Source organism: Gracilinanus agilis, chromosome 4 (assembly GCF_016433145.1).
Source record: "Gracilinanus agilis isolate LMUSP501 chromosome 4, AgileGrace, whole genome shotgun sequence".
NCBI lineage: Eukaryota > Metazoa > Chordata > Mammalia > Didelphimorphia > Didelphidae > Gracilinanus > Gracilinanus agilis.
The window spans coordinates 166,121,238-166,191,943 of record NC_058133.1 but is presented as its reverse complement, the minus strand read 5'-3'; the positions used below and the strand labels follow the sequence as shown (position 1 = coordinate 166,191,943).

The following is a 70,706-nucleotide window of genomic DNA, read 5'->3' as shown; positions in this document are numbered from 1 at the left end:
GGCCTAGAGACAGGAGGTCCTAGGTTCAAATCCGGCCTCAGACACTTCCCAGCTGTGTGACCCTGGGCAAGTCACTTGACCCCCATTGCCCACCCTTACCACTCTTCTACCAAGGAGCCAATATACAAAAGTTAAGGGTTGAAAAAAAATGTAGCCTCAGACAGTTTCTAGCTGTGTGACTTTGGCCAAATCACTTAACTCCCATTGCTTAGCTCTTACTGTTCTTCTGCCTTGGAAGCAATATGTAGTGTTGATTCTAATACGGAAGGTAAAGGTTTAAAAAAACACAAAAAACCAACAGATAACAAAAAAAAGTTAAAAAAAAGAAAAAATTGCTTTCAGATATGCATAAGTTCACAAATAATAAAATCTCCCCAAAATGAGGCTGTAGCAAAAACCCATAACTTCAAATATTTGTACAAAAATGAGCCTGTAGTAAAACTCATAACTTCAAATATTTGTATCCAAATGCTCAAAAAATAAACAAGATGTCTTAATTCAGGAAGGCAAATTTGACCTCAGTTATTACTGAGGCTAGAAAGAAGGAAACCCACGGCTAGACCATAGCTCTGGATGGCTAGAGGTGCTTTATTTAAAACAAACAAAATAGGTAAAGGTGAACAGGCTTTGGGAGGATAACATTGTATATTAAAAAGGCATACCTCTTGTGAGGAATCCAGGAACCAGAAGCATGGAAGCATGATGGAGAGCTTTTGAGTAAAGATCAATAGCAGGAAAAATAGAAATCATTTAACATTTAGATCAGTGATTTGGATAAAAGCATAGATGCCATGCTTATCAAATTTGCAGATGACACAAAGCTGAATAGTCAACACACTAGGGGAGGAGAATATCCAAAAATAGCTTGACAGGCTAGATAGAATGTTCGGCTGAATCCACTAAGATGAAATTTAGTAGGAACCAATGTTATTCTTGAATTCAAAAGCTGACTTTTTGAGTACAAGATGGGGGAACCATAGCAAGGCATCAGTTTTTCTGAGAAAGAACTAAGGGATTTTGTAGTTTGAAGGGCTTCTTTTTGTTTTTAACCCTTACCTATCATCTTAGAATCAATGCTCTGTATTTATTCCAAAGCAGAAGAGAGGTAAGGGCTAAGCAAAGTGACTTGCCCAGAGTCACAGTTAGGAAGTGTATGAGGCCAGATTTGAGACTGAAGGTTTAATATGAATTGGTAATGGGATATGGCAGGCAAAACAAACAAACAATTTGTTGTGTTGTTTTTTTTTAATGTGAGCTTTAAAAAAAAGCTAATGTAAGCTTCATTAAGGGGAGAATAGCTTCTAGGAATAAGGAGCAGATAATTCCTCTGTACTCTGCCCTATTAAGACCTTTTCTGGCATATTGTATTAATTCTGAACTCTAGTTGGAGAACATTCAGAGGGCAGTGAAAGAATCTTGAGTCAGCACCATGAAAGGCTTGACTAAAGAAACTAGGGATGTTTGGCTTGGCCCCTAGAGATGACTTTTTTGCTTATAATTGAATCTCTAGTGCTTAGCACAGTGCCTGGCACAAAGTAAATGCTTCTTGAGGGGATTGGGGAAGGGAAGTAGGGAGAGGGGAGTAACTTAATAGACATATTCAAGTATTTGCTATGCTGTCATGGAAAAGGCATCAGATTTGTTCTTTTTGGCCCCAAAAGACAGAAATAAGAACAGCAGGTAAAAAGCACATTTTCTGAGGTTAGCACTCTACCTAAGTCTGAGCACATATATAATCCAAACGTAGTTTCTGGTGGGGCAACAATAGTTTAGAATGTATAAATATTCTGCAAAACTCTTATTTTAACATTCATTATAACATGGAGATAATCCTGCATTCCTGAGGGGGTTTTGTCACTGAAATAAAAGCTCTACTGATACGACCAAGTTGAAAAGACTTGGTTTTGGAAAGAGTATGATCCAATCAACAGTCTGTTATTTGAGGATGAATCTAATTAAATATGGTCCTGGTAATATGTTATCTGAGAACCAGTCTAGTTAAGTTAGAGGGAATCATCACTTATTGCTGAATTGTTCAGCCTCAGTAACTTCCAAGGATCATATATTAAAGTGTGGAGAGTTTTGAATCTGGAAGGAATACACTTATTGATCAAATTATAGTTCCTTGAAGTTGAAGCAAAAATTGGTCAAATTAAATATTGATAAGAACAAGGAAAAACAGGCCCAATATTATATTTCTAAAGCAGCTATGAATTGTTTTTTAGAAAACAATATGGAAATATACATTAAGAGTTGTAAAACTATTCATGCTCTTTAACCTAGAGATCACATTACTAGGACTAGGCTCTAAAGGCATTGTTGAGAGGGTTAAAAAGCTTTGTATATTTGAAAATATTCATGGAAGGTTTGTTTGTAATAATAAAATAATTGGAAATAACATAAATACAATGACTGGGGGAAATGATTGAATAGATTGTGACATATGAATGTGGTGGATTATATTGATATTAGAAATGACAAATATTGGAAATATAAAGAAAATAAGGGAAATATATGATGAAATGAGAAAAGAGAATAAGAATAATATATACTATGATTATATTTAAAAAATAACAGCCACAAAATCAAGAGAAGGAAGTATCAAAGTAAAACAAATCCAAAGGGAATTCAAACACAGATGATGTTTATATTAGCATACATACAAAATTCTCATATTTTAATTAATTAATTGATTGTGAATATTTTTCCATGGTTACAAGATTCATGTTCTTTCCCTCCCTCTTCCCACCCATAGCCAACATGAAATTCCACTGAGTTTTACAGGAAAATAAACACATTTTTAAACAAATTGTAAACTATATAGTTTGTGGGTTTGCACATAATTCTTTTATATTTGTTTATTAAAGTTTTCTTATATTGTTGATAATCACTAAGTATATAAAAGTTTTTAAAAAGAAAATGAATGTTATAGAATTACAAAGAACAAGTTTAATCCCAAAGAAGATATATAAGAAGACACCACCCCCAAACCTCCTCATGCCTTTGCAGGTATGGAAGGTCCTCAAGTGTGGAATAATGCAGAGGTTTTTAGATTATTAACTGGTTTTGTTACTAGAGTAGTTTACTGTTTCCTTCTCCAATTCATTTCACAGATGAAAAAAGTTAGGCAAACAGTGACTTGCCCAGGGTAATATGACTAGTAAATGTCTGAGGCCAGATTTGAACTTGGGAAGATAGGTCTTCCTGACTCCAGGCTCAGGCTAGATTAGATACTCTATCCATTGTGCCACTTAGCTACCTGGGAGAAATTCAGTGGGCACAAAGATGAAAGAACCAATGAAATTTTATTTTAAGAATTGTTTGATGTTGGAGACAGCTAGGTGACTAAGTGTATTGAGAGCCAAGCCTAGAGATGGGAGGTCCTGGGTTCAAATCTTACCCAGGATACTTTCTAGCTGTATGACCCTGAGCAAGTCACTTCACCCCCATTGCTCTTCTGCCTTGGAACCAATACACAGTATTGATTCTAAGATGGAAAGTAAGGGATTAAAAAAAAAAAAAACTAATAGGATGCTGAAATTGGTTGGTACCAAAATTAGACCAGGATGGGCTTCACAATAATAAAATGAGTGATTTATCACACAGGGAAATTCCTTCTCTGCAGAACTTTCAACTCAGAAAATGTAATTATCATTTAGGGCTGGAGAAAATGGAGTAATAAATGAATAAATAACTCATTTAGAGAGATTCTCAAAGCCCTAACTCCCTATTTCAATGTCTCCTAGACATGCATATTTTTCTTTTAACTTCAGCCTTTTCTGTTGTCATATTTACTTTATTCAGTCTCTGTGGAGGTGGGCCCAGTGCTCATCATTCCACCACCCCCACCCCCCACCAAAAAAAAAAAGCTTAGAGACTGGGGTAGTCTCACTCAAACTTCTCTCTTCTGGACCCTCATTTCTGCTTTGTCCTTGAGGACATCTATCCCCCTCTCTGAAGTTCTGGCCATTTTTCCGGTGTCCTGTGCCAGCCAGCCCTGCATCCCACATCCCCAGCTGTTGACATTTCGTTGACATTCCCCACCAGATAAAGAAAGGGCATCTGTTATACAACAATAGGGAGAAAGGCAGAGACAATGGGAAATTGTGTTTCCGATGGGGTGGGGACAGGGAAGGAAAGGACAAACAGACAGACAGGAGGTTGGGCAGAAGAGGTCAGGGTTTCAAAGCAGTTGGATGTCTGGATCTTACCCTAAGAATCTCTTCCCCCAAGCGATGCTCAGATCCGGGCCAGGACCAGGACACAGAGTGCAGAGGTGAGAGCTGCTGTATGGGAGAAGGTCTAGAAAGGAGATGGCAGAAAAATAAGTAGTTATAAATCTTTAATTCCCATTTGGAATTCATAGACAACTTCCCTTTTCTCTCACAAATATAAATACCATAATGAGAGGAGTTAGTTCATTCCTTCTTCCAGAATAACCCGGCAGGCATTCTAGAGCTCTTCAGGGAAAGGCAACCCTCAACTTTCCCACACCTTAATACCAACTCTCAGGAAGTCATGTGTCCAGTCTGTCCTCCAACTAACTTGTAATCAGCCAAACAAATATTTACTAAGTGCTTATTACAGGCCCACAAATTTCCCAAGATCCCCATTCCACTCCTTCCCTCCAACCCCATGCAGGACTGGCATCTTCCCTTTGTTCCTATGGTAGTAAGTTCTAACAGATGGAGTGCCAGACTGGGCAACTGGACATCTGAGTCCCATGCCAGGCCTAGATTTAGGAATAAATCTTGGACCTTCAGTCTTTCTCTTCAAACCTGGGAAATGAAAAAGCATCTTTTTAGCAGGAAAGGGGGAGGGAGGAGAAATGGGAGCTAAAAGATGCTGAGAGATCTTTGTGCTATAAAGAACTTGGAGATCCTGGAAATGGAAGGACTTAGGATTCTTTTTTCTCAAACAGGACAAGAGGTTATTAATTACTGTTTTACTCTGCTACTGTGGAGATATCAGTTTCTTGGTAAGGAAGCAGACCTTCTTCTATGGTTGGAGGTATTCAAACAAGATAATGTATGTGGGCATGCTTTGAAGAGTATAAAGTACTATACAAATATTACTTAGCCTCTTCATTATGCATGAGTCAGGTTTTGTTTCTTTTCACCGCCAGATCCCCATTTCTGCTAGATAGCATTCTACTCCTCCCAGATCTCTTGAGGGGGAAAAAAATTAACTTTCCTCCCTTACTTCTTGGTTCTGATTTCTTCCCACTCTTGCTAAAAGGAAATTTTCTTTCTGCTGTTTAACCTCTAATTTTACTGCCATTGTATGTTTATCTCTTGTTCTTTCTTTGTGGGAAGACAGAATGCAGTCGGGCCTTTCCCTTTTTTCTTTAACTCCCTTTCACGGTCTCCCTGCAGCAATCCTGCCTGTGGTTCTTCCTGCTTACAAATTCAGGCCCTGTTGCTGTGCCCCCATTGAAGATGGAACCCAAGTGGGCACTTCTCTCCAGAGAATGCCTGCTCAGACTTCACTATGACATCTCCTACCCCATGCCTTCTCTTCTCTAGGCCCAACCCCCTTGTTTCTTTTTCATCTTCTGAAGTAAAGATTGCCCTATTATAACTGTCATTACAGATCACTTTCTAGCTGAGTTCCTGCCATGCCTAACCAACTAATCCTCTATGCCCTCTGGAGCCTCCTCTTTCCTCTAGGTGTTGCCATCTATCACAAAGGCACAGGCAATCCAGGTAAGATGGCCCCAGAATAGCAGACAGGAATGGTTGGCTGGGAAGACCCTGGGGTAGAAGGTCAGGGAGTGGGTGAGGACATTGGAAGGGAGGAGGACAGGGACTGATGAGATACTGAGTGGAATGGGCAAAGACTTGAAGTATACCTAGAGGAAAGGAACAGGAATTGGGGTGGGAAGGGGGGAGACTAGTAAGGAGATGGGTAGGGGCTGGAATGGGTTATACAAGACAGTTTGGGGCCAGGGTGTCCCTGTCAATCTGGCCCCCTTTGCCAGCACCCCACCCTGGTCCCCACTACCTCCTGCCCCCCATCCACGAGGTCATTCACTCTCGCCGCGGTGCCACGGTCACCCTACCCTGCGTTCTGGGCACCCCACCCCCCAGCTACAAGGTGCGCTGGAGCAAAGTGGAGCCTGGGGAACTACGGGAAACACTAATCCTGATTACCAACGGGCACCATGCCCGGGGCTACGGGCCCCTGGGAGGCCGTGCCAGGATGAGGAGGGGGCACAGACTGGATGCCTCCCTTGTGATCACGAGTGTGGCGCTGGAGGATGAAGGGAGATACCGCTGCGAGCTCGTCAATGGCCTGGAAGATGAGAGCTTGGCACTGACCCTCAGACTGGAGGGTAAGGAAGCTGGGTGTCTCTCTCTTCGTGACCCTTCGAAGCCCAACCCCAAATATTCCGTCAGTCTTTTTCTCTTCACCCCCAGGTGTAGTTTTCCCGTACCAGCCCAGTCGGGGCCGATATCAATTTAATTACTATGAAGCTAAGCAAGCATGTGCTGAGCAGGACGGGCGGCTGGCCACGTATCCCCAGCTTTATCAGGGTGAGCAGACTTGGGGCTACAGCCCCTAGAGGGCTGGGGTCTCCCTTGCTCCTTGGCATCCTCCTCCTCTCGCATCAGCCTGGGAGCCTGGTGAAGCCGAGGTGTGGTGAAGGAGATGCTTTGGCAAAGGAGGGATTGAGAAAAGAGGGGAAGCGACGATGGGGAGAGTGGAGTGACAGTTTCTCCTCTCCCGCTCCTGCCCGCAGCGTGGACCGAGGGCCTGGACTGGTGTAACGCGGGATGGCTCCTGGAGGGCTCAGTGCGTTACCCAGTGTTGACAGCTCGAGCACCCTGTGGAGGTCGGGGCCGGCCAGGGATTCGCAGCTACGGGCCGCGAGACAAGCAACGTGATCGCTACGACGCCTTCTGTTTTACCTCCGCGCTGCGGGGTACGGGGAGTGGGAATTTGGGACTAGGGTGGGAGCCGCAGAGGCGAGAAGAAGCAGAAAGCCAACTGAGGCTCAAAGATCAGAACCGGATTTGGGACCCCGGGAGGCGGGGAGAAAGAAGGTGTGGCTTGGGATGAAGGTGGGGCTGAGGGAAAGGAGGGAGGAGGTCGACCCAATGAGGCGGGACTAGAGAATGAAATAGGGTCCAGCACGTTTCGAAAGAGGAGAGGCCTGGGATGCAAGTAGAGAAAAGGAGGAGGGCCGACCTCCTGGGGCGGGACTAGAGAGAGGCGGGGCCTGGATGACTTAGGGGAAGGCGAGGAAGTGTCTACCCAATAGGGCGGGAACAGGGGCGGGATTAGAGAGAGGTGGAACCTAGAGAAAGAGAAGGGGCTTACTTCATGGGGCGGGACTTGAGAGAGGAGAGGCCTGAGATGGATTGGAGGCCAGAAAAGAATGGCTCAATGAGGTGAGGCTAGATTATGAGCGGGATAAAATAAAAAAGGAAGAACTTCAGAATTGGGAAAGGACAGAAAGTGGGGCGGGGCTGGATAAAGGGGTGGTGTCTGGACCAACAGAAAGAGGCGAGGCCATCTAAATGAGGTGGTATTAGAGAATGAAGGACCTAGAACTAGAAAAAAGGACTTGGACTAAGAAACTAGAGAAGTAGATAAGGGAAAATTGACTAAATGAGATGGAGTTGAGAACAAGGGCGGGATTAGAGGAAGAGACGGGGCTCAGTCTGGGGCTAAACTAGAAAAAGGGGAGAGGAGGATAAATAGAGTGGAGGGGGGGGCTACGTAAGGGCGGGGCCAGAACCAAGGAAAAGAGGTGGGCCATATGGGAGAGGAGAGACGGGTGAAATTAGCAAGGTTAGAGAACAGGGGCGGGGCCTAAGATGTATAGAATGGTTTGGAGAAAGGTGGGAACGAGGAATAGGGCCCGTGTCCTGGACAAGAGGGTGGTGAAAAAGAAACATCCTGGGGAAAGGGAGTCGGACTAGGGAACAAGGTGGGGTTGTGGGTATGGGGCAGAGAAAAGTTATAAATGGCAGGTCCATAGAGTTTTCGTCCAGCCAGAGTCCGCCCCACTCCTCTTACTCCCGCCTTCTGGGCGCGGCCTCTTAGTCCCGCCCCATAACTCCCCTCCCAGGCCACGTGTTCTTCGTTCCCGGCCGTCTGACGCTGGCAGAGGCTAGCGGAGCCTGCGTAAGGCGCGGAGCTGTGCTTGCCAAGGTTGGCCACCTCTACGCTGCCTGGAAGTTCTCGGGCCTGGACCGCTGCGATGGGGGCTGGCTGGCTGACGGCAGTGTGCGCTTCCCCATCACCACTCCGCGGCCCCGTTGTGGAGGCCTCCCGGATCCCGGAGTCCGCAGCTTCGGTTTCCCCAGCCCAGAGCAGCCAGCCTATGGGACCTACTGCTATGCCGAGACCTAGACGGATATGCCCTCCCTAGCCCCAGCCGAGAGAGCGGCCCTTTTTCCCCACTGTAGATCTAGTCCTAACTGGGAAAGAGATTGAGAATCGAGTTGGGGATGGGGCGTGTTTACACTAGGAGTGTGTGTATCAGCACTGCCTCCCGCCTTCTCGAGCTTCCCCTGCTTGCTAGATTGAGGGAGCCGAGGAAAGTCTTACTGAAACTCTATTTCCCGCACTGCAGTCAGCTGTGCCAAAATCCAGGCGGGGCCCGGGGGGAGGCAGAGTAAATAAATGCTCCTGTGCTGTTTACCTTTCCTGGATGTGGTTTGGAGGCAGCTTTTGAAGTGACTGGGTGCTCCTGTCCTAAGGGCTAATAATATTTGAATGATGTTTCCCCCTGGAGAAAATGAGTACTGCGTGCGAGACCGAGCGGAGTACAGTGTCGAAATGTTAACTGATCTGTGTAGATTAATAAAATAACCGTGGAAATTCGCTCTCCAGAGAAGTCGAAAGCATTTAACCACGTCGGATCCCATTCCTCCAATACTGTCACTCAAAGAGGCAGAGAGGAGGTCTTATCCCCAACGATGTAGAGGGAGGGAGGCTGGAGAGAAAGGGAAGGGGGAATTAGATGATGCCTAAGGTACATTTTCTGTTCTAAATAATTTGGAATGAGTCCCAGGCAAACAAGGAAGGAGAGGACCCAACTGTTCTGACATGCAACTTGAGAGCTGGGATGGAGGGAGAAGAGAATGAAGGAGGGCTTGCTTCTGAAATTAGAGTCAAATTGAGGGGAGATTCTGGGGAGGAGGAGAGACAACTGCAGTTAGGGAAAAAAAGGAGATGCACATACCAAGAGAAAGAATGAAAGACTGAAAAGGACCAGATGGATTGCTGCCCAAGCTGGGAGGTGCAGCGAGAAGCCCTGCATTACTGCAGGGTATGGAAAATTCAGGAAAAAGCAAGAAACCTCTTTCCTATACCAGGGAGGATGTAAGACCCCAAGACACCTGCGTCGCCCTTCTCCTCCCCCCCTACGATTTCCCCCCAGTTCTCTAGGTCTGAGCCCAGGCTTCCTTCCCCGAGTCCCATTCCCCTCCCCCTCTTCCACTGGAGCAGAAGACCCGGGCATTCCACCCCGCTATTCAGTTTCTCTCAAAGCCTCGATTCTCCTGGCGCAGCTGCTGGGCAATTGCGTGCCGGCGGCTTCCGCTCCGCACCCCCTCAACTACTGGCCTCCTTCCTGCTCTGCTCCCTCCAGAGGTGACGGCTGGCACAGAGTTGGCAAAGGCCCCAGGTGTCCGTGCCACGTGCGGAGTCTGGAGGTGGGGGTGGGGTAGTGTTCCGTGCCCTGGGTTCTTCCTCCCACCTTAGCGGTGAAGGGAGAGAGTAGATGGTAGACTGGGAGTTAAGTGGCATCCTAAGGGTGGGCCAGGAGCCAACACCATTTTATCCGAGGCCCTTTTAAATACATTTTATTTACATTTCTATTACCAGTTCTGAATTCTTTCCCTCCCTCTAGTTCCTCCGCCATACCTAGAGAAAGCAGGAAATATAATATTCACATTAAGTCATTTAAATTGAATTGAAAAGGCTCTCGAGTCATACTGCTGGGACAGGGGTCGGCAATGTATGGCTCTCGAGCCATATCTGGCTCTTTTGAGGGCCAGATATGGCTCTTTCTGTAGGAGCCATAAAGTCACTTTTTTTTTTTCAGGCATTGTTACAGGAGCGGGCACTGTGAGCACTGTACGGCTCTCACAAAATTACATTTTAAAAAATGTGGCATTTATGGCTCTCAGGGCCAAAAAGGTTGCCGACCCCTGTGCTAGGAAGTTCTGTCTAAAGTCTAGCTTCCATCCTTGCCAGTATAATCTCCCCCAACCAGTCGCTAAGGACTATGGACTTCTGAAAAACCAAAGGAGTCCATAGAAAGCCCGAGTTACCTGCCCTCGTCTGGGGGAGGGAGATGAGAGTCCGTGGAACTTGAGGGACTGGAATTTTTCAAATCCCTGTTAATTTGCTGAAAAGTCGATGGCAATAAATACATCTCTCTCTTTTTCTTTTTTTTTAGTAATGAAGAAGGTGCAGGAAGGACTTCAGGATGAACTTTGTGGCTTTTGGAAGTCAGCTTTGCGCAACCAACTTGGAGAAGAGTCTCATCTCCGACCTTGAAAAGTCCTGATTTAGGGGATTCATTTCTCCCTACCTTCTCTCTTGGGCAGGGTTGGAAGGGATGGGGAGGGGAGAGAGGACTGTATTCTGAAGTTGGAGGTAAAGAGATGTTAACCTTTCTGTTTTACAAAATCCCGTTTCTGGTAGCCAGAGAGGAAAGTGGTGGTAGAGGGGAAGCCGGCTAAAATAACAGTGCTAGTCATATCACAAGAGATTTAAGCTCTGGGAAAAGTTAATTACCAAATGTCTTTAGCCAGCTGAAGTTATTAGAGTGCATTCAGAATGGACAGGGTTGGGGGTGGTACTCTTGACGGCCCTAGTACTCAGGGTTATTTTTCCTGCTTAGTCTTTGCACCATGGTAGTGAAGATGACTTTGTGCTCCTGACCAAGAAACATCGGACTTACCCCTGCTCAACTCCCAAGGCTAGTGGTTATATATGAGCCACACGTGGGATTGAATATCACTCCCGTTCCTGCTGCCTGGCAGGGTCTAAACTGGGCCAGAGCCTGGAGGTTGATCCAGCAAGAAAGGAATGCTCCTCCTTCCCCCAGCCCTACTCCAACCCCAGAAAGTTTTTTCTTTAAATTTCTAGAGATAATTTTGCCATTCCCCTTGCATCTACACCCAGGACCCAACTTTTTTTTTTCCTTTCCTATTGGGAAGAGATAGCAATCCTCTCTTTCCCTTTTTCACATCATTATTGGGAGTCTTTCATACTATCTAATCCTAATTTCTTCCACCATTCTGTACCCTCCACTGGGAAAGGATCCAAAATTAGTGTGGCATCCCTCTCCTTTTTCCTTCTTCCTTGACAGGGAGATAATGTAGGGTGATTCTTTGCTGTGAATTTCAAAGTACTTTTGAGCAAAACCTTCCATGCCACAAAGGGAAGAAACAAAAGAAATGGGCAGAGAGTAGCTAAACAGCCCCTGGAAGAATCTAGGCGTCCATCTGTCCAGCCTTCTGTCCCTGCCAGTGACCATGTCTGGTCTCCCTGGAGCTGTAAAGGTCTTAGAAAGACCCAGGCAAAGGTCCTGAAGGAAAAGGGAAGCAAAGATCCTGGATTCCTGGGGGACTGGGGGGGGGGGTACTGGTTAGCATTCTGGGCACTGAAGCATTCTGTTCCGGCCAGTGTTTCTGGTCCACCCCCTGGCACCAAGGTGCCTGCCACATTCATCAATGTAGCAGCTTGGACCGGGAGGCTTCCTCCATAGCCAATAACTGCTTATCGCTTTGCTCATCTGCACAGGCTAGTTTACCTGGTGCCAGTTCCTTCCTAGCCCCCTTTTCTACCTAAGTAGTGCTCCCCTCTGTCCTGTCTCTCTTCTAGCTGGGAGAACTCTCAAGGTTTCATTACTCTCTTTACTTGCCCAATCCACCTGCAGTCTAACCCCCATCCCTGCTACTGCAATATCAGCCCCACCCCATCTCTCTCCCCTTCCCGGTGAGAGAACCCAGAAAACAGAAGGCACAAAGAGTGGATGGGGCAGAGATGATAATTTTATTTCTGTTTATACCATACAAATGTACCCCTTCACTCCCACCCCCAAGCTCAGAGTTACTCCTCTTCCCTTGCTTCCTTTAGCTATCCTTTCCTGAATCCACGGGAAGTCCTTCCTGCAATCTAACCTCCATCCATTCTGCTGTACTAGCAGCCTCTTACTTTGCCTAAGGAGCCCGCCCCGCCCCTTTCCCTCCGCCTCCCTCCCAGCCTCTCTTCTGTTCCTTGTCCCCAGAATAATGTCCTACTTCGCTTGTCCTTTCTGTCTCGCTTCTCTGGTGCTACTGGGGCCAGACTCTGAGAAAGAGCCATAACCCGTGATCTCCAAGCCCCCTAGCTGGGGCGACAGAGGCTGTTCTTGGCCGGAGCCGGCCCTGTCAGAGGGGCGGGGGGCGAGAGGAGGGGAGGGGAGGGAAGCCGGGGCGCCCGGGGGGAAGAAAGGGGGTTTTGTGCGGTGCTCTGGGGCCCGGCTCCGCGCCCTCTTTATAGCGTCCTCTCCTAGCGCTCACCCTCCCTCTAGCTCTCACTCTTCCTCTCGTTCTGCAGTCCCCTCTGCAATCTCCTTCCTGCTGCAGGACCAGCCCCCGGGGGCGCCAAAGTTTGCGGGCTCCGCGCCCCGGGCCCCGGCGCCTCCTTGATTCCCCTCGTCCTTCTCCTGAGAGGTGAGTGAGAGATTCCCCCGGATGCCGTGCCTTCTGCCCCCACCCCACGCACACAGTTTATGCTATGCTCTCTGCCTGGTCCAGGTTCGTGTCAGCTCTCTCTCCCCATCCTGCAATTCCCAATCCGCCAGAGCTGAGCAATGGCTACCCTTGATCTCCCTCCCCCATCCCAGTTGAGGGGAGCTCCCTTGCCAAAGAAGCCCATAACCCTGCCCCAGCAACCTCTCCAGGAGAGCCGATACTGGTAGGGAGAAAGGGGGCAGGGAAGAGAGGTTCCAGGGGGGGTCCCACCGGTAGTTCCCCGACTGCTGTTGCTTAAGTCGCCACTCACACCAGTGTCACTGCTTGCGGGGCTCCCCAGAGTTGTCAAAGCGTCAGTTGCGGAGGTCAGGGGGCTCAGTCCTGCTTATAGTATAACTGCTTATAGTATAGCTAACTAACGTTATTGACAGCATCCGTACCTAATGGATACGGTCCTGCCGTCAGTACCAAGGGGAGCTCTTCTAGCATTACCAAGTGCCTGGATAGCAAGCAGAGCAGCTCCTCTGACTGACGGTTATTAGGAGCCTAAACCACACACACAGCGCTGCTGCGGGGATGATCTAGCGTGCTACCAGTGTTCTTTGTAGTACTGTTACTAGCACTGCCAATTATATGGACAATAACTGTATGAAGACTGATACTAGTTCAGCAACAGTACCAGTCCGATGCCAATTGCCAATGACGTGGCTCACGATAGAGTTGTGTAACCAAGACGCTTCTGCTACTAATGCCATGAATAAAACTATTATTAGCATTGCTAATGTACTGATAACAGAATTGTAAATACTGGCGATTAGTACCTAATAGTAGTACTTAATCCTTTGTGGTTCAGTCTTGTCTGACTCTTCAAGACCTCATTTAGAGTTTTCTTGGCAAAGATACTGGAGTGGTTTGCTATTTCCTTCTCCTGATCATTTGACAGATGAGGAAACTGAGGCAAACAGAGTTAAGGAAGTTGCCCAGAGTCACACAGCTAGTAAGTATCTTGAAGCCAAATTTGAGCTCAGATCTTCTTGAGGCCAGGTCTGACACTCTACTTCATGCCTAGCTTCCTTGTATTTAATCCCAGTTAGTATTAATACTGGTGGCTCAGAGCTTTGGACTTAGAGTCAAGAAGACCTGGGTTCAAATCTGACCTCAGATATGCATTGGTTGTGTGACCTTGGGCAAGCTTTTTAACCTTTATCTCACTTCTCTTATATGTAAAATTGAGTTATTGTGAGGACCTCAGGTTATTGTGAGGACCAAATAAGATAATATTCACACAGAACTTTGTAAACCTAAAAGTGTTATATAAATGCTAGCCATTATTATTATGAACTTGGTCATATTTCTACTAATGATGCCACTAACAGGATTACCAATAGTGCAATGACCATTGCCACTAATATTCTTGCCTGATGTAGTAATACCAGCATTGGTAAGCTAATGTTATCACAAACAGTGTTGTGAATGGCATTGCTCACATGGCAGCTAATCTCTTAATGGTGCTGCCAATAGCATTATAAATGTGATTATTAGCAGTATCATTTCCCAGTATGGCCGGTTGCACTTAAAGCATCCCTGCTAATGCTCCTGATAGTATTACTTATAATCCTGCCAATAGCATTGCTCATCTCCCTGAGGTTGTCAGTAATACAGTTCATTATTTTGTTAAAATTGAGAAGAGAGGTAGTGTGAAAAGTAGTGGACAAAGAGCTAGCCTTAGAGCCAGAGTGACCTGCGTTCAAAGTCCACTTCTGCTGCTTACCTGGGAAATCACTTAACTTCTGGCTACTCTGTTGGCAACTCAATGTTCTAAATCGCAGAGAAGTTGTTGATCTGCATTAGTAGTAGAACTCACCAGAGTGTTTCCTAAATCAGTGAAATCACAAGTCTAGTCACTCTCCTACTAAGAGTATTGCTAGAACTGTGACAGGACAGCCAGAAAGCCTGCCTATGCTAAAGTCAGAAAGGGTTCAAGTCTTGCCTTGGATATGATCTTGTTGTTTGGCCATGCAAGTCCCCCCAACTCTCTAAGGCTGAGTTACAGATGAACTGCTTTAGTAAAGAGCTCCCATGTTGGAGTTCTTTATATGGATGAAATCCCAGATTCCACACCTGCCCCCCCCAAAAGCATTACTTGTATTGCATTGCACTGGACCAGAATAACCATTGTTATTGCTATTCTTACTAGCATCATTATTAATTATCATACTTATTTGACTACAAATGATATTTACTAATATTATTGCTCCTAGAATGGCTGACATTACAGGCAGGACTATGACTGGGTCATAGAGAGCTTTAGATTTTTCAGCTGAAATGTAGAAAGTGGGCTAGGCATGTAGGTGTAGTTCAGAGGGGAGCCATAGCTCCCACAGAGAGATCTGCTTCAGGGAGGCTTTAGAGTGATATTGATGACTGTAGACTGGATGTTTAAGAAGTGGTGTGAATGATGTCCTAATAATAATGAAGATTCTTGAACAGCTGAGAGTGCTCCAGACAAGGACATCCATAAGGAGGTGGGGTGGGAGAAGAGGAGGAATGAGAGAGAGGTATGGGAAGACCTCAGGGGTCCTTGGAGTTGGTCATAGAGATAGTTTTTCCCCTTCAGTGCCATCTAAACAAAGGGCCAAGCAGGTCCTGGTGGGATCCAGGTCGTTGGTTATGCTGGGAGAGGTCAGAGAAGGCTAATCATTTGAATAACTCAGTTCTGAGTTTCTTAGACAGGGTGGAGGCAGTTGGGGCTTCTGAATGATACATGTTTCGAAGAGGGGTGTTGAGAGTCAATCTGAACCTGGCGGTCAGATCATCAAATGGGAACCCTTCTAGTTGGAGTTCCCTAAAAAATTTAGAGGAGAGGTACTTTGGACTCAGGAGGCAGATGAGCAGGAAAAAGATGCTGCCTGAATGGAGGACATCCCCTCCCCCAGGTCCAGATCTCTCTGTCTCTGACTTAGAGGATTTCTGGGAGGGAGATGGGGAATCTGGAATCAGAGACTATATCTCCTTGGGACTGGGGAAGGGAAAATATTTCCTCACCTAGATCTTTTTCTATCCCTATACACCCACCTCCATTTCCCTTTGGCTAACCTCCACCCCCTTCCCCACCCCAGGAATGTGAAGTTGGAATAACTGGAATAAAAGCAGGGAAACCCATATACTAAGAGATCCACATTGGTATGGACATATACCCAAATATCCATAGGGACAGGCAGATCTAGAAATGCACTCACGAATACAAAGGAACAAATAATCATGTGCCAGCATATGATTTCTTTTATAAATAGCACACATTGCCTTTAAAGGTCTATAAAGCACTTTCCTTACAAGTCAGTGATATATACAATACAATGCAAGTACTGTTAGCCTCATTTTATAGATAAGGAAATAGAGGTTCACAGAATTGAAATGAGTTGCCTTTGGGTGTATCCATGCTTAGTGTCAGGTCCAGGATTTGAACCCATGTCTGATTCTAAATCAAGGGAGAGACATATAAACCTACATAAAATCAGACAAAACTATACCCATTCTTAGGTTCTCAGACATATAAAGTTTCCTCTGTTCCCTTCCCCCCAGTCACTGGTTTACAGCATGAGAATTGGGGATACATTTGCAGCTGGGGATTGTAATAGGAATATATTAAGTATTATAAGAAGAATTGGTCCAAGGCCTTTGGGCTCTCTTGACACCCCTCATCCAATGACATGATAGAGTAGATGTGACTGGAAGAATGATCTTCAAAATGTTTTGGAACAGAGAAAAGGCTGGAGACAGCAGTGATAGGGAAAGCTTTTTGGATTTGACCCTGAGATTGGATGAGTTGAAATGATTCTTTCCAGAAGTTGGGAGCAAAGAGAAGAAATCCATAAGCAGAGATGAGGCTTAGGTGTCTGACACTGTCACTATGACTGAGGCCAGGAGAGATGGCAAAGAGGATGAAATCAGATAAGCTAAGTGCTTTGAAATTTCCAGGATCCACAGAAGAGAAATTGTTAAAACCAAGGAGAAAAGAAGGCACAGGTGCCAGGGTTTTTTTCTCTTTTTTCTTCTACTGCCTCCCCCTCAACTGCAGGATGTAGGCCTGACTGGCTCCCAGTAGTCTGTGGGACATGGAAGGGGAAGCAATGCCAGGAATGGGGGTTTCTGTGCCCCCTGGCAAAGGAAACTAGATATGGGGAGCCATGCCAGTCCCAGAGGGAAGAGGGAAGAATCAGAAAACGAAACTAGGGTGAGACAGTTAGCCAAGGGGGGGATGCCCAGGCCTGGCACACTTCCCTGGCATAACTCAAAGGGAAAGGAGGATAACTCTGGATTGCCCAGTGGGCACTGGGTATGGCTTTTTATCAATGCCCCACAAGGCCTGAAAGATTTTATCTCCTAGGTTTCTTGAGAGTAAGATGTCTCAGGATATCCAAGTATCCTTGAGTCCTCACTGACTGAGATTCTTCAAGGTTAGCAAGAAGACCCAGGTATCCAGTTTCCCTGGTCATGTTTTTCTCCTCCAATGCTAGGGGTTTCTAGGAAAACTGGCCTGGATTCAACTTGGGGGTAGGGATGGAGATAAGGAATAGAGTAGGGGGAGGAGATGTCACTCCATCTTTTAGCTCTCTGCTCCTTGTGTTAGCCTTCCTAAGATCATGGAGAAATTCTTCCTGGATCTCCATCTTCCCTGTTGATGCATTATCCTGTTCCTATAGCAGGCTCCCTGAAACTTTTCCTTAAACTATGACTAATACCTGGGGGACAGTAGGAGCTAGAAGCCCACATGAGGTTTCTAGATCTGATGTCCTTCTCTGCCTCTCTGAAAAATAAGAGCTACTTAATGTTTAAAGAATCTCAGCTCCAGGGCCTGATGGCATGAAGACCCCTATGAGCAAAGGGGTTCTTGAATACATGGATCTTCTTCCCCTCTTTCCCTTTCCTTCTCCCCTTAGTGTCTCCAGCGCTCCTCTCGCTCTCTGGATATCAGAATCCTTTTTGAGCTTCCCTTCTAGCCCATGAGGAGAGCTGGTTAGAGTGAGGGGTTTATTCCTATACTAGCTTTGAAATAATTAGAGGAAGATGCTAGGCAATCTATCATGGCCTCTAAGTTGGGCAATAGAAATCCCTGTGGTCTCTTCTTTTTCTTTCTCAATGTCCCTTTAGCTGCCCAACCCCCTCCCTGAGGAGGAAGAATAGCCCTTTACAAAAGGTGCAGCCTGGAAAGGGGGAAGCGCTGGAAGGGGGCCAGGCAACCAGAGAGAGGGGCTTTGTCCCAGGCCAGTTCCTGAGCTGAGGAGATCTGGTGAGAAAGCCAGTGCCAGGGAAAAAGGAGAGGTTGTCATGGGGGGAGGGGTTTGAGGAGGGGTTCAAGAGGGGGAGGATGAGAGGAAAGAGGATGAGTTGTGGGGTCCCCAGGGGCAAGGTCTGGGAAGAAAGAAGAGAATTCATGTAAACAGGAGGGGAGAGAATGTTAAGAGGGTATTTTAGGGAAGCTGGCTTGGATTCAACCCCAGAGTCCTTCTTTGGAGTCAGCAGCCTTGGTTACCAATATTAGGAATGAAAGGGTAGTAAAAGGGTTGTGAGAGGAGAGTAGATAGAGAGGGAGCACAAAGCCCTTAGAGTGAAGCCTGGAGAGTCAGAGGGGAAGATGGGAATGAGGAGCCACAACCGGATGATCACAGGATCCTCAAATCATATGATTTAATACTGGAAAGGACCTTCAAGATCATCTAGTCCAACCTTCAATTTTATAGATGAAGCCAAGGCCTTCAGAAGTGATGTGACCTAACCAAGGTCACAGGGGTAAGTAGTAGAACTGAGATCTAAATTGGAGAATTCTGCCTCAAAGTCTTATGCTTCTCCCACTACACTACTCTGATGTTGGAGTGGAAGCATTCTTAAAAGGACATATGAGCCAGAGGGAAAATGATATTCAGGGTGGCTCCATTAGGGGAAATGTTGGCTCTCAAATTAGACGTCAGTTTAGACCAGCCTCCCACCTGCTTCTCCTGCCTCCCAATAGCAGCCCTGGGCATGGCACAGATGCTCCTGCTGCTCCTGACTGCCTTGGTCCAAGCCCCAACTTCCTCATCTGTGGCCTTCACAGGTGACAGCTCAGGTAATGACTGGGAAGTATTTAGGAGATTGGGGTGAGGGGTTGAGAATGGGGAGATGCTAGAGAAGAACTAAAGGGACTGAAATTTGTTGGTGGGGAGAAGAGCTTGGGGAACACTGGGGGAGGGGAGAACCAGTTACATCATGAAAGAAATCATCCTCTTCCCTTTTCTTCCTTTCTATCACAGAGGATCAAGCATTCCGGGTGTCCATTGGGGGTGATTCACCCCTTCGAGGGGTCCTTGGGGGCTCCATTACCATTCCCTGCCACATCTCCTACCTGAGGCCACCTCCCCCTACCCCTCCCCCAGGCCGCAGGGCTGTTCTGGGCTCTCCCAGAGTCAAATGGACTTTCTTGTCTGGGGGTCGGGAGGCTGAGGTGCTGGTGGCCCGTGGGCTCAAGGTCAAGGTCAGTGAAGGCTACAGGTACCGGGTGGCTCTTCCTGGATATCCAGCCTCAACCACTGATGTCTCACTGGTCCTGAGTGAACTGAGGTCCAATGACTCTGGCTTGTATCGATGTGAAGTCCAGCATGGGATCGATGATGGCAGTGATGCTGTTGAAGTCAAGGTTAAAGGTGAGAAATGCAAACGTCAAACCCTTTCTTCCCCCACATCCACTCTCCTGGGTACCTTGTGAGTAGGAACCTGTCTTGGTAGGATGGGGAGATGTGGGGGAAGTATAAAAAGTCTAAGTCACTGCCCTTAGGAAGTTTCAAATCTTGATCAAGAAGAAGTGGGGCAAAGAAATGAGTGAAGGTAAAGGGTGGACATTTTTGCCTCTATTCCTTTCCTTGATAGAAAAGAATTTCTGCCTATGATTTACCTTAAATTCTTCTCACCATAGGGTAACATGAGTAGAGTCTTTAGTTTTTGTCTCCCAAGAGTGATAAGTAATGGGGAGAGGAGAGAGGGAACAAGTGCCTACTATGTGCTGGGCACTGTACTAAGGATTTACAAATTTTATATCACTGGATTCTGAAATAGGGTGGGATAGTAGGTAGGCAGGTGATGGAGGTGGAGTGGGCTAAACACTTGGATTCAGGATTCTCTCTGTCCTTTAGGGGTCGTCTTTTTGTATCGAGAGGGCTCTGCCCGATATGCTTTTTCATTCTCCCGGGCACAAGAGGCTTGTGCCCGAATTGGGGCCCGAATTGCTAGCCCTGAGCAGCTCTATGCTGCTTACCTGGGTGGCTATGAGCAGTGTGATGCAGGATGGCTGTCAGACCAGACTGTAAGGTAAGAGAATATGAGGCTGACAAGGCCTGATGAGGAGTCGTTAGACCATGGAGAGGGAGGATGGGCTTTAGGGAAACTGGGAAGCGTTAATAGTGTTCCTATCCCAGAACAAGTGTGTTGCCTGGGATTGCCCTCTCCCCCAAAACCAATACATATGTGTGTACTGACCCTGGATCCTCTTTTCCTCCCCAGGTACCCCATCCAGACTCCTCGAGAGGCCTGTTATGGGGACATGGATGGATTCCCTGGAGTTCGTAACTATGGCATGGTGGATCCAGAAGACCTCTATGATGTTTACTGCTATGCTGAAGATCTAAATGGTGATTAGGGGTTTGTGGGTGGGCAAAGATCCCTTTTCAGAATCCTCAGAGAATAAAATGGCCTGTGCCCAATGGAAAATTCTCATGTTGGCACAGCCAGACTTTAGGTACCCATCCCATCTCTATCTGGACTTGAGTTTCCTCATTCATAAAATGAGGGGATTAGAACAAATGATCTCAAATCTGGCCTTAGACACTTCCTAGCTGTGTGACCCTGGGCAAGTCACTTAACCTCTGTTGCTTAGCCCCCAAGGCAGAAGGTATGGGTTTAAAAAAATTATCTCCAGGACTCATCTCCCTGTGATTATAACTTTTTGCCGACCATGGAAGACAGGGAGATTGTCCTCAAAGCCCTTCTAGTTCTAAATTCACTGATTCTATATTATTAATGGAAAAGATTGAAGAGTAAGTTGAATGAGTGATTTGCTGAGGGTTGCTCATTAAATTAAGTCTGTAATGGAGACAGCTCAAAAGCTGGGTTTCTACCTGGAGATGGAGTCAGTGGCTTCAAATCCCAACTAATTGTCAGCATCAGGTGGGACAAGTCACTATCCCACTGAGGACCTCAATTTTCTCATCTATTGAATTGGCAGTCCTAGACCTCCTTCTAGCTTTAAATCCTGACTTCCCTGCCCAGGCTACTTACTACCTCTTAGTAACCTTATCTTCTCTCCCTGCCCATCGCAGGAGAGCTGTTTCTGGGCTCCACCCCAGAGAAGCTGACCTTGGAAGAGGCACGAGCTTACTGCTGGGAACGAGGAGCAGAGATTGCCACAACAGGCCAGCTTTATGCAGCTTGGGATGAAGGCCTGGACCGGTGTAGCCCTGGGTGGCTGGCAGACGGCAGTGTGCGCTATCCCATTGTCACACCCCGACAGCGCTGTGGGGGAGGTCTTCCTGGGGTTAAAACCCTCTTTCTCTTTCCAAACCAGACTGGATTTCCTAATGCACAAAGCCGTTTCAATGTCTACTGCTTCAGAGGTGAGCCTTACCTAAGAGTCTTACACCTCCTGGGGAATGAGAAAAAGAGCTAAAGGCAAAGGCATAGAGCATAAGAAATCTAGGCAAGCACACATACAACGAAATAGAGGCCCAGGAGAACAGAAAGACTTAGAATGAAAAAATAGAGTGAGATACAGAAAGACACTGAGGAAAAAAAGCTCAAAAAACAGTAGGAGATAAAGAGAGCAGCATAAAAACAGATACAATGAGATAGAGAGCTGAAAAGAAAAGCCAATCAGAATAGAAGAACTAAAGACAGACTGACCCACCCCACTAACAAGTGAAGAAACCAAAGCAAAGAGAGCTAGAGGAAGAGACATACACAGAGACATAGAGAATGAGAAACAGAACAAGAGTTGGAAGCAGAGATAGAAAGAGAAGTGGCAATCCAGAGGAACACAAAGGAAGATCGAGATGGAAATAGAGAAAGATATAGAGGCAGAGGAACAGAGAGACTCAGACACGACAGAGATAAAGAATCACAGAGAGACAGAAAATGAGAGGAGTCCACTGAGGCCCCTAGGAGAGAAAAGGGAAGGAGAGAAACAGAGAGATTGTAACATATCTGGTCATGTAATAAGCAGAACAGAACTTAGAATGAGGATGGACTTCCAGTCAATTTGAGAGGGAAGATCAAGGGAATGGCTCTAGGCAGGAGGGCATATATAGTTGTTCTGCCCCTGCTCTCCCAGATTCCAATTGCCCCAGTTCCATCTGGTACTCCTGGAGCTAGTTTGGTTCCATAATCTTCATTGTACATTGTTCCCTCTGCCTTTTTTTCCCCAGAAAAATGGGGAAAGACCCTGTCTCTCTCTCAGTATTGCTGAGACAAGGTTGGAATTTTTTTCAAAAGGAATTTCCACTAGGAAATTCAAGCGAAACAAACTACACAAGCTTAGAAAAGAATGTGTTTGCTGAATGCAAAGTACTGTTCCTCTCCTATTCTGGCTTGGCTGGCCTAGTCCTTGCCTCTCTCCTCTCTTTTCAGACTTCTGAGCTAGATGACCTACTAATGCTAAACAGAGGTACCCAGATCCATAGCCACCAGCAGCTTTGGACTGGCCTGGCTTCTAGGGCTGGTTGGATAGGCTTCTTACTGCCTTCCAGAACCTGCCTCCATCTCATTCCATCAGGCGGTGAGCATGATTGTGCCAAACACTTGCTCTGCATCGACACTGAACCCTTTCGGTCTGCCCTAGTTCTTGGTCTCCCAGTGAAGAAGGATTTTCTTCATCTGACCTCAAAGATCCCTTAACTTTGGGGAAGGGGATTTTATCTGCCCTTCTCCAACCTTAAATCTGCCTTTGTCCTTCCTAGAAGTCTTCATGGCTCTCACCTCTAGAAGTCCTACTTCCTTTCTGAACTGTTCCCTAAATTAATAGTTTCTTAGAAGAAGAGTTCTTAGAATTCTTTTTTATTTAAAATTTTTTAAAATTATTTTAAAAATTGCTTTCATTGTGAATTTAGTAATCATAAATTTAGTATTCAATTAAATGTAACAAGTATTTATTAAGTACCTAACATGGGCTAGTTGCTAAGGACACACTCTGCCAGGTGCTAGGGACACAAAGACTAAAAAGAAGCAGTATATGCACTTAAGAAACAACTTCTAGATCATCTAGACAGTTGGATCTCTAACTTTATGGAGGAGGAAACTGAGGCAGGAAGTGTTTTAATGATTTGTTCAAGGTCACATAACTAGTAAGTAGGAGAAGAGGTACTAGAACTCCTCTCTGGATACCTAATCCATTGTCCTCTCTATTGCACCAGACATCTCTTCTCTAAACCTAAAAGGTTTCCCTGAAACATCATTACCAGTTGGTTGAAAATCTGGGTCCACCATTTGGTGAGCTTGTCTTCTTCACCTATTTTTTTCTAGTCTCCCATCAGGCCTGGACTTCGTAGTGGCTTCTATAACAACCTTAGTTTTCCTTGTATTATAGTGGCCCCCTCTCAAGGTATGTGAAAACTCAACTTCTTCCTTTTTCCAAGTTCCTGCTCTCTTTTGGACTATCCCAAATGTTTCCACTTGTAAGAGCAGAAATGATTAACATACTGCAAATTCAACAAAGGATACCATATATCCTAGTCCAGAATCCCAGTCCTGCCCACTCCTTCATTTACTTTTGTCACATATAACTTAAGTGCTCCTAGAATACACTGATGTCTTCTAGAATCTAAATTTACAAAGAGCAATATCGATTTAGAGTTGAAATACTATTATGTAATTGAAATTTTTAAGCTAAAAAAAAGAGTCTTCTTTATACATCCTTTACAAGTAATCATCCAGCTTCTGTCTGAGCACTTTTAAAGAATGGGAAGCTCATTTCCACTTTGGGGAGCCCTGTCCATTGTTGGACAACCTTGACTGTTGGACAGTTCTTCCTATTAAACCAAAATCTACCACTCTGATATTTATACTCATTGGTTCTAGTTCTATGATCTGGAGCTATACATAATCAGTAATATTTCTTCCTAAGGTAACTCAGAATATTTAAAAATTTCAATGATGACTTCCTTAAAGCTTCACTGCTTCAAGAGAAAAAAAAATTGCTATTTCTTTTACCAGTTCCTTATATGATTGCCCATCACCAGCTTAGTCAGCCTTCTCTGGACTTGCTCCAGGTTCTCAATGTCTTTTCTAAAATGTGGTGCCTGGAACTGAAAGCAACAGGAATTATTTTCACCAAGAGAATATAAAGGTTCTTTCTTCATGGAGAAACTGAGAAAATGGTGGAGATGAAAGAGTTAAGGACCCCTGTAAGACTAGACTTGAGGAGTTTAGTGTTCAGATAGGAGACAAGTGGCTATGACCTCAGGATAGATTTGGAAGGACTCCAACCAGAGAACAGATCCTATATGACCAAAGTCAAGGAGAAGGAAATGTAACAGATAGTCCTAGGGCAAATTGTTTTGTGGAAAAGCAATACTGAAGAGATCTTAGTTTTCTTTTAGCCCCTCATTTCCTCTCCCTTAGCTCTCCTGTTTATAGTCTAGGGCAGTGATGGGCAAACTTTTTAAACAGGAGGCCAAAGGAAAGGAAATGCTCATCTCTCAGTCTGTTTCTAAGGCAACTCTTTCGAAGTTTCATTGTATTGTATCCTACTCACTGTATTTGTCAAATTAGGAATAATGTTGAGTGGCCAGATAGAACATTTCAGGTGGCCACATCTGGCCTGTGGGCTGTAGTTTGCCCATCACTAGTCTGGGGCAGCAATGAGGGAGAATTAGAGGAAGCCTTAGAAGTCATTCTCTCTGTTTCCCCATCTGATGAGAGAAAAGGCCTCCGACCTTATGGAATCCCCAATCCTGATGATAGAAGTCTCTGTTCTCAAGGAACACTGGGTTAAATGGGGAGACACAGATAGTCCCTTCACCTGCTGGGCCCTCAGCCTGATGGAGACAAGAGGTACCCTTAGAATACAGACACAGACACAGGGCTAAAAATAAGGGCAGCTGATCCTGTATTGTAAGGATGGGGAAGAATTTTCAGGAGTAGAGCCCTGGTTGACAGGGATCAACCAAGGAAGTCTCTCTTGAGGAAGATGAGTATGAAGCAGAGTTGATAAGGGAAGTGGGGGAAGGATGGATGGGTTGGATAATGAGGAAGAAAGAAAGCTGTCCCAAGGTTGAAGGAACAATTCTGTGAAGGTGAAGAGCAGAGAAAAGAAAGGACAAAGCCAAGAGAGGGAGGTATCAAGTTTGGAGTGGAGCTAAGCAGGTGGTGAGGAGACATGCTGTCCCTGTCTTGCCTGGCTGGTCAGGGAAATGGTCTAAGGGTCAGGATGAGGGCAGGGATGATAAAGTCTTTCTTTTCATAGCTTTTTTTTTCTAATCTCACTTCACTGGTTTTCTCCTTCCCCTTGTTCCCTTCTCCTGAGTGTAAAATGATTCATTTCCAGCCTCTCTGGTTCTTCCAGTGAGAGAGGTACTTACTGAAGAGCAGTTGAGGTGGGCATGTTATCATTCGCTTGGGATATTTACATCTTTTTCACTTCCTCTATACCCAACTGTACTTACTCCCTTATTCTTAGCCCATTCCATGGGGGAAGGAGAATTTTATTTTTCCAGATTCCTAAGAGAATCTGTTTCTACCTTTATTCTTCAACTCCAAGTTTGCCTCAAGTTCTGACTTTTGGAAACTTCTCTTTGTAATCTTACTACTATCTCTCCTGCTGTAATAATATCTATTTCCTCTCAATCAATTCTTTCAGGAAATATGGTTCAGTAGGGCTCTTTCTTTATGTTAGAGAGGGGATATGGCCTGTCCAAGATGGTATAGCCATGATTCAAACCTAAATTCTCTGATTCCTAATCTAGGACTCTCTCCATTTCATCAAAACTACCTGGTTCACTAACCCATGTGTTCACTTCATATACAATACAATAGAATTCCATAGTCCAAAAATAACTTTTGCACACTTTCTCAGTTCAACTCAAATAGATTTTTATCAATTGCTCCATACATGTCAGGACCAACTATGTTCTGGGATACCTCTGTATCAGGGCCCAGGATAGCTAAAGATGGAGGAAATACCTATCCAGCCCACCTGTCCAAACCCCTGATTGCTACATAATGATCCTCCTCACTCTCCTTCCAACTACAGACCCTGCTCATTCCTCTATCTCCCCGAGGAACCCCTACCCAGCCTCAGATGGGCTGGAGACCATTGTCACAGTGACAGAGACCCTTCAAGAACTTCAGCTACTTCAGGAGGCCACACAGAGTGAGTCTCGAGGAGCAATCTACTCTGTCCCCATTTCAGAGGACAACAGGGGGATCAGCTCTACCCCAGAAGACCCTGAAGAGGCCCCCAAGATATTTTTAGGTAAATCTTTATGCCTTGCAAGTTGCAAAAGGATGAAAGGGTAAAGATGGTATAGGAACTAGAACAATGATCAACAGAATGCTCTTGAGGTGCACCCATCCCTACTATTTCATCTGTGCCACACAACTGCTCCTTTGGCCAAACTTGAGACTGAGCAATATCTCTTGTGTCTCCCTACTCAAAAATTAGAGTTTGTCTCTTCCAGAATGCTTTTCCAGCATCTCTACCCGCCCTCCCCAGTCTCCAGCCTCCCTACTGATAAGATGGTATACTTGGACAGAGACAAACAGCTTATATGGGTCCAGTTTGGAAGGGTTTGAGGATTCTTAACCTAAGAAGATATTGTCTGGAAAGGAGAGGCTTCCCTCCTTTGGCACCTCTTCCTTTTCCCCTCCACCATAGAAAGTGCTGAATTGGAGAAAGGAAGAGAAAGTCATATTTACTCATGTACCAGTTGCCTCCTCATCACCTCACCTCAAGTTCAAGGTCCCCCAAACGTCTTTCAATTTCTTCAATGTCTCTCAACCACTACCCTCTCCTCCAAGGTCCAACAGTTCACTATTCCAGTGTCCACCCTCCCCTCCCCATCCTTCCCCTCTCCCCTGAGAACCCTCGGCTTCCAGACTCTCTGCTCAGATGCCCCCCCTCCCTTTCCCAATCCAATGTCTCCAAAGCCCCTCCCCCTTATGTCCCACAATTCTCTTCCCTAGCCCACACTCCTGTCCCTGGGTCCCTAGAACTCCCTGGGTCTCGTTTTCCTCAATCGGCCCTAGATGCTGTCCGTGGTACTGATATTGCTTTCATTTGTTCTGAAGATGGAGACCAGTCAGTTACCCCGCCCATGCGGTCTTCTGAGGAGGAGGAGCAGGAGGAAGACGAGAAGGTAATAGAGGAAGAGGATGAGGAGGGGCAAGAGGAGGGAGAGAAGGAGGAGGAAGTGGAAGACGAAGCTCCTTCTCAGATACTAAGTGAGATCCGGGAAGTAGCCATAGAGAATGGCTCTCTCTTCACTGAGCCTCCGCGCGAGGAGAGGCTGTCCGAGGCTCCTCTGGTGGCCCAGGTGTCTGTGCATCATGGCTCCATGCCTCCTCCTGGGCGGCAGCCAGAGGGACCCAAGCATCCAAGAGTCAGGGGGCAATTCACTGAGGCCCTACCAACCCTTGGGGCTATTGCTCACGGGGAGGGTAGCCAAGCATCCCCGCCGCCCTCTATGCCTGTCAGTACTGAAGAAGAAGATGAAGAAGAGGTCGGGGTACCGGAGCTGTCTGGGGGCACTCCTCCCTGGGTCCCCCATGCAGAAAGTGATGAAGTGGGGAGCTCTGAAGAGGCACCCGGGCTGTCTCCAGCAACTGGGACACTACCAGGAGTGGAGGGGAAAGAGGGGGCAGGGGACAGGGTAGCCCCCCCTGAAGAGGCTCTGGGAAGGACAGCACCTGTGGAAACCTCCGTCAGGGCCCAGCCAGCGCTACCCACTGAGAGCGCAGGCCTGGGAGCTGCGGGGGCTGCAGCCCCCTCACCAGGTAATCCAACCCACTCCTCTGTCTCCCTCTTCCTTCTGTTGCTCGGAGCTGCAGGCCATGCTATCCTTTAACCTACCCTTTGCCCAAACCCATCTGCAGTCTCCCAGCCAGTGACTATTTCCACCCACCCCCATTCTCCAGTATTCCTCTGTAACTCCCTTCCATTACCATTGCCATAGTTTCCTGTGACCCTACTTCCACCTGCCCTTGGCCCTGTGACTCCTCTTCTGTCCTCATCCTTCCACTCTAAAATCCGTGTCACCCCAAGGGCAGCATACCTCTTTTCCATAACCCCTCCTTGTAATTCTCTTCCTCACTCCAGGCTTTATGCACTCCTACTCCCTCTGTGGCTCCCCTCCTGTCTTCCTCTGAGACTTTCTTGTCATTTCTCCAGGTCCCCAATAGTTTATCCCCTCTGACTTTCCTGGATCTTCCTTTCTGGAATCCTCCTTTTGTCCAAAACCTCCTCCCTATGTAAATCCTACCTTCCCTTCTTGTCAGTGACCTCTGCTCCTGTCCTTCAGCCCTCCTTTCTCTCCTCAGTCAGTTTGAGCATCATTTCTCCTCCTGTCTCCCAATTCATTGCCTTCTTTCCTGTCTTTCATTCCTCCCTCTCTGTATACTCCCACTACCTTTCTTTCATCTGTGTGTCCCATTCTGGATGATATCAGGGAAGCCTTTGGATTGGAATCCCATCTCAGTCCCAGGGAATAAACCCTTCCCCCAAGGAGCCTTAATTGAACACTACTTCTGTGAAGTATTTTTATGACTGTTTCATGGAAAACAAGCCTCGGAAATAAATCTCAATTAAAACCACTTTATAACCAAACTCCGGGTCCCTCTGTCTCCATTTTCCCCAATCTGCTTCTCCTGTTTCTCTGAAGAATTAATTCTTTCTTGTCTCTATCTTTTTGCCTGTCTGACTTTGGCTCTGTCTTTGTCCCACTCTTAACTCCTGTCTCTCTCTTTCTGCCCTCTGTCTGCTTCTCTGTTTCTGTCCTTTCCTTTAGTCTGTGCTTTTTTCTGTCACTCTATCTGTCACGGCCTCTCTCCATCTCTGCTTTTTTGTCTCCTCTGCTCTATGAAATACTCTGTTTTTCTGTCTCTATTTTTCTGCCTCTGCCTCTGGCTCCATTGCTCTCTGTGGCTGTCTTTGATTGTCTTTTTTCTCCTGTTTCTCCTTTGATCTCTTCAGCCTCTTTGCCTTTGCCCCAGGTCCATGCTCTAACCCCTCATGCTGTGTTCTCATTTTCTTCACCACTATTCCATTCCTACCCCACCCCAGGCCATGTCTACACTAACTGTATCTCACTTGGCCCTTTTAAGTCTCTGACCTTTTCCACTACCCAAGAGGATTTATTACCAGTCTGGGGATGTGTGTGGTGAGGGGAAAGAAGCAGAGGAGCATGCTCCCTCATTCCCAGTGGGGAGAAATCAGTAAAGGTTGGCAGATGTAGTGGTGGTGGTGGTAGGGATATTTCTATCTCCCAATGATTTATGCCATTCCAATCTAGGTATAAAAATGAGTTAGGGCACTCTTCCTCTTTGAAGAGACAATGCCACAGGAGAGAGCTTTCTCTGCACCTCTGGGGAGAGCCAACATTAGAGCCTTAAACCATAACAGAACCTCCTATTCTAACCAGCATTTTATTTCTCTCCTGAACTTTCCATCTGTCCTACCCCAGTCCCTATCACTAATAACTCTTCTCACAATTTGGTGGGTTTGTGCCTTCTTCCTAACCCATAGGGAATTCAAGGCACTCAGTTGGCTTATGGAAGTACAAAGAATATGGGGGTTGCCCCTGAGGGAACAGGAACTGGAACTGTGGGGGAAGGAAAGACTTGGGAAACTGGAATAAAAGGGAAAGGAGAACACTCTCCACCACCCAAATGCATAGAATGAAAAGGTATTATGTTAATTACCCTGCTTTCTGATCTCTTCAAAAGTACAGGGGTGAAGTTGGACCAGGTATGGATTTGTATACCTTTTCTACTTTAGACCCTGGAATTCTCTCTGATTTCAGGCTTTCTCCCTCTTTCTATTCATGATGATTCCTGCTTTTTTTAGGGGGAAGAGGGCATAGAACTATCCCCTCAAGCTCTTTCTATGTTCCTTGCCCACATCATGTCTGGGGAAAAGCTTCATAGGCTACTATTGCAGCAAGAGGGATGATAATTAAGTAACAAGAAGTATTTCTCTACCCTCAGGAATTTAGATTACCAGGAACAGAAGACTAGAAGAGTAGGAAAGATGGAAGAGATAGATGTGTTTCAAGTCTTTAATGGATAAGAGACAGAATCAAAGTAGAGGAACCAGATGATGTGGGACCCAGATCACTTTGAGAGATGAGGAAAATCTTCCTAGAAATGGGGGATGGAGACAGACTGAGTTATCTGAAGACTCTCTGTGGGAAAGGGAGCCGTGTTGAAGTATTGCTATAGTAAGCAAGGGTCATCCTGTCACAACCTTTACCTTACCTGGTGCTTAAGAGTTAATATAAGAAATAACCATCCCCTCCAGGGGGGCAACAAGGACCATCTTGGGAAAAACCACTACAGTGGATTAGTAGAAGGAAGATAAAGGTTATGGGACCAGATGAGCTGAATCTTTCTTCCAAAACTAGCCTTGGGGTTCCAGGAAAGTGATTTGAACCAACTCTGCCTTCTCTTCATCCTCATCCCCTTTATCTTTAGGCTAGAGAACTCATAAATGCAATATTGGATATTTCCTCTATATTCACTCCAACCATGAACATGGTAGGGTTCTGCTGATCCTAACCTTTGTGAGCTTAAACTCCCTTGCAGAGGACATAATATTCCACATTGTAGTAGTTTTGGAACATTAAGAAGTGACTGAGACTGCAGCAGGTGAGACAGGGATTGTTAGAAACTGGAGAAAGATTATAAATTTATAATTAGAATGGATAAGAGGAATTATCTAGGCTAACCCTTTTGTGTACAGTTGAGGAAACTGAGGTTCAAGGAGGGGAAATAATTAGCCCAAATGTCACATATTCTCCAGTGGTCTAGAAGGATGATATAATGCAGTAAAAAGAGCTCTGGTTCTAACTCTAGGTCATATCCATTAACAATATGACCTTTGAAATATCACTTAATATCTCACATTTCTATACCACTTTAGAATTTACAAAACACTTTCTTCATAAAATCCTTAGGATATAGGTAGAGAAGTAGTGATTTTCACCATTTTACAGATGAGAGAACAGTCTCAGAAAGGACTTGTATCTTATCCAAAGTCACACAGATGGAAGAGGACAAAGCTGAGACTTGAATTTTTAGATTTAGGACCTCAGTTTTCCCATTTTTAAAAATGGATTTAAGGATAATTATAATACCTTCCTCATGGGGCTATTGAAAACCTTTAATAACTCTAGAATATATGAACTAGATTATTCCTGATGTCATCAGCATCACTTTTACTCAGCTTCCCTAAAGACAGGCATCGAGTCAGTGGGGACAAGGCTTTCTGAACACAGATTCCTGAACCACTGGAAGTGGGATCATCTTTTGCCCATCCGTTTGATAAGGAACCCCTTGCCTTGTCCACTCTCCATTAACCTTGCCTTGGATACCCCATTCATCACTGCCAGTTCACTGGTCTTCTGCATATCTTCTCTAAAAAAAGATGCTTTGAGATCTTCTGTGAAAAATAATTTCTGTTCACTTGTATCTTGGCCACTCAGTTATCTTCACCCTATATTTCTGTCATGAGAACCCTATGAGTAGAACCCTGGTCTGGGAAGGGTGGGAAGGATCCAGAAGAAGGAAGAAGACTGGCTTCTACACTTAGGAAGTCAACAGTTTGCTGAGGGAGACACTGCCAACCCTCAAAAAGTTACCAATCTCAGGGAAAATAGAATCCCTGCCCTCAGGAAGCTCCTACTTTGATGGGGGAGATGAAATCCCCAGGCTTCTTCCACCAGGTACAGAGACTAGAGCCATGGTCATGCCAATCACCTTGGGAGATGTCACCTTGGGGAAGAGATAGGATTGGGTTGAGGGTGGCAGTGATGGCTGGGAAGGCTTTTTAGGGGAAGGGAATATGGAAAAGTGTTGGGAAGGAGGGGAACTAGAGGAAAAGGAAGACATGTAGTCTTTTGTAACAGAAGACCCAGAGAAAGAGCTGTGATATGAAAGGAGGCCAAGGGCAAGTTCATCTAGCAGGAGTGAAGAGTATGAAGAGGAATCCTGGAAAATAAAAAAAGAGTCAGGTGTCCAGCAATATTGAGAAGGAAAAGGATGGAATAGAAATAATATTTGAGAATTCCTGCTTCTAGTGGCCTCCAGAGGAGACTGATTCTATAAGCAGGCAAAGGGGGAAGTCAGATTTCTCATCTGACACTCTGTCTGCTATTCTTCCCACCTTTAGCCACCTGGTACTTACAACATAAAATCCCAGGTTCAGTGTATGTGTGAACTGTAATACCTGGGAACATGGAAGACTAGGGGGACCTACAGGGTTTTCTAACTTGTCCCTTCTAGAAAGTTAGTGTTGGGAAGAATAAATGCCCCTTTTCTATAGCTCCGTCCACTGCCTAGCCCTGTTCTCCATGGAAATAGGACAGAATTAGGGTCTCAGTTGGATTAAACCCTTTCCAACCTTATATTGGTTGAGGGACTGGGGTGGGGAATTAAGGAGTGGGGTTGGAGGAAGAAAAATGAGCCCACTGGACAGAGAGGAGGGTTGGCTATGGCCAAGGCCCTACTCTGGGATGGATTTCATATGTGTTTTGAGATCTCCCATAGATGCCTAAATTCCTAGGGCCACGAGCACCATGTCTCATGTCTCTGCCCCTTGCAGGTGACTGTGTTCCCAGCCCCTGTCACAATGGGGGGACATGCTATGAAGAGGGTGATGGTGTCCACTGCCTATGTCTACCTGGATATGGGGGGAATTTATGCGAGATTGGTGAGTGGAGCTGTAAAGGGGCAGATAAATGAGGGCTCAGGAAACTTATCTGGGGGGGGTCTAGTCAGGAGTGGTTTATAACCCCCTCCCCAAGCTTGTATTAGAAGCTTCTAGGAGAGTAAGGGAATCAATACTAAGCACCCTAGGGTGAAGAATTTTAATTCCAAACTCATTCAGGCCTCAAATTCCCACAATATAAGAAGAGGGAGACCTGTCCCACCTTGGAGGTTGGGGAAGACAAACCAAGGGTCAAGGCTGGAGACAGAAAGGGGTTTGAGAACTTCAAAGTGTGTCCCTGTTCCCCCTTTCTTCCCTGGTACCTCTGACTCCTATTTCCTCTAGTCCTTAGACTAACTCTGTCACTGCCTCAATTCATATCACCTCAACAAACATCTGTGCTCCCAACCCCCAGCACAGTGCTTTGTAGTAAGCACTAAATAAATGCTGTTGTTGAATTGTGTTAAATTGATTAGTTGGCAATGTGCCCTATAGCCCTGGCAGCTGGGCCCTGATGATACAAAGATGAAAAAAATGGTCCTCGATGTTAAGGAGCTTATGTTGTACTATTATACAGCACACACACACACACACACACACACACACACACACACACACACAAGTATACTGTAAAGTACAATGTGATGGATATCAATCAATAAACATTTTTTAAGCAGCTACTATATGGCAGGCATTGTGCAGAGCACTGAGCATATAAAAAGAGGCAAAAAACAGTCCCTATTCTCAAGTAGATTATAATCCAATGCAATTAAAAGATAAAAAGAAATACAGAAAAAGTATTCCAAAAAAAGTTCAAGGATGGAATTTCACTCACTGTCATCTGAGGTAATCAGATACCTACTCTTTTTACTCCTGCCACCATGCCTTTGCTAACTTCCCCATTTCTCTCACCTGTTTTCCTGAGAAAGGTTAGGACCTTGAGTTTTTTTAAATCCTTATCTTCTGTCTTAGAATCAATACTGGGTATCAGTTCTAAGGTAAAAAAAAATGGTAAGGCATAGGTATTTGAAATTAACTGACTTACCCAGGATCACACAGCTAGGAAGTATCTGAGGTCAGATTTGAACCCAGGATCTCCCATATCTCGGATTGGCTCTCTATCCACTGAGCCTTTGAGTTTTTTATTTATTTATTTGTTTGTTTGTTTGTTTATTTATTTATTTATTTATTTTTTAAGCCCTTACCTTCCATCTTAGAATCAATACCGTGTATTGGCTCCAAGGCAGAAGAGTGGTAAGGGTAGGCAATGAGGGTCAAGTGACTTGCCCAGGGTCACACATCTGGGAAGTGTCTGAGGCTAGATTTGAACCTAGGACCTCCCATCTCTAGGTCTAGCTCTCAATCCACTGAGCTACCCAGCTGCCCCCAGACTTTGAGTTTTAAGAATGTTTTTATAACTCCCAAGAAAATAAGGAAAGGTTTTGTGGAGATGGTAGTTTGAACTGAGCCTTCCTGACCAGTATGATCAAGAGATCTCAAGAACTTCCTTTCCTTGCACTTGACCTAGAACCCTTTTCTGCCTCAGGCCTCCGATCCTGCAGTTCTGGCTGGGATGCCTTCCAGGGCTCTTGCTACAAGCATTTTTCAACTCGGAGGAGCTGGGAAGAGGCTGAGACTCAGTGCCGGCTTCACGGGGCCCACCTAGCGAGCATCAGCACTCCTGAGGAACAGAACTTCATCAACAGTGAGCTGGGTCCCTGTGGGGAGGGTTGAAGGGCCCAGGGTGAACTTTGGGGAGCCACTGAATTAATGCATTTTGGTTCATTTCAATTGATCCATAGCTCTAAGCCAGGGCTGAACCTTAGAGCTGTGGTCCAATATTGTGGCCAGGCTCAGTGTGTGTGAAGCACAGGGTTCCTGATATAGCCTGGCTGGCTGTTAGGGCTTCAGGGCCACATTTTAGTTTTCAGCACCTTGGAAAGTGAAGGGAGACATGCATGGCACTTAGTCTGGGAGGCGGGGTGGGGCAGGGCTCAGCACTCCTTCTATAAAAGGTTTACCATCACTATCATAGGACCTGGTTTCATTTCTATCTCTTCTACTTACCATGATTGTCCTTGAGATACCTCTGTTTCCCCTGCAAAAAAAAAAAAAAAAAAAAAAAAAAAAAAAAGGTGGGACTACATGATCTCAAAAATCCCTTACAACTCTAAATCCTTTGATCTATGTTTTTCTTATATCCATTATTTGAATCATACTTTTCTGATTACCTCACCAAATCATTTTCTGGTGGTCCTCTTCCTGGTCTCTCTCTCCTCTTTTTCCTCCTCCACCCTCTTTCCCCAAAGTGAATCAGGAACTCTCTATTTTTTTTTTTATCATACTTGCTTGTTTGTACTTCTCCTTCTCTCTGCCTTCTAGTCATCAGAACTTGTCCCTGATCTCTAAGCCTTGTTCCCTCTGATGCCACATTCTGGGAGAGGAGAAAAGAGCCCAGATCTAAGATACCTATGCTATTGTCTTGTTCCTCATCTTCCATCACTCCCTATAAATATGTTCTCCTCTCTTTCCTCTTGGATAACAGACTAACAGGATGAGAAACTAGGTGTTTTAAGATACAATATGGTGTTGCAAACAGTGGAAAAAGAACAAAATTTTGCAGAGGACCTAGTTCAAGCCCCAATTCTGTCACCACCAGTATGACTTTGGGCAAGTTACAAACTCTCTATACCTTGTTTTCCAAAATCTGTAAAATGAAGGGGTTGTTTTTCTCTAAGGTCCCTCCCATCCTCTAAACCTGTGACTATATAAACAGCTTTCCTGTGGCTTAGAAGACGTACCAGAAAAGAGATACTTTATATTTTAATCTATGGGAAAGTGGTCCATAAGATAATAGATTTAGAGCTGAGATGAAGCCTCAGCCTCCCAAATTTATTGATTGTAGCTCCCTCAACCTCTCCTGTCATCTAGTCTTCCTTATCTCACTCATATTCCAGCTTTTCTCCCAGAATTCTTGGCTTTGTTTAAAAGTTTCCTTCTTTTTCTAGGGCCAATTCATTACCCCCTATCTTTTCTTGCTCTGGGTAGTTCTACAACTTCATTTTTGCATCCTTGATTCCAAAACTTCAACTATCATCATTTTCCCACTTGCCTTTGGCTGGGTCTCACTTCCACATTGGGAAAAGTGAGAAGAGGGCAGCAGAAGGGATGGAAAAGAGACTTCAGAAAGAACTTACCCTAGTGGTAAATGTAGTATACTATTCCACTGGGGAAATGGAGCCCTCTGCTGGTCTGGGGACACATTACAGACTTCATTCTTAAAATCTCTCCCTATACCCCATCTCTTCTTCCCCAGATCGATACAGAGAATACCAGTGGATTGGGCTGAATGACAGAACCATTGAGGGAGATTTCCTGTGGTCAGATGGAGTTCCTTTGGTGAGAGGAGGACAATGTTTTCATATGCACATACTGGTTTCCTCTCAGCCTTTTCTACTCTTAAGTGTCCCCCCTCAAACTCCCACCTTTCTCCCTTGTTCCCCTAGTCCCTAGTTTTCTCCTTCAGTGCCCCCAAAGCCCCTTCCCCTATCTCCTAGTGTCTTCCCAGACACCACCATTCTCCCTCAGTGTCCCTAAGTCCCCCTAAGTCTTATCTTATCTGCCCTCCCCCAAAGCTTCCAAACTATTGGCCTTCTTCCTCCATGTGCCCTAACTCTTACTTTTCTCCTTCAGATGTTCTCTTTTTATCTTCCCTTCTTTAGCTTTATGAGAACTGGAACCCAGGGCAGCCTGACAGCTACTTCCTGTCTGGAGAAAACTGTGTGGTTATGGTCTGGCATGACCAGGGACAGTGGAGTGATGTTCCCTGCAACTACCACCTATCCTACACTTGCAAGATGGGTCTGGGTGAGGAGAGACCAGGAGGAGAAGAACTGACAGGGAGGGGACAGAACTTCGAGGAGAAGCACCAGAAACAATGGGGAAGAAGGTCAAGGAGACAGGGGGCACTGGAGGAGAAAGGCAGGGAGCTGGGAAACATTGGGGAGACAGGAGAGGATTGAAAGACACTGGGGAAGAGGTGAAAAAAGCTGGGGCAGATGGGAGGAAAGGAGTATTTTGGGGGATACCAGGGTGAGGGGCTAGAACTGGGGGCAGAAGAATGATTTATTGCCCAGTAGGTAACTATAAAACAAAGTCCTGATGCTACATAAATAGGTATGTATTAACCTTGGGATCCTGTTTGCACTGAGCTGGCAACCCTCACCCAGGAAGGGAAAAGAGGGAGAATTGATTATCAATCAATGTAATTTTGGTTCCAGTTGGAGCCAAAAGGCCTAAGGTATGTGTCTAGCAGATGTTCTTGCTGTAGGAGCCACAACTGGCACCATCTGGGACTTCCCCTCCCTGATTGTCTCTCACAATCTCTTTCTCCTAGTGTCTTGTGGACCACCCCCAGAGCTACCCTTGGCCCTGGTCTTTGGCCGACCAAGGTCCCGCTATGAAGTGGACTCTGTGCTGCGCTATCACTGCCAGGAAGGGCTGGCCCAGCGTAATTCTCCCCTGATCCGGTGCCTTGAGAATGGCCAGTGGGAGCACCCTCAGATTTCCTGTGTGCCTAAACGACCCGTGAGTACTTGAGTCCAGAAGAGTTTGGTAAGAAGTAGGATATTCCACTGGGCCAGAACAGCCAAGTAGAGGTTATGTAAAGGGGCCAGAGATCAAGGGCCAGAGGTGGTCAGGCACCATGCCACAGCAGGATAGATTGGGAAGAAGGGGAGACTCATGGAGGCTATGATAGTTATTTTCAAGTATGTGCAGGGTTGTGGAACAACAATAATAATAGCAATGACAACAGCTGCTGCTCCATAAGATGATGGATTCCTCATTATTTAAGACCTTGGATGACCTCTTGTCAAACTGTGGTAAAAGAGATTCCTGGACAGGTTTATATAATAATAGCCTCAATGGCCTCTGGGTCCCTTTTAGTTCCGGGAATCTGGGTTTCTCTCAGCTTCAGAGTTAGACTGGGTGGGCCAAGGGTAGAGAGGAAAGTTGAGGAAAAGATCCCAGCAGAAATGTGTTTCTCCTCCTCAGCCTCGAGCCCAGCTCCGGAGGACAGCTCTGAAGGAGCGACAGGCAGCTAGGAGGGCTGGAGGATGCCGGGGAACAGGTGGACACTGCTGACCCCTGTACCAGGCCCCAGGACACCTAGGTTCCACCTACTCTCTTCTTCCCTCTCTCCTTCCCTCCCTCCCTCTCTCCTGTCGGGGCAGGGCCTCGAACATGTGGTTCAGGGCAGGGACCCCTCATCTCAATCACTCCCCCATCATCAACACCTCTACCCTATAGGCAGCTCCTTCTTTGGTGCTTTTCTTAGTATTCCCCCTTGGAGTCACCGGATGTGACATTGTAGCCAGGGTGGCCTTAGAGCAGGGAGTAATATCATGAATAGGGACCAGCAGGAATTGACCAGAAGTCCTGGTGGACCAGAAGTGACCTCATTGCCCCTGTCAAGCTGCTAAGGAAAGGGGCCAATCAAGCCTTTCCTGCTGCACTGCCACCGGGACCTCCCTGTTCTCGCTGGAGTCACACTTCCCTAGTTACAACAGTCAGTCTCCAAGTGCCTCTGTCAACTGCCCCCCAACCCTCAGCCCTTCCTCTCCACTTCCATAGGGGAAGCTCTGCCTTTGGAGGTCTGGTCTTCCCTTACTCTTTAAAGGACAAGACCCAGCTATGTATAAAGTGGAATGTGTGGGGATGGATGGGTTCCCAGCATGGGGGCATTGGTCTAAGTGCCCTCAAGAGGAAAACAGGCAATAAAAAAACTATTTGACATTAATATTGGTATCAAGGTATTGTATTGGGGAGTGAGTATAAAAGGGGCAGGGCAGTTTATAATAATAGAATAATAACAGCTAGCATTAATACAGCACTTTAAAGATTGTTTTATGTATTTTACCACATTTTTTTTTATTTTAAACCCTTAACTTCTGTGTATTGACTTATAGGTGGAAGATTGGTAAGGGTAGGCAATGGGGGTCAAGTGACTTGCCCAGGGTCACACAACTGGGAAGTGTCTGAGGCTGGATTTGAACCTAGGACCTCCTGTTTCTAGGCCTGGCTCTCAATCCACTGAGCTACTCAGCTGCCCCCTATTTTACCACATTTGATCCTCACAACAACTCTATGGGATAGGTGCCATTATTATTCCCATTACACAGATGAGGAAAATGAGTCACAAAGAGGCCTAGTGACTTGTCCAGGGCCAATAAGTACCTGAGATAAGATTTGAACTCAGTTCTTCCCAACTCCAAGTCTCATAATCTACCCACTCTATCACCTGGCATTGCCACTTATGGAAAAAATTGGCGTTTGTTTTTAATTTTTGTTTACTTATTTATATTTTTACATTTTTTCTATGATTACACAATTCATGTTTTTCTACCTCCCCTCATCTCTCACCCCTCCTGGAGTTGACAATCGATTCCACTGGGTTATACATACATACATACATATATATATATATATATGTTCAAAACCTATTTTCATGTTATCCATATTTGCAATAGAATGATCTTTTAATGCCAAAACCCCAATCATATCCCCATCAAACCACGTGATTGATCATATAGTTTTCTCCTGCATTTCTACACCCACAGTTCTTTCTCTGGATGTGGCTAGTATTCTTTCTCATAAGTTCCCCTAGATTGTCCTGGATCATTGCATTGCTGCTAGTAGAAAAGTCTATTACATTCAATTGTGCCATAATGTATCAGTCTTTGTGTACAACGTTCTCCTGGTTCTGCTCCTTTCGCTCTGTATCAATTCCTGGAGGTTTTTCCAGTTCACATGGAATTCCTCCAGTTCATTATTCCTTTCAGCACAATAGTATTCCATCACCAACAGATACCACAGTTCGTCCAATCATTCCCCAATCAAGGGACACCCACTCATTTTCCAAATTTTTGCCACCATAAAAATCATGGATATAAATATTTTTGTNGCAATGGGGGTCAAGTGACTTGCCCAGGGTCACACAGCTGGGAAGTGTCTGAGGCCAGATTTGAACCTAGAACCTCCCATCTCTAGGCCTGACTCTCAATCCACTGAGCTACCCAGCTGCCCCTGGATAGCATTCTTTCTCATAAGTCCCTCAGAGTTGCCCCAGATCATTGCATTGTTGTCAGTAGCAAATTGACATTTGTTTTTTAAGTGACAGAAGAGTATCTGGAGCCCCCAGTTTGTCAAGGAATGACAAAAGCCAAGCCTGGTGGTTGCTGTTGTAGAATAAGAGCAATTAACTGATGATGATGATGATACTTTCATGGGTCCTTTATCTCACTGAAGTGGCTATTTTCTTCACTGTGCAAGCCATCTCTCATCTAATTCTTATCTCACATGATTCTTATCCATATGGTCCCATAAATCCTTCATAGAGTATCTACCTCACATGCCAGAGGTCTTCTTCTAGGTCTTAGTGGGTTCCAGAACAGTATCTGAGCTATCCATCTTTTTTTGTTTGTTTGTTTTTTATATATTTTTAAACCCTTAACTTCTGTGTATTAGTTCCTTGGTGGAAGAGTGGTAAGGGTAGGCAATGGGGGTCAAGTGACTTGCCCAGGGTCACACAGCTGGTGAGCTATCCATCTTTTGCCCTAACTGCATTACCCTTAACAACTTCCTTAAAATCATAGTTGGTAATATAATGCAGCTTGTTTCTCCCCCCTCCCCCCGTGAGTCTCTCCATTGCCCTTTCTGTCACCTACTATTCTAATTTTTCAGAGATGCTACCATTCTCCAATTAATAGCTAAAGAGAAGACAGAATAACAGTGCAGACAAAAATGGGTTTTTATGTCAAAGAACGGCTTGAAATCATTGTAAACACATCACAATTTCCTGAACTGGAATGGAATTTGCCATTCTTTGATCCCAGTTCTGGGTCCAAGCCATTGACCATCTGTAATGCCTATCCACCAAATTACAAGTATTATCAGATTAATATCCAGTTTCATGTCATAATCTGGGCATTCTTCATCTATCTGGTTTTGCCTGTGTTGATTTCTAGACTGATCTCTTTGGTGAAAATGTGGATTCAGGCTTGACACAAACAGCATAATACTACTCTCAAACCAGAAATATCTAGGAAACCTCAACATCTATAGGGAATCCTCTGACACAAACAGGGTTAAGTGATTTGCCCAGAGTCACACATCTATAGGGAATCCCCCATTTGAACTATGTGCCAAGTATCCTCCAGAACAGTGATCAAAAGCCCTCAGTGAGCATGTATTTCCCTGTTGTATGCCTTAGTCAATATTAAGAATAAGAGGATTGGCAGGGTGGGCAGCTAGGTGGCTCAGTGGATTGAGAATCATGCCTACGGACAGAAGGTCCTCAGTTCAAATCTGACCTCAGACAGATTTCCTAGTTGTGAGACCCTTGGCAAGTCACTTAACCCCCATTGACTAGCCCTTGCTGCTCTTCTGCCTTAGAACCAATATACAGTATTGATTCTAAGACAGAAGGTGAAGGTTTTGTTGTGTTTTTTGTTGTTGTTGTTGTTTTTAATAAGAGGATTGGGAGAGTTAGATGGTTCTGTGAATAGAGTTCTAGGCCTGGAGGCAGGAGAATCTGACTTCAAACACTTCCTATCTATGTAACCCTGGGCAAGTCACTTAACTCCATTTGCATAACCCTTGCCTTTCTTTCTTAGGGTTGTAACTAAGAGAGAAAGTAAAGGTTTAAAAAAAGAAAAAGAATATTGTTGAACAAAATTCTCTCTGTTATTGCCTCTATGAAAAATCATCTTGGATGACCTTGATGTATGATGCCCAAGATCTCATTTTGTTCCACTGAGTCTAATACTTTTTTGTAATCAACAATTAATGTATTAGATCTCATAGTCTCTGTACCTCTTAGTCAATTATGTAACTGCGAAGATGTGGTCTGCCTCAGAAAATCATTTACAAAAGCAGACCAGTTTCTTTCTCCTATTTTGATTCAAGACATCCTTGGTACCAATGGTATATGTATGTGTAAAAACATTCGTATATGTAAAACATTCTCACAAAGATTTTGAAGATATGATAAAGCAGGCCTATCCAGTTGGTAGTTCCTGATGTCTTCTTAGTAAACTTTTAAAAATATCATTCTCTTTCTTCCATTCTTTTACTGTCTTGCCAAATTCATCTTCCCAAGTGCCATTTCTGTTTTTTCATCTAGGACTTCACTTACTAAGTTTGACTCCAGATTTTGTGATAGCTAGTGCCATTTCATTGATGATGAAAACATATGGTGACAAATCTGTTTCATTTTGCACCTATTTGTTGTCCACCTTTATGTTTAGAAATGCTCTTGGGCTGATCTAGCCTAATTGACTCTTACAACTACTCTTACAACCTTATTTTTTCCAAGCACTATTTTATTTTTTGCTATTTTCTAAATTATCACTACTCACAATTCTTCTGCTGTTTTCCTCTAATATGTTTTGCAGATAACTCTAACTTTAAATCTACATTGCTTCCATGTCTCTCTGCATGGCAAGGAGCTTGTGTTCACTGGCTAAGGTGGTTTCTGGGCTGTTTTAATCTCTCTGTAGTAAGTGTTTTACACTGGCTAAATCTCCCTAAGAAATACTACTAGTCAGACTCAATGTCTTTATTGTTGTTGTTCCATCATTTCTGTTAGATCCAACTCTTTGTGACTGCATTTGGGGTTTTCTTAGCAAAGATGCTGAAGTGGTTTGCCATTTCCCTTTCAAGCTCATTTTACAGATGAGGAAACTGAGGCCAACAAGGTTAAATTTCTTGCCCGTGGTCACACAACTAGTAAGTGTCTGAGGCCAGATTTGAACTCAAGAAGATGAGTCTTCCTGACTTCAAGCATAGTGCTCTGTCCACTATACTGCCTACCTCAGTGGTTCCCAAACTCTTTTGGCCTACTGCCCCCTTTCCAGAAAAAAATATTACTTAGCGCCCCCTGGAAATTATGAAACTATTTATTGAACTCAGAATAGAATGTAACACAAAAAAAAATGTAGCCATCACCTCCTGCCCTGGATCGCTGCAGCACCCACCAGGGGGCAGTGGCACCCACTTTGGGAATCACTGGCCTAGTTACTCATTTTGTAAATACCTCCACCCTTTACTCAACGTCTTTATTTTCATCTATCTCCCATTTTTCAGAGCCTCTTCAAATGGAAGAATAGTTTGGCATGCTGCATCATTACCCTTTTGATTGTAATCTTTGTTCTAATTAGTTGGTAGAATGACTATAGGCAGAAAGCTGATTGTGAAATGAACTTCCCCCATATCAATATTTTATTATTCTCCTTTATGTCCACTTCCACAATGAAAAGACTGAGTATCAAGTTTACTTCTCTCTTAAGGCTCTTGGAGGAATTTATAACATCCCCTGCAATAGATATGTTAGTACATAATCTGCAATTATCATTCTAGTGGTCTTCCTACAGTTCCTTATAGTGATCCTTACCAAATGAGGGGACTGAGTAGTTCATGAAGTGATATTTTCATTTATGTACAGAATAAAACAAATTCCACTAATTCAATTATTGACCTCTGTGAGAGATTTGGTGAACTGTGTTTCCACTGAGCAGCAACTTCCTTATATGATCTAGTTTAATGTATAGCGAGAATGTCAACAGTGATGTCATTTCCCCAGTGACTTATCAACTCAGTGGGCAAAGATTTCTCCCTTAGTGTCCTGACAGTTAAAACTAAAGTTTATACAGGCTCTAAAAATTGTGATCATGCATCTCCTTTCCCATAACTTTGCTACTTTCACCATAGAAGCTAAAGGAAATCACACAAGACTGAGTACATTTTGTATGGTTCTTTGTTCCTGGGTTGCCATGGCCAAGGAATTTTTCATCTAATGACTTTCTTGCCTAAATTTAATAAAGGTAAACTGAAGCACAGAATCTGAGCTTTACCAGTTTATAAGCAGGGTATGAACCTGTTAACAAAATTGGTCAAATGGCTACTCAAATTAAGCCAATGACCCAGAGGAGAAGGTGCAGCCTCTCCTTTTCTTCTCTCCTCTTCCTACTCCTCTTTTCTTCCTCTTTCTCCTTCTCCTCTTTTTCCTCCTCCTTCTTCATCTTCTGTGTTAGAATCAATACTAAGTATAGATTCCAAGGCAGAAGAGGAGTAAGGGCTAGGCAATAGAGGTTAAGTGAATTGCCCAGGATCACACAGCTAGGCAGTATATGGGGCTAGATTTGAACCCAGGACCTCCTGTCTCTTGTCCTGGTTCTCTATCCACTGAATCACCTACTTACCCCTGCAGCTATTTTAAAAAAATAAGTATAGAACAAAAAACAGAACTGGATAGGTAAAAAAAAGTAATACAATTGGTTACAGACATCATGGGAGTAAGGACATGAATGATTGCATCAAAAAGCTGGCTAGCACTCATTTTGGGATTAGGCATCACCTCTCTCTCTTAGAGGAATGCTTAATTGGTTTATGGAACTCATCTCTATCCTGGAGCTATTTTAATGGACTAGGAATAACAGACTTCTCATCTCCTAGGAGGGAGATAAAACCTTCCTTAATTATACAAGGATGGGCAAAGATGGACAATACATCTGGTAGAAATGTACCAAGGCAGTTTGTAGACCTTCAAAGATAGCAAACATATGCCAGATAATTTTCTAAGAACTGAAGGTAAAAGGAATAACAAGTTTTCTTTTAACTAACTCAAAGGGAGAACTAAACCCCTGTGACTAAGAAATGTTCATTATTTATGTCTACCTACAAGATGAGATGTAGTGGACCAGAGGCCCTGGTGTCCACTTGGATTCCCCAATATAACAAATTTTCTTGAGGCAAGAATAGAACAATGAGTAGCAGGAACAGTGAACTTCTAACCTTAGCTCATAGGGGAAAAGACAAAGAAAGGTGACTTGAGCATTCATGCAAAATGGGACAATGTTACAGAATAGGTTGAAGGATAAAATGATACAGAATCAATTTAATTTCTTCATGGCCAATCTAGTAACCATCTCTGTTGCTGGGATCATACCTAAAATTTATCCACTTTGGTAAAAACTGCTAGAACCCAGTCACTTCCATATCATGAAGTGAAGCATCATAGGAAGACTTTGTGGAGGGAATACTACTAGCAATGCTACTACTACCACTACCACTATTACTACTAATACTACTCTTACTATCTTGTTGTCACATAGGCTTTTTGGTTTACACATAGGGTCTTATCTCTATAATCTAGTTTAATTCTCACAGTAATACAATAGGATGGGTAGATCAAATGTTACTGCCCCCATTTTACAGATGGGAAAACTAAGGTCTGTTGTTCAGTTGACTAGTTGTGTCTGACACTTCTTAACCCTGTGGATCATACTGTCCATGGTTTGGTTTGGTTTGGTTTTTTTAAAACCCTTACCTAGGCAATGGGGGGTCAAGTGACTTGCCCAGGGTCACACAGCTGGGAAGTGTCTGAGGCCAGATTTGAACCTAGGACCTCCTACTCTCTAGGCCTGACTCTCAATCCACTGAATTACCCAGCTGCCCCTTCCATGGGGTTTTCTTGACAAAGATACAGGAGTGGTTTTTCATTTCTTTTTCTAGATCATTTTACAGATGAGGAAACTAAGGCAAACATGGTCAAAGTGTTTCATTCAGAGCCACACAGCTAGTAAGTGTGTATTGGCTCCAAGGCAGAAAAATGGTAAGGGGTAGGCAATGGGGGTCAAGTGACTTGCCCAAGATCACACAACTAGGAAGTGTCTGACTTCAGATTTGAACCCAGGACCTCCAAGGTCAGATTTAAACTCAGGTCTTGAGGCCAGCTAGGTGGCTCAGTGAACTGAGAATCAAGTCTATAGACAAGAGGTTCCTTGTTTAATATCTCCACAGCCAGGAAGTAGCAGAACTGGTGTTTAGATCCTGGCCTCCTGTTTTCCATGCTTCTCCCTATAAATTGTAAAAGGGTTTAGGTGGAGGAATATGAAAGAGTCTTAACCACCTAAATCACCTTATATAGGTTCCAGCTCTAAAGAATTATGAGAAAACCAGGGTGTTAGGGAGGGGAGAGAGGCTAGGACTTAAGGAATGGAGAAAATAAAAATAAAAAATGTGAGGTGATTATGTCTCCAATCTCCGAGTCCCAGGATGAGGTGGGCATCGGGTCTCCTACACACCCCAAATTCCTAGAGAAATCCCAGGTCAAAGATTCCATGAGGAATTTCACCCCTGCAGTGCTGGCTGAAGAAAGCCAGCCCTAGTGAAACCAAAGAGGTGGCTGAATAAACAAAGGATTCTCTGCCCCTAGCTTTAGATGCATTTACACTAGGTCCATGATAGGGCTCATAGCACAGAGGGGTACCTCCTGTTTGCATCTCAAACATCACTGGGTTCCTCAAGACAGGCAACTCACCCACCTTTATGATCAGGATGGCATGAACGATGTATATCTGTGCTTCTGCCCCCAGACCCAAAGGTACCTCACTATGTCACCTATTTCCCCCTTGTTTGTTCCCTTCCTTATCCCCCTCCCCACCTTTCTTTTCCAAGTCATGCAGACCCTATTCCTTTAGGATATATGAATCCTGAACTTTTTCTCTTTGGGGAGGCAGCTTGGTCCTGCACACTGCCTCCTGACCATTCAGCCTAAATAAATTTCTCTCTCTTTAAAGCTATCCATCAGATCCTGTCATTCTTGAAAGGGCATCTTTCCTAGTCCAGGGGTTGATCTCCAGCTCTCCCACAACAAGGAAAGGGATTGGGTAAGAGCTGGTCCTGCAGCAAGAGGGATAGAAGTTAGCAGGAGATGCTGCAGCCATCAGAGGTGGCAGAAAATCAAGAATAGGATTGGGATCAAAGGACAAATATTTCCCTCCACCCTCCACCCCCTGTGTCTGGGCTCTGGGATAGGTGGTCCCCTATGGAGTCAAGGAAAAGGATGGGATCCATCCCAGGAATCGGGAGCCTGGTCTGTCCATGGCTGTGTTGTGTGCAGCAGAGTGGTCAACAGGGGGCGCTGTCGGCTGGGATAAATTCGGCCTCGATGCATTTTTTTACCTCGGGTCAGTTTGGAGCCCTTTAGCTGAGGAGTAGGAGGCATGGGCCAGTGGAAGGGGAGGGAGGTGGGGAGGAGGGGGATGGGGGGGATGTGAGCCGACACTTCCTGTCCAGCATGAACTGATTCAAGGGCTGTGATTCAGCGAAGGCTAAAGGGATGAGGTCATCCCAAGATCCGGAGTGAGAGCGATTGTGAACGAGTTCCATCTTTCTAACTCTAAGTTGCATCCCTCTTCCATTAGCTAGGCAGACAAATACAGATCTACTGCCTGCCCAAATAGCACACGTAAGGAACGCCCCCCCCCCTTTCTTTAAACGTCATGGATGTGAACTTTATTTCTAGCAGGACAATGTTGCAAATTAGGGTCAACTTACAACTTTTTTCACTATTTCAAGCTTTAAAAAAAAGAGAGAATCTTTACAATTACAAAATTATAGACACAATTGAATTGGTAGCTGCCCACTTTGACTTTTAACAAACTAGATAGACCCTTAAGAGCAGCTTCTCAATAATGTATCATTTTAATTTTAATTACCACTGCTTGCTACAAGGAAAAGCAACAAAAGTAAAAGGCTTTTTTTTTTGGGGGGGGTTGTCTTTTTTTCCCAAGCTCTGTTGCAACATTGTATTCCTCATAATTTAGTAAAAGGAACTATGAGTAAATGAATGATACATGCCTAAAAACATTACAGTTAGGCCATTAGTGGCCACTGGACTTTGGATTAGTCCAGGACCTTGATCTAGACTTTGACCTAGACCTAGACTGTGATCTCAACTGGGATCTGGATCTGGCTAGTTCTCTTTTCCTTGATTCCTTTTTGAATCTTGAGCCTGACTTATAATGTGTTTCGGAATCTGTTCTAGAAGTGCCTCTAGTTTTTGGTGTAAGATGCAGACCTAGAACGTGATGTGCATATATGTGTATGATAATACTGTGTATGTGTGCGAATCTATCTCTCTAGATACAATAACACACAAACCCAACAGTATATCTACCCGCCACCAGTACACAGAAAACAACAGACACATGCAACCACATTCTTAAACATAAACAGCTTTCCTTTTGCCAGGAAAGTGGTTAACCCTGGAGAGTTGGATAAAGATAGAGGCAAAGAGATACAGATATGGAGACAGAGACATATGGAAACTGAGACAGACAGATGGGCACAAATAAAATTAGGCTGAGGAACAGAGAAGCAGAGACAGGTGATGGGATGGGATAGGGAGAGGGGGATAATTCTGGGTGAGTCAGGGGCAGGGTGGGATTCTCAGCCCTGAAACTGGCTACAAAACGGATAGAAGTAGGTGTGGGATCAAGCTACCAGGGCCCCTAATCTCTAATGGCAGAGAGAGACAGAGACAGAGACAGAGACACAGAGACACAGAGACAGACAGAGAGACACAGAGAAGAGACACAGAGAATAGACAGAGACAGAGAGAGACAGAGAGAGAAAGAGAAACCAGATCTCAGTCAGCTGGGTCTCTGGAGATGCTGACCCTTGCCTCCGACTGGAATCTCAGCTGCTCCCTCACCAACCTTCACATTCCTCCCACATTTCCAGCCCAAAGCTCAGGAGTCTCTCTGGGGTCTCTCTCCTTCCCCTTCCCTCTCTGGTAGCCATGGAAACTCCAGCCCCTCTCTCCCCCACAGAGCCAAAAAAGGGAGGAGGAGCTATAGCATAAGGAGGCTGCAAGGAGCGGGGTGATCTTGGCACCATGGACACCCAACTGATCCTGTATTAACAGGACTCAGGGGTTGCTTCTCCTATCACCTCTCAGAAATCTCCAAGCTTTAACCCAGAGGTTCTTAACCAGGAGTCTGTGAACTTGTTGGTTTCTTTTTATATTTTCAGAACTATATTTCACCATAATTGGTTTCCTTTGAAATGTTATGTATTTTATTTTTATGCATCTAAAAACACTTTAAAACATTTTTAAAAATACTATTCTGAGATGAGGTTCAGGGGTTCAAAAAAGTTTTAAAATCCTTGCTCTAATCTTAGCTTTTGGAATTCCTTAGGACCCCTATTATGAGAGAACTTTAAGAGGTTCTGTAGTCTAGAGACCAGAACCTCTACAGGGAGGATTTTCTGAGAACCCTCTGAGCTCTTCATCTCCTAAGAGATGTTAGTTGGCCAGTAGAGATGACTTTCCAGGAAGTAACATCCTGCAGATTTGTGAACTTGAGACAAAAGTTGGAAACAGAAGGGGGAGAAGGAGGGAAGCACGTGGGTCAGGAAGAACTGATTGAAACCCTTCCAGGTTAGCTTAGCACAGGACTTATCTGTGTGGCCCTGGCAAGTCACTTAAACCCTTTTGCCTAACCCTTGCTCTTCTGTCTTTGAGTTGTTACTAAGACAGAAAGTAAGGGTTTCCAAAAAGAAAAAGGTCTACCCTCATGGGGTAGTTAGGTAGCTCAGCTGAGACAGGAGGTCCTGGGTTCAAATCTGACCTCTGATACTTCATAGCCATGGAATCCTGGGCAAGTCACTTAAACCCCATTGCCTAACCCTTGCCCTTCTGTCTTAAGAGTTGTTACTAAGATAGAAAGTTAGAGTTTGAAAATAGATGCTTATTGACTGACTGCTCACGTTTCTATAGGACAGAAATTGTGCTTCAGCCCTGGGGAGGAGTGGCTGGACACCTGCAGGGGGTGAGAAGTGAGGAAACAGTCCTTGGCCATAACTGGGAAATTGGAAGCTTCCTCTAGGCTTTGTCTGAGTTTCCTAGGGAAACAGGGAGCTTGGCCTGGATAGTGACTCAGTTCCATGCATAGAAACCTGGCCTCTATTACAACCTACCCCAAACTCCCATCTTGGAGAACAGAAGGGTTCTTAACCTTTTATTGGCTGCTAGAGGACCTGAGGGATAGGAGCCAGAGAAGATGATTGTGTGGGGGCAGTGATGCCTCAGGCTCCTGAGTGGGGTTCTAATAGGATCTTGGAGAAAGGAAACATCTTCAGAAGTCATCTAGTCCAATCCCCCCACTTCCCGATACCAGTCTACTCTACAATTACTTCCATATTCAATAGCCCAGAAGCATTTTTTTCTTTCAACCTTTACTTTCTGTCTTAGTAACAACTCCTAGACAGAAGGGCAAGGGCTAGGCAAACAGGGTTAAGTGACTTGCCCAGGGTCACCCAGCTAGGAAGTGTCTGAGTTAAATTTGAACCCTGGTCCTTGTGACTTCAGGCCTGGTGCTTTATCCACAGTGCTACCTAGCTGCCCCACAGAGGTATTTCTAACCCCTACTAAAAGTCAAGCACCAGAAACTCAGAAGAATTTCAATTTCTGGAGGCAATTAGGTAGCCCGATCGATTGAGAGCCAGACCTAGAGATGGGAGGTTCGTTGTTCAAATCTGACCTCAGACACTTCCTAGCTGGGTGACCCTGGGCAAGTCACTTAAGCCCCATTGCCTAGCTCCTCCTGCTCTTCTACCTTGGAACCAATATACAATATTGATTCTAAGAAAGAAAGTAAGGGTTAAAAAAAAAAAAAAAAGAATCCCAACTGCTGGTGCTCCAACGGGCAATAGGAACAGAGGTCTGTCATTATCAACAATGACTGGCTTGAAGAAGTATCATAAAAGGCATCATCAGATACCTAGACAGCTAAGTAAATAGAACACTGATCCTGAAGTCAGGAAGACCTGAGTTTAAATCCTGATTCAAATTCTTACTAGCTGCTGTGACCCTGAGCAAGTCACTTAATTTGTCTGACTCAATTTCCTCTTATATAAAATAGGAGTAATGATAGTACCTACTGTTGTTGTAAGAATCAATGAAATAATATTTATAAAAGGCTTTATAAACCTTTAAGCTCTACATAATGGCTAATTAGCAATGGTAGTAGTACATCTGATTAGAAAAGGGGGTAGATGTAGATTGAGATTGAGGCATGACAGGGTACTTTCCAATGTTACCCTGGAAATATTTAAAATTTTTATTATTCTCTATGGATTATAAAGTTTATGGAGAATTAATGGATAGAAGAATCTGACTACATTCGGGGCAGCTAATTGGCTCAGTGCATTGAGAGTCAGGCCTGGAGATAGGAAGTCCTGTGTTCAAATCTGACCTCAGATATTTCCTAGCTGTGTGACCCTGGGCAAGTCACTTAAACCCTAAAGCCTAAGCTTTACAGCTCTTCTGCCTTGGATCCAATAGATAGTATTGATTCTACAACCGAAGGTAAGGGTTTAAAAAAAAAAAAAGGCTTGAATGGATTATATTCTATATGGGCAGAGAGGGTCATTGTGGAATCACTGGGCCAGTCTGGGTCAAGTTTATTAACTACAGACTTGCCATCATCATTTGCCATCCCCTGAGAGGGCCCCCCTCAAAACTCCATAGAATCTAGAGCTGAGAGTAAGCCCCCTCTTTTTACAAATGACCCTGAGGCTGAGAAAGGGGGGAAAATTTGCTCAGTTATACAGCTAAAGAGCAGACTTCAGTTCAGGTTTTCTGACTCCATCTGGTGCCCTTTAAGCTATCCCATGCTCCATCTCAGGAGGGGAGAAGAGGAAGGTTACTCCTGGATTTTATGTTCAGACAAGGCAGAATAAGAGAGGCTCATATTGAACCAGAAGGAAGGTAAACAAAGAGAAGGACTTATAGCATGACCAGAGAACTCCAGATCAGAGACCCAGAGAAGCTTTAAAGCAGAGATACATAAGCAGGGCGGATGATAGACATTTTTACAACTGTGATTCCAACAGCTTGGGATTAAATATAGCATTTATTCTTGGACTGTGGTATTCATGGCCATCAGCTGTTTGGGGTGGTGGGGAGGATATAGCATAGAGATGGAAGACTGACTATTTGGGGCTGCCTGCCATCTGCTCTTGGGCAGGGCTGAGGGACAAATTACTGGCATTTTGGGGTCCCCCCAGGCCATCCTTGTGCCTGTCCCTACATCTAGCACTGGGCCTGCCCTTTAACCATCTTCCTGTACTGTGGTGAGTAGTCCCTTGTGGTGATTGTTCACTTCTTGCCATGTGGGAGATGAGTTCAGTGCATTTGCCCAAAGGGGAGGCAAATAAATTTGGTGACCCATCAGAGTCTAATGCAGAAGCTCTTGATCTTTTCAGTACTCCTTTGGGAGCCTGGTGAAGCCCATGGAGCCCTTCTGAAGAATAATGTTTCTAAATACACAAAATAAAAAATATGTTGGATTGTAAAGGAGACCAATTATATTGAAATATAGTTATATTTTTAAAACAAGTTTTTGGGGCAGCTAGTTGGCTCATGGATAGAGAGCCAAACCTGGAGATGGGAGGTCCTGGGTTCAAATCTGATCAGACATGTCCTAACTCTGTGACTCTTGGTAAATCTCTTAACCCCCAGCTGCCTAGCCCTTAACCCCACTTCTGTCTTGGAATTTTTTTAGTATTGATTCTAAGGCAGAAGGTAAAAAATAATCCCATAAATTCCGGAGGGCATTATTATATTTTAAAAACGTGTTTGATGGATGGGGTAGTGGGAAGAACAGATTAATTTTTAAATGCTAAATAAAAAAAGAAAAAGAGGAAAAATGTTTATGAATGCCAAATTAAGAATTCCTCATGCAGTGGAATGGAAACTAGATTTGGAAGCCCAAAAACTGAGTTCAAAGTTTTCCTCTTCTATTTCCTAGCTGTGTGACCTTAGGTAAGTCATTATATTTCCCTCAGCCTCAGTTTTTTTTTAATCTATATGATAATATTTGTATTACCTACTTTAATGAAGCTGTTGTGAGGAAAGCACTTCGTAAATTTCTTAATGCTACATTTTAAAAAAATTCTTTTCATAATTATCTTGAAGACCTAGGAGGGAACCAGGAGTCAGGGGCGTAAAAGCCTTGAGAGATGGAGAGGCAGAACGAGAATCCAGGACTGGAGGAAAAAGCTTGATTTAGCAGGAAGTTCCTAGGGAGATGGAGGTTTCTGGAGATGCTGTACCACCCACCCCCTCCCTAATTTGCCCTCGTGGCTGTGACCCTCCCCAGTCCCCACCCCTTATCTCCTGCCCTTTGTATGTAGAGGAGTGAATTTCCCTCTCCCCCTCACTGAAGCCTTTGTCTGATGTGCTGAGATGCCTATGGATCTGCCCCCAGTGGGGGAGAGAATGGGCCCCTTTGTCTGGCCCCCAGCAGTGTGTCTCAGCCCCATAGGTCACCACCACCCTTCCAAAGACTTCCAAAAATGCTCAGCCTCTCAGAGCCTATGGGGGTGGAGAGGGCTCCCCAGGGTAGAACCCAGGCACATGCTAACTCCTCAGTCTCCATTCAAGATATAATTCACTACATGGCTGGAAAGTCTTTTCTGGGGTCTAACCTTCATACTATTGGCTACAGTGACAGCTGGTCTCCTGAGGGTTTTGGCATGGGGTGGCAGAAAGTAAGAATGGAGTCCAAATGGTAAAAGAGGACTGAAAAAGAGAAGTGGAGGAGGGAGAGAGAGGTGTGAGAAAGCCTTTCACTGGAACTTGCCTACAGCTAAAAAAAAGAAAAAAAAGTTTGCTGAGCTGAATTGAGAAAGGAAAAGAATTATAGCTTTTAGGACTGGAAGGAACCTTATCATTGTTATCCAAACCCTTCATTTGACAGTCAGGAAACTGAGACTCAGAAAGAGCAAATGACTTTCCCAAGGTAACATAGCACGAGTTGAAACTTGAACTGGGATTTTCTGAGACCAGATCTGGTACACTCTCCATTTCTCCACTCAGCCTCTCGAAAATACATAGGGAGGTTCTAGGCTGGAGGAGGAAAAAGAAAGAAGAAGGAAGAAGAGAGAAGGAGAGAGGAAAGAAGAGACTCAGGAAGGAAGGAGCAAGGAGAGAGACAGAGAAAAGGAAGAGTACAAAGGAGGAGGGAGATATCTGTTCTAGTTCTTTAAAAGTCCACTATTTCATGATTCTTTGAAAACAGAAGCAATCAGGAAGGGCAATATTGTAGGATGAACAACTGGAATGACTTGGCTATTTTCACCAATACAATAATCCAAGACAATCCCAAAGGACTCATGATAAAAAAAATGCCATCTGCCTTCAGAGAAAGATTGATAGAGTCTGAATCTAGACTAAAGCATTTTATAGTTCACTTTCTTCATTTTGAGGGGTTCAAGTTTTCTTCCACAAAAGGACTGATATGGAAAAATGGTTTATATGATTGCACACATAAAATCGATGTCAGATTGCTAACTGCCCCCAGTAGGGAGGGGAGGGAGAGAACTGGGGACTCAAAAAACATTTTAAGAATATTTTTTAATTGTTGTTGGAGTTGGAATGCAGATCAAAGCATGTGATTTTTTTCATTTGAGTTTATTTTGGTTGTTGTTTGGGAGTTTTGGTTTTATATGAATTATTCTCTTACAAAAATGAACGATATGGAAATGTTTTGCATGATAATACATGTATAACCCAGATCAAATTGGAGTAGGGAGGGAATGGAGGGAAAGAGACAATTTGGATCATATAACTTCAGAAAACTTAATTTGGAAATGTATTACACGTAATTGGTAAAAATAAAATATCTTTATAATAAAAAATAATATTTAAAAATTGTTTTACATATAATTGGGGGAAAAGAAAAGAAAAACATTTTAAAGCAAAAAAGAAAGTAGAAACTATCTGGAAAAGAAGGGGGAAGGAGAAGAGTAATGAAGCCTCCAGGAAGGCAAGCAGACCAGAAGGAGGAAAGAGAAAGAGAAAGCTGAAATCTGAGACCTTGCTTCATGCTGGCTGCTTCCTTCCACCCTCCTCATCCCCATTCCCAGCCTACCTCCCATGCCTTACACAGTGCTATGGGCAGGAGACTGAGAAGTTGAGGAAAAGGAGGAGATCAAATGGGATACCAGTTCCCAAGGAGCCCCGGGGGTCTGATGTAAGTCCCCATGTACAAATTCCCTGGCAAAATCCTCTCAAGGGGTGCATCTCAAGAAACCCCCTCTGCAAACATAGAGCCTAAAGCAGCTAGTACAGCAATGTGAAGTGTGGTGATAGAAAGAGATGATGGGAAAGTCGGGGAGGGGGTTCCTTGAGAGAGGCCTGTCTGCCATTTGCCTGGATTTATTTCTGGAGCCAAGGCTGAGTCATAGGAAAGGAGGATGGGCCTGGTGGGGAATGGAGGAGGGGGCTGGGACCTCAGGAGGGAAGACTGAAGTGAGAAGGGACAGGGGTCTGGAACTAACAGGAAGCATCGGAATTCATCTGCATGATTGGAAAGAGAGGGGTTGGCCTCACAGGGAAAGTTTAAATCTCTGTGATTAGGCAAAGAAAGCAACTGATGAGGAGCCAAGAAATCTGGACACTAGTGAAGTTGTTGTTCGCTTGTGTCTGACTCTTCCTGACACTATAGACTATACTGTCCATGGAGTTTTCTTGGCAAAGATACTGGAGTGGTTTTCCATTTCTTTCTCCAGCTCATTTTACAAAGCGAGGAAACTGAGGCAAACAGGGTTAAGTGACTTGGCAGGGTCATAGGGCCAGTAAGTGTCTGAGGCAAGATTTGAATTCAGATCTTCCTGACTTTAGGCCCTGCATTCTATCCACTGAGCCATTTAGCTGCCTCACTAATGAGGACTTCACCACCTTGGTCTAGTTATTTGCTTTGGTCTTTCTCCTCTGGCAAACTAAGTTGGGCCTGATGACCTCAGAAGTAGCTACTCTCTAGCTCTAACATTCTATACAGTTCTAAGAAGTCAGCTTACAAGAGGGACATCCCTTGTGAATCTCACTAAAATGGGGGAGAAACTCAGAGGCTCTTGCCTTCTCAAACTGAGATCTTTCTAGGAGGTCGCCTCTGGATGCAGGCAGGAAGGGCTGCTTACTTTGGGGAGCTGAGAGTGCTGAATTTATCTCTGGTTTCTTATCCCTTGTCACAAATTCTAGTAGTTTCCTTCCTATGATCATCCTGTCCTTTCTCCAGCCAACTTTACAGACTTTATCCTTTTTTGAACAAAGGATTTAGGGATAAAAGAGGTTTCAGAGGTCATTAAGTTCAATTCCCTCATTTTACAAAGAAAGAAACTGAATCCTGGAGAGAGTAAGTGACTTGTCCAAGATCACACTGCTAGTATTTATCTAAGATGAGATTTGAATTCAGGCCTTCCTGTCTCCCAAGTCCAGTGCCTTTTCTAATATCCTACACAGCTAAAGAGGCAACTGAGTAGCATAGTGAATAAGGCTGGACCTGGATCCAGACTCAGACACTTACTATCTGTGGGACCCACTTAATTCATTTGTGACCTGTTTCCTCAACTGTGAAATAGAGATAATAATACCCTCCTTCCATCATTGTGAGGATCAATTGAAATAAGATCATATTTATAAACTACTTAGCACAATGCCTGGTACATAGTAGGTGCTAAATAAATTCTTATTTCATTTCATTTCCTCCCTCCTTCCCTCCCTTCTTCCTTCCTTCCTTCCCTCCCTCCCTCCCTCCCTCCTTCCTTGGCTTGGTCTAGCTGCAGACAGGGGGCAGGAAACAGGCAGATGCCTGGCTCCCCTGCCAGAGCCTGGTCTCAGCAGAGACAGCCAGCCCCTCTAGCTCCCACCCATGTCTCGGGGGCCATCAGAGGTCCACAAGCATCCCCCTGCTTGGACTCACAGCACAGGCATTTGATGGCCATGGCGTGCTGGAAGTTCTCGGGCACAATGAGGGAGCGCATGCACACCACAAACAGGTTGCCCAAGCAGGTGGCGCAGGCGATGACCCAGACAAAGATCCGAAGGATCAGATTGGCCAGGAGGTTCTCCAGGGAAGAGATGCCGTCCGTGTTGGGCTGGCAGCTGCGCACGTGGGGAACGTAGCTACAGTACTGGAAGTGGTCGAAGTAANCTCCCTCCCTTCCTTCCTTCCTCCCTCCCTCCCTCCCTCCCTTCCTTCCTTCCTTCCTTCCTTCCTTCTATCCTTCCTTCCTTCCTTCCTTCCTTCCTTCCTTCCTTCTTTCCTTCTGTCATCTCTAGATCATAGGTAGCAGAACCACATGGGCAATGAAGTGGCTTATTGAATAGAGCCAGACCTGGAGTCAGGAAGACAAGTTCAAATCTGGCTTCAGATACTTACTACTAGCTATGTGACTCTGGGCAAGTCACTTAACTCTGCCTCAGTTTCTTCATCTGTCCAATGAGCCTGAGGACATGACAAAGCACTCTAGTGTATCTGCCAAGAAAACCCCAAATGGGATCAGGAAGATCAGGCAGGACTGAACAACAAGACCAATGACCCTCTCACTGAGAAGCCTTGGGGATGGGGGGCAGGAGTCATCCTCCCTCCAGAGAGGAACCACAGGAATGGGAGGCAAAGTCAGGTGTCCCATAGCTGCAGTGCTCAGTGGCTGTGGTTTTCTATCCTTTTCCTTGGGCAGCTCCTTAGGGCTGGGGAGCATATGTGTGTAGGGGGAAAGGGGATACATTCCAGCTGTAATTAAATCACATATTTCCCTTCTGGGGGCTGACAAAGAAAGATGACAGCAGGAGGCAGAGTGTGTGTGTGTGGGGGGGGGGGGGGAGAACCATAGGGAAACCATGCAGATAGCAGCAGTTGGTTCCCTAGGGAGTGGCCTGTAGGGGGGTAGGGCAGGAGAGAAAGGCTTGTTAGGACTCTCAGAGAAGAAAGGAAGGCTGGGAGGCAATGATGCCTCAGCTCTGAGCCTCTGAAGGGAGAGGGGAAAGGGGGAGGAGGGCTTAGGGTTAGACTGAGGAAAGGACCTCCCTTGGAGGGACCAGTTACCGAGAGGACCCTCCCCCTCCAGACAAAGGGGCTAGAGGCCAGCCAAGCAGAAGCTGGACGGCTGGGTGGCCCCTTTAAGAGGCCAAATTCCCTTTTCCTTGGCTGGTACCCAGGTCACCAAAGCTTTTGTTTCCTCTCAGCTGGGGAGGGGGGGGGGAGTAGGGAGTGGGGGGAGATGTCTCACAAAAGCTTCAGGGCCCTGACCTCACCCTCTGGCGCCTCTGCTTGCTGAGCCTTATAAGGAAATCCCCCGCCTTGGTCTCCCCCTCCACCCCAAGAGGCTAAATCTGGCTTGGAAGAAGCTCTGAGAATAGCGACCCACTTGCCCTTGGCCTGTTATACTCTCCCTTTTCCAGGGTCTCATCCCACAAATCTTAACTATTGTCTAATCAGCATCCTTCTTACTTTAAAGACTCTCCCTCTCCCTCCCTCACCCACTCTCTCTTTTCCTCTCTCCGTCTCTCTGTCTCTGTCTCTGACTCTGTCTCTCTGTCTCTCTTCCTCTCTCTGTGTCTCTACCTCTCTGTTTTTACCTGTCTCTGCCTCTGCCCCTCTCTTTTCCTTTTCACCTCTCAAGAAAGCCCAGAGCTCCAATCATATATCCTGTTGCCAAGTTCTCATCTTCTTTTCTCCTTCCACTTCAGGGGTCCCTCCCTCCACAACATGAGCATTCACATAATAATAATAATAATAATAATAATAATAATAATAATAATAATAATAAAATAGAATTGACCCTCTTGGCCTCTAAGATCTGAAAGAGGAGCAATGAGCCTGAGAAATTGCAGAGAGGTACATTTAGACTTGCTTTATTGAAAAACTTCCTAACAGTTAAAGCTGTCCCAAAGTAGAGAAGGCTGCCTCAGGAGGTGGAGGATAAGGTTTTCTTTTTTAAACCCTTACCTTCTGTCTTAGAATCAATACTGAGTATTGGTTCCAAGACAGAAGAGAGGTAAGGGCTGGGCAATGGGGGTTAAGTGACTTACCGAGGCTCTCACAGCTAAGAACTCTCTGAGTTCAGATTTGAACCCAGGACCTCCCAACTCTAGGCCTGGCTCTCTATCCACTGGGTCACTTAGCTGCTTCTTGAACTTGTTTAAAAAATATTTTTTTAATAATCTTATTTCAATAGAATTGCTTTCTTTTGTAATCCTTTGTTTTCATTTTATGCATCATAAAACCTTATTTTGAGATGGGACTCAAAGGCTTCACCAGACAACCCAAGGGGTCCAGGACACACACAAAAAAAGGTTAAAAGCCCCTGTTTCTCATGCAAGTCTCTCAATTTCTAGATGAGGATACTGAAGTCCAGAGACAAGAAGCAATCTGTCAAATGTTATAAAGCTATTAAATATCAGTCAACACTTAAACTCAGGTCTTATGACTCCAAGGTCAGTGCTCTTTTTCCTATACCACATTTGTTCTTGGATTCACATTTATAATACAACTCTCTCCATCCATTCATCCACTCATCCACTCATTCATTTATTCTCTCATTCATTCACCCAACAAATGTTTCATGAGCACCAGCCATATACAGAACACTCAAAGGGATATAGATGTGGGAAAGAGACCATCTTTTCAGAGCTTAAAGTTTAGTAAGAATGAGTAGACATGGGGCAGCCAGGTGGTTCAGTGGATAGAGAGCCTGGCCTGAAGTTGGGAGGATTTGGGTTCAGATCTGACTTTAGACAGTTCCTGGCTGTGTGACCCTGGGCAAGTCAATTAATCCCAACTACCTAACCCTTACTGCTTTTCTGTCTTGGAACTGAAACTTAGTATCAATTCTAAGAAAGAAAGGAAGGATTAAAAAAGAAGAAGAAGAATCAGTAGACAGTCCTCACTACTCTAATCCCAATTTTTCCCACCGTCTGAAAGAATCAACCCAGGAAAATTTATTTTCTCTTATCTGCCCTCAGAGGTAAACATCCATAGGCACAGAGACAGATAGTTGGGCTGTATTGTCCTGATCCTCTTGTCCCCAACTTGATAGTGCCAAGAGAGGGGGGGTACTAAGCACAGGGTGCTTCTGTTTTTGAGGAGGGAGCTGACGCAGTTCTGCTGGGATGCCTGAAGGCTTGGCAGACGGGTATAATCAGAAGGGACCTTGTTAGATCCTGGGACAGGAAGGGACACTCCCAAGGCCTAAAGCTATTTTAAGGGAAGAGACTGGACTCCTGGATCCCCAAGACCCCAGAGGAGAAAGAACATAGAGAAGCAGAGAGAGAGAAATAAATAGGCAATAAGGTAGACTGAGACAGAGGGAGAGAAAGGTAGGGATTTGCATTGTTCAGTTGTGCCTGATTCTTCAGGACCCCATACTGGGAATTTCTTGCTAGAGATACTGGAGTGGTCTGTCATTTCTTTCTCCAGCTCATTTTACAGATGAGGAATTGAGGCAAACAGGGCAAAGTGACTTACACAGCTATTAAGTGTCTGAAGCTGAATTTGAACTCAGGAAAATGAGTCTTCCCAACTCCAAACCCAGAGATCTCTCTACTGTGCCATTTAGCTTCCCAAAGACAAGGATACTAAGTCAGAAACAAGGGCAATTCAATTCAACAAAAGCTTATCAAGTCCCTAGGCTCTAGGGATATGAAGACTTAAAACACCAGAGGCCTTACCCTCAAAGAGTTTACATTTGGAGAGAGAGCTTTTAGGAATGACCAGTACTTAGATAAACAGTGCCCTTACTCTGTGCCAGACAGGCCTAGATGTTGGCTTGTTATCAGTGTGAGTGACTGTCAGTACTACACCAGCATGATACAAGATAAAATATGGCAGCAGCAAAAAAGAGATCTATACAAGGCAGTCCAGGAAAATCAGAGGAGGCAGGGATCACTTTCAGCTGGGAAGATCTGGGAAGACTTGAAGGAGGAAGTTGGTACCTGACCGGGGCCTTGAAAGAAGAGAAGGATTTTAATAGACAGAGATGAAGAGGGAGTACATTCCAGTAATGGGGAAAGCCTAGGCTAGTGCATGGACCTGGGAGATACCAAAATGAAAAAGGGGAACAGCTGGTCCAGTTTGACTGAATGTAGAGTAATGGGAAGTAAGGCTGGAAAGATTAGGTTGGAGTCAGATTGTGGAGGGCATTAAAAATCATAAAAAACACAAAGAAATTTGTGTTTTACCCTATAAGTAATGGGATAAAAACAAAGCAGAGGAATTTCCTTTCAGCAGCTGTGTGAAGAAATGACTGGAGAGAGGGGAAAGAATAGAGGCTGGGAGGCCAGTTAGAAAGTTATTACAACTGGGGGCAGCTGGGTAGTTCAGTGGATTGAGAGTCAGGCCTAGAGACAGGAGGTCCTAGGCTCAAATCTGGCCTCAGACATTTCCCAGCTGTGTAACCCTGGGCAAGTCACTTGACCCCCATTGCCCACCCTTACCACTCTTCTACCTAGGAGCCAATACACAGAAGTTAAGGGTTTAAAAAAATAAAAAATAAATAAATAAAAGAAAGTTATTACAACTAAGGCCCAGGTAATAATAGGTGATAAAGACGTCGTGAACTTAGGAGGGTATCAAAGCATCATGGTCCTTGTTATCAAAAAAGTGGCCCTTCTCCCTTTTTATTCATGCCTAAGGTCATTTCTCCCATCACCTGCCCTTCTGCCCAGCAGCCCAGTGGGAGCACATCTTCCTTCCCCTATTTGGGGTAAGGCAGGGGACTCACATGCAGCAAGAGGACTGCAGTTTGGGCACTTAGTCTCTAAAAGGTTCACCATTATCAATCTAGGTAGTACAGTGAATAGAGTATTGGGCCTCATCTTCTTGAGTTCAAATCCAGCTTCAGACATTTAGCAGTGTGATTCTTGGCAAGTTGCTTAACCCTGTTATCTCAGTTTCATCATCTATAAAATGAGCTGACCAAAGAAACTTGACAAACCCCTCCAGTTTCTTTGCCAAGAAAACTCCAAAAGGAGTCACAAAGAGTTGGGCATGACTGAAGTATTAACAAATCAAAACTATAAATTGGGAAGTTGAGGAAGGAGGAAATGGGTTTAGGTGGTGCAATGATAACTTTGGTTTTTTAATCTGTTGAATCTGAGGTGGTGTTAGAACAACTAAATGACATCTAACAGGGGTTGGAGATCCTGGGCTGAAAATCAGTTGTGGGGGGGATATGTGGATCATCAGACTAAGAATGATAAATTCAGTCCCTGGTAAAGGATGAGATCATGGAGTAAAGAAAAACTGAGAGAAAGAGATTGAAACGGAGGCAGAGAGAGGGGTGGGAAAAGACAGAGAAAAAAAGAAGGTGGAGAGAGGTGCAAATGATAGAAATAAAGGGAATGGGAGATGAAGGCAGAAAGTCAGAGACAGAGACAGAGACAAACTAAAATAGAGGTATGTAGAGACAGATCCTTAAAGATCCATGAGAACAGGGACCACATACTTCTTAATTATCTCTGTATGTTTCCCTAGCTCATAACATGATGCTCTGCACAGTTTTGTTTTGTTTTCCTAAACTTTTACCTTCTGTCTTAGATTGGATACAAAGTATTGGTGAGATGGGCACAGAGTTCCCTGGACACCCCAAATCAGGAGTCCCAGGTCAAAGATTACATGAGGAATTTCACCCCTGCAGTGCTGGCTGAAGAAAGCCAACCCTAGTGAAACCAAAGAGGTGGCTGAATAAACAAAGGATTCTCTGCCCCTAGCTTTAGATGCATTTACACTAGGTCCATGATAGGGCTCTTAGCACAGAGGGATACCTCCTGTTTGCATCTCAAACATCACTGGGTTCCTCAAGACAGGCAACTCACCCACCTTTATGATCAGGATGGCATGAACGATGTATATCTGTGCTTCTGCCCCCAGACCCAAAGGTACCTCACTATGTCACCTATTTCCCCCTTGTTTGTTCCCTTCCTTATCCCCCTCCCCACCTTTCTTTTCCAAGTCATGCAGACCCTATTCCTTTAGGATATATGAATCCTGAACTTTTTCTCTTTGGGGAGGCAGCTTGGTCCTGCACACTGCCTCCTGACCATTCAGCCTAAATAAATTTCTGACTTTAAAGATAACCCATTGGATCCTGTCATTCTTGAAAGAGCATCCTTCCCCACCAAGGGTAAATCTCCAGCTCTCCCACAACATTGATTCCAAGTCAGAAGAGTGATAAATGATAGCCAATGGGGGTTAAGTGACTTGCCCAGAGCCACTCAGCTAGAAAGTATCAGAGGCTAGATTTGAACTCAGGATCTCCCATCTCCAAGCCCTGTCCACTTAACAAATGTTTTTAGAGGAAATTTGAAAAAGACTGAAAAACATAGAAATAGGGACAAATTTCCAAATTCCCATATCTTCTCCTCCATCCACCCCCCTAAAACATGGGTAAAGTTGTTCTTGCTGTCCTCAGGGACCATCTGGGGGAAGCAAAGAGTGAACATAGAGGAGGGCTTCTCCCCTTCGGGACAGTGACTGTGCTGAGGCTGGGATGGGAGAGAATGATTTCACTCGGGAAGGCTCCAGGGGCAATAGCTCCTCCTTTCTTGCCAGACCTCAGATCTCCCTAGGAAGGGGGTGTGATCTTCACTCTTTCTCTGGGACAGCTCTGAATAGAATCAGATTTATTCTGTGTTCTTTGGTGAGCCAGAGCCTGGGGCTGTCACCCACCCAGCCTTCTCCCTCCTTTGACACACACACCATCACCACGGCAGAGAGATATTTAAAGGCACCCCCCACCTCTTATGCCATCCTCAGTCTTTTTATCCCAGGGTGCTCTGGGCAAAACTGAGAAACTGCTTCTATTTGGGGACTGTGACTTCAAGGTCTCTTCGACCCTTCCTTGTCCCGGAAGCTCCTGTTCCTGTCCATCCCCCAGAAAGACACACCCCAGCCCAGGGACTTCTCGAAATCTCTAACAAGATCATTAGATTCAGAGCCAAAAGGGATCAGAGAGACTATTTAATCCAAACCTCCGGTTTTCTTGTTGAGGAAATTGGAGCCGGGAGAGGTTATGAGGTGCCAAGGTCACACAGATAATAAGTGGGGGAGCTGGGACTGGAAACTAATCCTGGTGACTCCTAGTCCAGTATTCTTTCTGCAGTTCTGTGGGCTGGTTACAATGGCTAGGAAGTCCTTCCTGCCTTCTAACCACCATCCCAATGTTCCAGACTGACTCAAGGATCATATCTAAAGTACCAATCTTGAGAACCCTTTTATCTTGGAAGTCTCTCCCATAGTATCAAGCCCAATGGCTGGAATGATCCTCACATCAGTCCCTCCCAGATAATCCTGACCTCCTCCTCTCTTTGGATAATATTCCTGTCTTTTATTTCTGGATTAAAATCTTTGTCTTCAACTTTTGACCATTTCTTTAAAATATTAAATTTTTAAAAAAAAAAACCCTTATCTTCCCTCTTAGTCTCAATACTGTGTATTGGTTTTAAGGCAGAAGAGTGATAAGGGCTAGGCAAGGGGGGTTAAGTGACTTGTCCAGGATCAAACAGCTAGGAAGTGTCTGAGGTTGGATCTGAATCCAGGACCTCTCAACTGAGCCATCCAGCTGCCCCTTAAAATATTAATTTGCTTGAATGTACCCACTGTAAAACTATTCTCCAACTTTTGGAAAATGTTAATTGGCTTGAATGTGTAAAATAAGTATTATATTTTCTTATAGGCTAAGAGTCTTTCTGTAACTCAGTCAGTCAGTTAGTGCAGTTAGCCAGTCAAGTCTGTTTTGGGGACGGAAGCTATGGTCCCTATCTCTTTCTCTCTGTAAATTTTGGGGGGCATTTGCCTTAGGTCAGTGACTTGAGGCAGTGCCCCACATTTCTTTCTCAATAAATACATTCCATTTGAATTAATGGCTTCCCTGTTCCTTGAATAGTGGTTAAAGAGGGTATACCTTGAAATTTTCAAGATCCCTTTAAATTTTCACGTCACACACTTTAATTAAATAATCCCTCCCCCCCCCCAAAAAAAATTCCCAACTCTTACTCATCTGTCCTATTATCAGTTCTAAGAGAGAAGAGCAGCAAGGGCTAGGGAATCCAGATTAAGTGACTTGCCCAGGGTCACACAGCCAGGAAGTGTCTGAGGTCAAATTTGAATTTAGGATCTCCTGGCTCCAGTCCTGGCATTCTAACCAATAAGCCACTGAATTTCACGACATAGACTTTAAAGCTGGAAGAGACCTTAGAGCTCATTGGGCTCCCCCACAGTTCCAGAGGATGAATCTTCTGGCACAGAAAAAGGAAATGTCATATCCAAATTCATACAAGTGGTAGCAGAGCTAGGACTCAAATCCTCATTTAACAGTTGAGAAGACTGAGACCCAGAAAAATCAAGCAGTACCTTACCAGCTAGTGAAAGGGCTAGAGCAAGAATGCTGGTACACCACTTGTCCCTTCTATTTCTACACTTTCCTCTGCACAATCCTGGATAGTGCATGTATCACTCCCATTTTACAGATAGGGAAGCCAAGGCTGGAAATGATGAAGTAGCTTAGCCAAGTGGCAGAATAGAGATTTGTATGTCTAAGTAACTTTCCACGATCCAAGGGTTGCCTCCCTCACCCCACCCTGACCTCGGATGTTGGAGGTCTGACTGAGACAACTGTTTGTGTTTTAGAGCTGGGGTCTTATTATCTGGGTTGGGCCAGAGTGAGCCTGTGGGGACATAGGAAGGGGGTGAGTCCTCTTTCCTTTGTTTAATCACTATAATTGGGCTGCAGTGGGAAGAGATGATGATTATTTTGGGCCTCTCCTGGTGCCCCTCATCAAGGAAGCTGATGTCACTGGCGCCCTACCTTGAGCCAGTGGCCTCTCGGTCTGATTGTCTGGTCTGAGCTGCTGCCCACCATCCCTGGGCCTATCTCCCCAGACCTTTCACATTAAATCTCTGCTTCTCTCTAGTTTGCCCTTTCTGCTGCTGAAACCCCCACTCCTTCCTGCACCCCCCAGCCTCTGTAGTCCAGGACAAATGCATCACCATCCAGTTCCTATCTCTTCCTTCTCCCTCTCTCCCAGGAAGTTTTCCTGGGCTCTCCATATATCCTGTCTCCCTTAACTTCTCCTTATGGGTATTTAGAGCTCCAGCCAGCAGTCTCTGTCCAGTCTCTCTGTGAAACTGAGAGCTTGGGGTAAATTAAAAATACGTAAGGTCTGGTAAGAACAGTATCATGAGGCTTCCCTTCCACTAAGGAGCTAGGGGCTATCCATGATCCTAGGACCAGCAGATTTGTGCTGAAAAGACCTTAGAGATCACTTAGTTCTCTTTATTTTACAGCAAGAGAAACTGAGACCCATAGTTCTTTCTACTACACTGCATTGCCTTTCATTTTCCTCAATGCAATCTAGTGCAAAATGGTGTTTATGAGATTCTCAAGCCTGGGGACCCAGGAACTATACTTCTTTGGCCATAAAATTAATCTGTTTCTGCTTAGGGTTCACCCAGTCCCTGGCCTCACTCTGAGCCCAACCAGAATCCTTTCTCACCTCCCAAGGCTGACTCCCTTCTCTAAATTGGTTTCCTATCCTTTCAGCCAATTTCTAAGTAGGACTAAGACCCTGGGCCAGGGTAGGAAGTAGTGTGTGTGGTGGTGGGAACAGAAAAGTCAGGACACCATGATAGGAATGGTGGTGGCTGCGATCATTTTATTCACAAAACCAAACTGGATATCATGGAGGCAGAAGGGCTGAGGGTTCGGGCTGAGCACATTAGAATGCTTGGTGGTCCCTGATCCCTCCTCTCTTGTACTGGGTTGGCAACCGAGGGACACTCCCACCCCCCACTTCCAGATTGGACAGAAGCTCTCATTGCCAGCTCAAATACCTTTGAACTCTGTCCTCTTATTCTCCCCCCCAAGACTCTCCTACTTCCACTTCAGTCAAAAGAGGGAATGTCTCTCATCTCCTCTCTTTGAGAAAGAGCATTTTTTGAGAAGTGAGGGGATGACCAGAGAGATGGACACAGGGAAATCTGGGGTAACCAGGATCTGGTCTAAATCTCAGAGGGGAGAGAAGAAAGTACCCCTATTCCAATTCTCCAAGGGAGGGAAGAAATGACTAAATTTCTCTTTTTAGAGTCTCCATTCTGGGAAAACCCTTTTTTTTTTCTTCCAACCCACTTCCTGATCATAGGGGTCAGAGCCCTGAAGTAAGGCATGAGTTGAGTCAAGACTAAGACAGCCAAGCTTGAGGGGAATGTGGGGGATTATAATTTCCTCTGTCCCTTGTCCCTGCCCTCAGAGCTAGAAAAGAGAAGAGAGAGATCCTTTTCTACTCATCCCCTGAGGACCAGGAATCTCCATCCTCTTCCTTGGCCTGAGTGAACTTCAGGAATGGGCTCTGCCCCAGGATGAGAGGACCTCCACTCCATAGGGTCTGGGAAGAAAGCTCCTCCCCAGGGGCTTTCCCTTCACCTCCCTCCCTCTCTAGGTCCCATTGCTTCCCCTGGTCTGCTGCCTGAAGCTTCCCTAACCCATTCAATATTTCTCCCCTGATGCTATCTGGTTGGTCCATGGTGGGACCCCCACCATTGAGGCTAGCCCCAGCCTTCCTGGCACTGTCATCTACTCTGCAGGGTATCTCTATTAAGTCACTGTCTGAGGCTTGGTCCTCTTTATCCAGGGGGGTCAGGTCACTCACTCCTAAAAGACCTTGATTTGGGGCTAGGGGAGTCTCTAGCTCCTCCTCTGGGCCTGAGTCCTCCTGATCTTCAGTTATATGAGAATGTTCTTCTTCGGAGTCAGATTGTATATCGCTGTCTAGGGACTTTGGTCTGCCTAAGGGCTTTGTCACTTTCTCAACCTCCAGAGTCGCAGGAGGGGGATTTTCTGCTCCCTCCCTCCCTCCAGCATCTGAGGGGGCATCAGCATTTCTTTCTCTATCCTCCTCAGGTTCCCCTTCTTGAAGGTATCTCACAGGACTTCCCAAAGAGGGACCCAGTTTCCAGTGCCTAATTCCCTCAACTCTCTCATCATCATCATCATCATCATCATCATCATCACCATCTTCTTCCTCCTCCCCACTTTCTTCTTCATCTGCAAACCCATCAGACTCTCCATCTCGATCCCAGGTGGGAGGGTCTAACACCAATTCTGACCCATGCCCCACCGTCTCCACTAGCCTCCCAGGACCCCCAGGTAAGAGGGAAGCATCAACAGCAAGGTCCTCAAACTCTTCAGATACATCAGAGTCAGGAGCCCCATCCTCTCCCTCATCAGGCTGAGCCCTATTGACCTCAGCATGCCTAGGAGGGGGGTCCCAGGCCTCTTCATTATTCTCTTCTTGAGGAGAAGGTTGTTCCTTTCCAATCATCCCCCAGCTAGGTGAGTCTGGCTCCCTAGAATAAAGGCCCAAGGGTGTAGAATCTGGAAGAGTCTCACTCAGATCATCTCCCTCACTCTCCTCCACCTCCTCTTGAAAGACTGCTGAGCTGTCTTGGGCATTCACCTTTCCTATTTCCCTGACCAGCTCCTCACTGACCTTTGTTTTGTCCTCTGTTTCCCAACTTTCCCATAACTCCTCATTGCCCTCAGCCCTAAAATGAGTCTCCAGAAGGTCTTCTGAGACCCCTACCTCTTGTTTTATTTCTTGGGGTTTTCCCTGGCCCATGAGACTAGATTGAGTAGTGGTATCCTCATCGACATTGTTGACAATTGTGGTTTCTGCAGGGAGAGGGTCTGAAGGGTGTGTGGAGTCCTCACCCATTCCTAAAGACTTCCTCTGCTCTAGTTCCTCCAATACCTCTGGAGCCTCTAAATGGGGGTGCAGAGTTTCATTCTCCATAAGCAACTTGCTGTACTGCTGGTTCAATTCATTTGTTTCTTGCACATCCTTTCCAGTCTCTCTCTCGCCCTGCTCCAATGAAGGCTCTAAAATCACTTCTCTGTGGTGTGGCTCTGACAGCCCCTCTTTCCAGTTCTCTGATTCTGATACTTCCTTTTTCAGCTGTTCTTGGTTTCTTACCTCTTCTCCTTCTGATGGTTCTAGCCCTGTAATGGATCCATTATCCTCTGGGGCTTCTCCATCACTCTCCCTACTGGCTCCATCCTCCTCAAACATCTGCTCTGATATCTTAGGCACACAGTTAAGAGTTTCAAGTTCTGTTGACTCTACTTCCTTGAACTCCACCTGGGGGCTCTTGGTCATCCCCTCCTCAGTTGTTTCCTTTGTTGGGAATCTTTGCTGTTCAGACTCCTGGCTCCCTTGCTCCTCTTCTCCAGTATGCTGGGACTCACCAGGGCCACCATACCTCAATCCTGCTTCCTCTACAACCTCCCAGTTCCCTTCAAGGCTGCTCTTTTCTGGTTTCCTCTTTGCAGTTTCTTCATGATCCTTTCCAGTCTCCCATGGAGCATTTTCGTCTCCCCCAGTGGAGTGATCCTGACCTATCTCAGCCACATCTTCTGGTTTTTGAAGATGCAGGCTTTCTACTTCCAGAGACTGCAGTGTTTCCTGGTTTTCCTTTCTCTCCAAATCTCCTTTTCCTTCTTCTGGAACCTCTTGGTTTTCTTCCATCTCTAAGTTACCCTCATCCAAAGATGTTAATGTCTCTTGTATTTCCTTTACTGGCAAACTCAGTATTTTTTGCATCTCCCCCTTCTCCTGGTTTCCCTTTTCTGAAAAACACATTTCCTGAATTTCCTCTTTCGGAAACCCTGATTTCTCCTCCTCTCTTTCCAAATCTCCTTTCAGAGGCTTCAGTATTTCCTCATTGTCTTCTTCTGGTGGTCCTTGTATCTCCTGGTTGTCCTCCCTCTCCAGATCACCTTCTGGAGAGCTCACTATCTCCTGGTTGTTCTCTTTTGGAGATCCTAGAGCCTCCCCATTCTCCTTCTCCAGGACTCCTTCTTCTAAAGGACTTACTGTCTCCTGTTTTTTCTCTCCTGGAAAACCTATTGTCTCCTGGTTCTCCCCTATCGCCAGGTTGCCTTCTTTTGGAGAGTTCAATGTCTCTTCATTATCTTCTAGAGATCTCAATGTCTCCCGAGTCTCCTTTTCTAGAGACATCAGTATCTCTTGCTTCTCCTCTCCTGGAAAACCCAGTATCTCCTGGTTCTCATCAGTTGGCAGATTCTGGATCACCTGGATCTCCTCATCTGGAAGAATCTGGGTCTCCTGGATTTCTTCATCTGGAAGAATCTGGGTCTCCCGGATTTCTTCATCTGGAAGAATCTGGGTCTCCTGGATCTCCTCATCTGGAAGAATCTGAGACTCCTGGATCTCCTCATCTGGAAGAATCTGGGTCTCCTTGATCTCCTCAGCTAGAAGAATCTGAGTCTCCTTGATCTCCTCAGCTAGAAGAATCTGAGTCTCCTGGCCCTCTTTACTTGGCAGCTGCTGGGTCTCCAGGATCTCCTCACCTGGAAGAATCTGGATCTCATGGAATCCCTCGGTTGGCAACTTCTGGGACTTCTGGATTTCCTCACTTGGAAGAATATGAGTCTCTTGGATCTCCTCATCTGGCAACTTCTGGGTCTCTTGGATCAGCTCACCTGGAAGAATCTGGATTTCCTGGAATTCCTCAGTTGGCAGTTTTGGAGTCTCCAGGACTTCTTCACCTGGAAGAATCTGGATCTCTTGGAATTCCTTAGTTGGCAGCTTTGGGGTCTCCTGGATCTCCTCACCTGGAAAAATCTGGATTTCCTGGAATTCTTCACTTGGCAGCTTCTGGGTCTCCTGAACCTCCTCACCTGGCAGATTCAGGGTCTCCTCAGTCTTTCCACTCAGAGTCCCAAATGTCTCCTGGACCTTCTCATCTGAAGTCCCAGGTGTTTCCTGGATCTCCTCCTTGTCTAGGGCCCCTCCTTTTTGCCATGCCTCTTCTTCCAAATTCTCTGTTATTGTCTCTTTAGCTTCATCTTCCTCCTCTGCTACTCCCTGGATTTCTTTTCCCACCTTTTCTTGGTATTTTCTAGGCTCTGGAGCTGGAGGTTGGGGACTACTAAAATCATTGAGCTCCTCATCCTCTTCCTCCCCATCTTTGGTCTCCAAGGGGTCAATACTAGAGTCAGTTACTAAAACAATTTTTTTATCCTCAACTTGTTCCACTAGCTCATCTGGACAGGGAAAGCTGAGGACCTGTTGCTTCTCAACCTCTGTTTCCTGAGGCTCTGGGCTACTCCCCACTCCAATGCCTACCTTGGCCTTGGCCCATGGGAGCTTTGGAACAGCCAGGTGCTCACTATCCTTTGGCTTGGGTCCATCAGAAGATGGCCCCTGGAGAAGGTAGGAGGTTGCCACCTGGCCTTGGACTTCCCTCCTAGTGCCTGGATGGTGAGCTTGAGAAATGGGTGGGATGGGAGTGCTGGCCAAGGTGGGTGTCTGGGTTGGGAGGAATCCTTGACTCTTCAGAAAAGTAGGCATT

The 70,706-nt window shown here is 45.1% G+C and overlaps 3 protein-coding genes across 3 annotated transcripts in view; 2 read left to right on the top strand and 1 right to left on the bottom strand.

The window, feature by feature from the left end:
- Positions 1-4,919: 4,919 nt before the first annotated feature.
- Positions 4,920-8,825, top strand: HAPLN2 (hyaluronan and proteoglycan link protein 2). The gene is made up of 6 exons (XM_044674078.1): positions 4,920-4,978; positions 5,593-5,705; positions 5,981-6,334; positions 6,420-6,536; positions 6,743-6,925; positions 8,078-8,825. Exons 2-6 carry the CDS (start codon positions 5,618-5,620, stop codon positions 8,359-8,361), a joined length of 1,026 nt encoding a protein of 341 aa, XP_044530013.1. The 5' UTR covers positions 4,920-4,978; positions 5,593-5,617; the 3' UTR covers positions 8,362-8,825.
- A 9,900-nt stretch (positions 8,826-18,725) lies between these two features.
- On the top strand, positions 18,726-37,242 carry BCAN (brevican). Its single transcript, XM_044675034.1, has 12 exons — positions 18,726-18,810; positions 18,995-19,384; positions 19,871-20,045; positions 20,238-20,365; positions 21,053-21,346; positions 25,975-26,196; positions 27,012-27,716; positions 32,539-32,646; positions 34,190-34,348; positions 35,960-36,042; positions 36,366-36,510; positions 37,040-37,242. Exons 1-12 carry the CDS (start codon positions 18,726-18,728, stop codon positions 37,240-37,242), a joined length of 2,697 nt encoding a protein of 898 aa, XP_044530969.1.
- Positions 37,243-65,969: 28,727 nt separating this feature from the next.
- NES (nestin) overlaps positions 65,970-70,706 on the bottom strand; it is a 9,161-nt gene continuing 4,424 nt past the window's right edge. Inside the window, exon 4 of the mRNA XM_044673362.1 lies at positions 65,970-70,706. This exon is cut by the window's right edge and continues 112 nt beyond it. Within this exon, the coding sequence (XP_044529297.1) occupies positions 66,614-70,706 (4,093 nt within the window). The 3' untranslated portion in view covers positions 65,970-66,613.

Bases quoted from the DNA above. Each gene is read 5' to 3' on its own strand.
- HAPLN2 (XM_044674078.1), top strand. From the start codon at position 5,618: ATGCCTAACCAACTAATCCTCTATGCCCTCTGGAGCCTCCTCTTTCCT. The intron at 6,335-6,419 runs GTAAGGAAGCTG...CTTCACCCCCAG, and splicing joins ACTGACCCTCAGACTGGAGG to GTGTAGTTTTCCCGTACCAG. The intron at 6,926-8,077 runs GTACGGGGAGTG...CTCCCCTCCCAG, and splicing joins TTTTACCTCCGCGCTGCGGG to GCCACGTGTTCTTCGTTCCC.
- BCAN (XM_044675034.1), top strand. From the start codon at position 18,726: ATGGCACAGATGCTCCTGCTGCTCCTGACTGCCTTGGTCCAAGCCCCA. The intron at 21,347-25,974 runs GTGAGCCTTACC...TTCCAACTACAG, and splicing joins CAATGTCTACTGCTTCAGAG to ACCCTGCTCATTCCTCTATC. The intron at 27,717-32,538 runs GTAATCCAACCC...TGCCCCTTGCAG, and splicing joins GGCTGCAGCCCCCTCACCAG to GTGACTGTGTTCCCAGCCCC.